This window comes from Lygodium microphyllum, chromosome 9, assembly GCF_053477565.2.
Source record: "Lygodium microphyllum isolate KBCC chromosome 9, Lygodium_microphyllum_v1.1.10, whole genome shotgun sequence".
In the NCBI taxonomy this organism is placed as follows: domain Eukaryota; kingdom Viridiplantae; phylum Streptophyta; class Polypodiopsida; order Schizaeales; family Lygodiaceae; genus Lygodium; species Lygodium microphyllum.
In genome coordinates, this window is record NC_141143.1 from 137601980 (window position 1) to 137674068 (window position 72089).

General features: G+C 41.0%; 1 protein-coding gene across 1 annotated transcript; it reads right to left on the reverse strand.

Moving 5' to 3' along the window:
• Window positions 1-36519: 36519 nt before the first annotated feature.
• On the reverse strand, window positions 36520-43720 carry LOC148031627 (RmlC-like cupins superfamily protein). Its single transcript, XM_087685775.1, has 6 exons — window positions 43083-43720; window positions 39599-39780; window positions 39418-39498; window positions 38690-38992; window positions 37695-37938; window positions 36520-37056 (listed from the first exon to the last, which is right to left on the reverse strand). The coding sequence occupies exons 1-6, from the start codon at window positions 43633-43635 to the stop codon at window positions 36884-36886; spliced, it is 1536 nt and encodes a 511-aa protein (XP_087541901.1). The 5' UTR covers window positions 43636-43720; the 3' UTR covers window positions 36520-36883.
• Window positions 43721-72089: the final 28369 nt, after the last annotated feature.

Below are 72089 nucleotides of genomic sequence, written 5' to 3' on the forward strand. Positions count from 1 at the left end.
ATAGGAGCCATCTCATCATTCGTCCTTTCACGTCTGCTTTGTTCATCGGGAAGGACAGGGCCTCATGATCCACATAAAGTTTAAAGTGGGTAGACAGTAGGTAGTGGCAAAACTTCTATAGGGCAAACACCATTGCCAAGCACTCCAGCTCTGTCAGTGTATAGTTCCATTCCCTATTAGTGACTTTTCGGCTTGCGTAATAGATCGGTTGATCTAATTTGGAGGGGCCCTTTTGACATAGGATAGCACCTAGCCCTTCAACTGATGCATCTGTGTGCACATGGAACTCCTTCGTCCAATCAGGAGGCTGTAAAATAGGTGCTTGTATCAGGCATTGTTTTAGAGTATTAAAGGCTTCTTCATAGTCATCCGTCCAAAGGAAATCAGCTTCTTTCCTTAGGAAAGTGTGCAGAGGGGATGCCTTAGTTGCAAAATGTGCAATAAATCTTCTGTAATAGCCCACATGGCCAAAAAATCCCCTCAACTATTTGAGGTTGGTGGGTGCTGTCAGAGCTGCGATCTTCTCGATCTTTGCAAGGTCTGTTGATATCCCTTGTGCAAAGACAATGTGGCCCAACATAACTCCAGAAGAGACCCCAAAGATGCATTTGTCAGGGTTGAGGGAGATCCCATACTCCCGGCATCGGTCAAAACATTGTTCCAAATGTCCCTAGTGTTCACGCATTAAACTATAGACACAGAAGTCATCCAAATATACCTCAATAAAGTTGTGCAGATGATTTTGGAATGCGGCCATCATGACTTGCTGGAAGGTAGCAGGGGCATTGCAGAGCCCAAACGGCATCACTCTGTAAGTGTAGGTCCCCCATTCTGTGGTGAAGGTTGTTTTGGATTGGTCTTCTTTTGCTATCTGCACTTGCTTATATTCGCTGAATCCATCCAGAAGGGATTAAAGCTCATGTCCTGCCACTATGTCCAATAGTTGGTCTATGAAAGGGATAGGAAAGTAATCCTTCTTCGTCTTGGAATTAAACTTGCGGAAACCCACACATATACGAAGCTTGCCATTCTTCTTGGGTACAACCACGATGGGTAAGAGCCATTCACTATTTGCCACTGGATAGATGAACTCGGCTTCCAGAAGCTTCAGCAGCTCTGCTTTCACCAATGTGGAATAATTCGGGTTCATTCGTCTCTGTCGTTGCCGTACTGGCTTGGCATCAGGCTCCAAGCCAATATGATGCTGACATATTGTGGGATCAATCCCCTTTAGGTCTTTGTAGGATCACGCAAACACGTCCAAATTCTCTTTCAACAAGTTGTACAAGGTTGACAACTCCTCTTCTGGTAGGCTACTACCCACCTTCAAATGGCGTTCAATGCCATCTGCATCCACAAAAGTCAACTGTCTTTCTCCTTCTACTTCACAGATGAAGGTCCCACGGACCGCTTCTGGGTATAAATCCGACTCCTTAAAGGGGGTGGTGTCCTCTTCTGATGTCCCACTAGACCCAACTTCTTCTTTTGGTGGAGACTTAGGTTGCCCCTTGAGATGTTGAAATGGGATTAGAGACGTTTCGGGTTTGGTTTCAAGATTAGTTACCTCTTGGCTTGAAGACTCATCTTCTGATGACGAGTCCAGGAACATCACATAACAGGGACCCTATGATGCATGTTGGAATCATGAGACTGGTGCTTGTTGGCACGGTGCATCATCATCATCTTTTCTTGGCAAAGATGGGTGAGGGCGGCATGAGCCACTACTGAAAGACGGCTTGGTCTTCTTTAACCATTTCTTATAAAGATTTAGCATATGAGAAAATCCATTTACCAAACCAAATGGTACCATCGCCATTCTGTCCCACAGCATGAGCTCGTCTGCTTCCGATGCTTCTGGAACTTTTTCTTCATATATATCCTCTTCGGGTGGGATAGATTCTTCCATCTCGCTTTCATAACCTTCTTCTTCAATATCATCTCCATCCTCTTCGGTCTCTGTCTCTGTCTCTGTAAGAGCTCTGTAAGAGAAGAACATGTTCTCTGTTTCATCTTTTGCCTCTGTCTCTGGCTCTACTATGGCCATGTAACAGGGAGAGCAGTACATCCATGCTTCTATCTCACTGTCAGAAGTGATTTCAGAAATCATTCCCGGTTCAGGCAAGAAGTATTCACCCACTGATAATGGCTTTGCATCTTGAGGGAGTTGGCTTACAGTGCCCACTGTCAGGGACTGTGCCTCTATTTTCTGAGGAAAGATCTGCTTGACAGCTTCTTCTTCTGCTAATGTTACATCTGTAGCCTCATTGGGGGAGTCAGAAGATAATTCCAAGGAAGTGGATCCATGTCCTTTTTGAGCACCATATAACTTCAACACCACTTTATTAGGTCCTTTACCCAAGGTCAAGGTTCCTTTGAACCAATCCATCCTTGCTCTTACTTCAAAAAGCCATGGTCTGCCCAGTAATAGGGGGTAGGATATACCATAAGAGTTTGGCACTGTAAGGCTCTGTTTTGTTCTGTTCTTCTGTTGGAAGATTGAACTTCACTGTTCTAGCAGGAGGATTATTTTCTTTCTGGATAGGTGGTTCCTTCTTCTTTGCACACGTGATGGTAGCAACTTCCAATTCCACTAAATTTGAGGTAGGCTCTTGGGCCTTGGCCAGACTATCAGTAGCACTGTTTTTCACTGGGGCTGGGCTTGGACAGTCTTTTGCAGTGTGGCCTTCTCCTTTGCATCGACTGCATAAGGGTTTGTAATCCACTGACCTTCTGGGATTTGGACAATTTGGTGAAATGTGTCCCTTTTCTCCGCATCTGTAACACTCCACTTCTGATCTATGACCACCGCCAGACTGTCTTCCTCTGTAACTTTGGGATGGAAATCTTCTGGGTCCGAAATTAGGACCAAACTCCCTAGGCTTTGGTCCAATATCCTGTGTTGTCATTTTGGATTCCAGCAAGTTGAATCTTGCGTCTTCTTCCTTCCTTCTCCTATCATGCATCTCCTTCAGAGAGCAAATATCCTCTATATGGTTCTTCCACAAACAGTAGGAACAGAAAGCTCCAGGGAATGTTGGCTTTCGTGTACATTCAGTGGCTAAATGTCCTGCTTGATAACACTTATCACACCAAGTATTTGAACGCATCACATCTCTTTCTGCTCCTGCAACGTTGGATATGCTGGCGGTATTCACTTTCAGTGTCTGTAGCTGCTCTGTAATCACATCCATTAGCTCCTTTTTTATATTTGCAACCGAGTTGGATAAATAATCCTTCAAGCTTTCTCCTCCTGAGGTACTGGTAGTAGGGTTTTGAGGAGTCTCTGTAATCGTTGCATAAACAGGTTGGGCTGGTGCAGAGGGGTCTCTATTCTGATTCCGATTCAAAGCTCCTATTTGAACTGTTGGCTGTTGGCTCTAGTTGGTAGGGTTCCACTGTTGCTGCTGATTTGGCATTGGGAAAATTGGTTGGGACTATTGTTGTTGTGGTTGAACCATCATTTGAGGCATTGATTGTGGCCACTGTGGATTTGGTGCACTGTACTGTGATACTGGGGGCATCTGTTGGTAGGGGTAAGGGACAGTCCCTGGGATTGCATTTGGTGGGTACATCATTATTGGCATCAGAGGAGGTAGGACTCCTATTCCTGGATTCATCGCCAATCTAGCTTCCACTTCATCGTACAGTCTTGCACCTTCTGTTGCAGCTTGCAGTGGGGCTTGTCTTTGCAGCTCCACAAACTTACGGACTTCTGGTTGTAATCCTCTGAGAAATACTCCCTTCTGAATGCCATAATCTAGATTATGGTTAGTCTATCTCTTCAGGATGGATTCCATTCGTAAGACATAAGCTTCTACTCTTTCTCCAGAGGACTGACTTAAATTCATAAATTCCTCTCGCATCCGCTCTTCAAAACCTTCACGCCTGAATTTAGTGAGGAATGCCAACTTCAGGTCATCCCATGTGCCAAAAGTTCCTGCTGCTTGTCTCTTATACCACTGAAACGCCGCACCCTTGAAAGTGGTGGGGAATATTGCCAACCAATGCTCAGGGGTTCTGGCATTGTTAGCCACACATGCTACCATAAACTCTGCTACATGAAGATCGGGGTCTTCATTGCACTCTCCCTTAAAAATTGGCAACGGGACTACATTCGTTGGCCTCTCATCAATATTTCCAGGACGGATCTGGCTTGGAAGTGGACCTCCAGCAGGAGGAGGAAGGGCTTGATGTGCCATTGGGACTTCTGTAAAGAGTTCCTCAAGGGCGTCAAAGGCGGCTTCTCCTGCAAGCTTATTCTCAGCTTTGATTCTTGCCTTCTCTCTTCTCACGTACCTCTAGAATCATTCTAACGCTTGCCTCTTTATTGCGTCATTCATCAGGGGCTTGGCTCCACTATGTTGTTAGTGCTCCACAGAGGGATAACAGAAGGCTTCAGTCTCTGGAGGACTCTCTTGCCAACATTTCTTCTACTTCTTCCTTTTCATCGTCCCTGAATTCTGCTTTCATGCCACTGCACAGAGGAAGGTATTTGGTTCTGAAGGTGTCAAAATGCATACGTCTAAGCATTGTGGTGGTGCCATCATCATAGTAATGCCAACTTCTGATGGTTTCAACAGTGTATGTTGTGAAAAACACTCTGTCTACCAACTTCCAGTGGATTGCTAATTGAACAAACAGAAGATTATCAATGCACCAAGCATCCCATGTATCTTGCTGTTGAGCATCTATGAACAAGTCCCAGCTTTGTTCCTTCTTATTTTAATGAACCTCCACAGACCATGACTCCTGAAGCTTCTTCACAATCTCCCACTTGATGATGTCTGGAAACTTCTCAATGAATATCAAATCTTCCATGGATGGTCATTCTCTCTGTTTCTGCTCTTCAGTTTGTTCCTAAATAGTTTGCCACTAATATACAAGTTTCTGCTGCTTCAACAGGAAGAGGAAACTGTCCACCACATAGAGCATGCATCATGATGGTGATGTGTTTCCGCCATTGTGGGATGAACTTCTTGTGGAAAGTGGCTTTGATTATGAGAAATTCCAACTCTTCAATGGAAGAAGGAACTTTACAAACATCCATTGAATTCTCCCCTTCTTGGCAATGCCACTTCCTTCATTTTCAGCCTCTTCTAGTGCTTGTTGATGGCAAGTTTCCTTGGCTGCGCACCAAAAACATGGAGCCCCAAGAGGAACACCAAGGAAAAGGGAATTATCATGCAAGAACATCTATCTTGTAATATCAATAAGCTTTTATTTCATTCTTTTGATTATCAAAACAAAGAAAACAACAATTCTTCACGCAGCATCATAGTAGATTTCTCCCACGGATTTGATAGAATCAACCATATTCTTCAACATCTTCACAAAATCCATCAATAGAAAAAAGAAAACAAAGGAATAAAACATCTTTGAATGGAAATACATCACATAGTATCCATCTTCAATGTCTTCATAATTCTCTCTCAATCTCTCATATACAGTTACATTGTTTTGATAGAATTGACTATCTCTGACTCTCTTTCTCTCTCTCCATCAATAGTACATCATATCCTCACTACAATCACTCAATAATAACCCTCAATAATCCTTCTTAGGTCGTGGATACACCTCCCAAGAGGTATGTCTGATATGAAGAGGCACCAGAGCCACTACAGTGTCTTTTCATAACTCACCACTATCACTTCACTCCAGTCTTTACTTGAGTCTTCAGCAACTACTTCTTTGACTTCTTTTAGCTCTTTTGCACTTGTATTCACCTCTTTCAAAGGCTAGAAAACTTTCCCAAGCTACAATCTCATCCAACAGAACACATACAGAGGCATACAGAAGCATATATAAGGTTTACAGAGGCCCACAAAAGCTCAACAGAGAGTTACAGAAGGTCAACAGAAAGCATCAGAACCACATAACTCATACCAAAACCATTCCAAACCATAAAAAATCACTCAATAAGATTTCAAACAATCTCAAACCCTATCAATCAATACTCCATCCTTCCATACAGAGAGAAAACAGAACAAAACAGAAGCTCAACAGAAGCTACCAGGACCAAACAGAACATATCAGAACATCAACAGAACTTCACATCTCTACTAATAAACATCATGAGCTTAATAAAACCATTCCAACCTATCCAAAACACTCTCAAACCACTTCAAAACCAATCAATCATCTCATAAAATCAACCATTCAGCTCTCAAAAACAACAAAAATCAGCTAAAAAATAGGTCATTTCAACACTCAACATGTGTAATACATGAACTCCCCTTTGATATGCAACAAAGTGTTGAGGATCTTGATACATCTATCTCATACTATATGAGGAGTGAGCTTGATGCAAGTGCATTCGACCATTGGTTCAATTCAATTGACTTTGAAACTTTGGAGCTTCTTCTAATTCCATACAATGAAAAGTAAGTAATTTTATTATTTGTTAGATTTTTTGAGATCTTATTTTGCTAGATTATTTAAATATATATATTTTTTCAGTTCTCATTGGAGTCTAATTGGAATAGACTGTGTGGAGAGGCAATGTTTCCTTATCAATTTTATGAAAGGAAGCCATGGAAATGCCAAGTTGTAAGTTATATAATCCAGGGTCTCATTGATATTTTGATATTTACTTTTATAATTACTCTAAATTTGATTATCTTTCTAGTACAGAGCTATAAAAATATTGATTGAAGTGGTAGAGAAAAAGTCTCCCATGCCTTTTGATTTACTTGCAACAATGTAATATAGACAAGTTGCAATAAGGTCTTGATTTGAATGGTTGGAACATAATAAGAAAATTTATTATATAAACTACCATAAACAAGTTTCATAGTTTTACTTTATATTGTTGATTGCAATGTCCTCATCAAGATGATAGTCACTCTTGTGGACTGGAGAGTAATTGCAAATGTCAAAAGATTGGTTAGGTTTATTTATCTCAATGAAGATAAACTTATAAAGATAATGTGAAAGATACTAAACTTTAAGATTGAGGTTTATTGCAAAATAGTCCATTGATGATAATAACATAGTCCATTGTAAAAATTAACAATGAACTCAAAATCTTTTCTTACAAATGTATGATAGTTTACAAGGGATTGCTATACAAGTGAGCATGTTTGGTATATAAGAGCAAAGGTCATTAAGTATATAATGGTCAATTGTATGCAACCGACAAGAATGAACAATAGTGGAGGCTTGGACATTGAAGGAGAGGAGGTGCATGGTGTAACTGCAGCAAGTGAAGCTATGCCTTCAACATACAAGGCAACCAAAGCATCAAAGAAATGCAAAAGGACTCCTAAAAAGGATGTCCTTTCTCTTAAGAAAAGTTCTCAAAAAAAGAAGTAGCTTTGCCTCATTACTTGTAAGCCCATGTGTATATAAGTCATGGAGATGGCTGATAAAAATTTGTTACAAAATTTATACATGTATTTTATATTGATAGTAAAGAGATCTTTTCTTCAATACCCTTGCATTGTATATTATTCTCTCTCTCCTTGTTGATATTTGCAAAAAACATGTTGTAAATGTTTAATAATCAGGAAGTGGAATCAGGATATAATATGATATAAAAACTTACTCGTTTGTTATTAAGTTGAAACACAAATGAGCTAGGTTTGTTATTAAGTTCAATATCTTCATTCTATAAATCCATCCTTACTTGATGTAGCATACATTATGATCTAACCTTTAGGATTGTAATAATATCCTCATTGAACCAAACATCAAGATCCACTATAGGATCTTTGCTAAAATTATCAAGATTTTGGTCTAAAGAAACCAGACTACCATAAACATAATGTCATCTACTATAATAAAAGCTAAGGATGAAATTTTGAGCAACAATCTATATTTACAAGCTATAGAGTCTTGATCTATCTTATATATAATTTTTCCTTCTGTCCTAGTGTCCCATCCCTCATCAACAAATTGTATGACATGATCATATGTTAGTCTCTTCACTGAAAGCATGGTCGTTGATCTTCTTATCTCAACATTAGAAAAGAAGTCAACAAATATATTAATAGGCATGAACAAAGTAACTTTGCTTAGCCTACTTGAGATATTAGGTTTTAATGCTCTATGTATCTCAGAAAATATTTTACATCTATAGCCCTCATTAGTAGCTGGACTTGGTAAAGGCCACTCAAAGCTTGAAAAATTGGGCAAAGTAAGGGGGGATATTGATCCCCATTGGCTACGCTATATGGGGACAATATAAGAATGATCCTAAAAGAATATTCCATTCTCTGCAAGCTCTGTCTTCTTTCTACCTTTGTACATTTCTTCTATAATCGAATTATGCATCACATTAATACCATCAACAACAATAGACATCTACAAGATAAACAAACAAATGTTATAATGGAAAACCTTAAACCAAGTTCAAGAAAAGAACGACTTTAAGAATCAAATTCTTACAATTTAGTATATACATTTGAAGATTTGAAGTTTCAAGTTCCAAATATAGCTCTCTATGCATAAACACTTGTTGCACCAATACCTCTTTTATGCTATTCTTATTTACTCCAAGCTTGAAATCTCATATTCTACCCTTCCAAGCAAAAATAAATGAGCTCTCATATCTTTGCCTTTTTCCACGTTTTACTTGTTGCATGGTGATCCAACTGCTTTTGCTATTGATTGTAGGAATCCATCTTCCATCTTTTTGGAATGAGTTAAAACTGATGTGGATGTGATTTTGGAGCTTGGACACCTTGTTGAAGGTCAAATTTTTGTATCCATAGCAAAGAGAGAGAGAGAGAGAGAGAGAGAGAGAGAGAGAGAGAGAGAGAGAGAGAGAGAGAGAGAGAGAGAGAGAGAGAGAGAGAGAGAGAGAGAGAGAGAGAGAGAGAGAGAGCTAGGCTACCACAAAGGAGGGAAAAACGCGAGAGGGACAAAAGAAAGGAGGGAAAAAATTATGTGCCAAGCTTTTTACTAGTTTGAATTTAGAGTAAACATATCATTATCATTAATCCACACATATCATTAAATAAAAGTGGCCGGGACTATATATCATTAATACAAAGAATATCATAATCATGATATAAGAGACTAAAAATAGATATTGATAACACAAATTTTTAATATTACATATATATATATATATATATATATATATATATATATATATATATATATATATATATATATTTATAAAATAATTTTTTGCCTTTTTTAAAATAGAAATTATGTTAACGGAGGCTTTGCTCCTATTGGTCTAGAGCACTCTCTATCTCCTAAAAGGCATTTTCAAGACCTCAAAACTCCCCTAATGTGCTACATCTTTTAATTGGCATATCAGAGCCACCATTCCATGAGATTCTTCATTAACTGTTTCATTTTGGGAAGAATAACTTCACCTACCTATAGCTTTCATGGCAACCATTGAGTCATTTTCTCAAGGTACACATTGAGTCCATCTCTTGGCTTGTTTGGCCTTGCTCGAGGACCTCTAGGGCATTGAGTAGGTAATATTAAGTTCCCTAACAAAGGGAATTAACCACATAACCACCAATAGCCCCCTTAGCATAGCATGTGTTGTTTGTGCCTATTGGATAAACCTATATCCTTGATTTGTAGTAGTTGATGTTTCTCTTAGCCACTGGCTCTTGAGAGTTGCTCTACCTATTGGACATTTGTTTTGGGCTTCATTGGCTTCAATTTGGGCACTATTTAAGGAAGGAGATCTTAGCCATTGCCTCATTGTTTACAACAACTTGTTGTATAGTACCTGTGGACAACATACTCTTGTGTAGAGCTTCACTAATGGTAATACACGTATGTATTGATGCTAGAATCATACTAGATTATTATGGACACTATTTTGGATAAGCTTCCTCTACTCGACACTTGAAGATTTCTTACTATAATACATAGTAACCAACAAGCTTACAAGTCATAAGCTTAGGCTTTGAACATCTACAAGACATTTGGGAATGCTACATGCTTCTATGGATGCTTGCTATTGATTACATGTATGGGATATGCTTACATAGAGCTTTGAGCTTCATTCTTGAGCTCGATTACATGCTTCTTATAGTGGCATTGCTTTAGAGGTTCGTTTAGTGGTTTCCTAGTTAGGATTTGATGTTTATTCTCTTGAATATACTGACATATCTTTGGGCACACAGATGCTATGTGCTTGATGTATTGTGCTTTGTTGTGCTCTTGGGCATTTTCATTTGCTTCTAGTGGGAGCCACATTAGGGCCAAAAAACATTAAAAACGACACTTTTGTTAATCCCTGGATTAAGGAAAGGGCCAAATATATTTTGCCACATGGACAAAAATATGGTATTCTTGTCTCCTCTGCTTTTGAGATAGTAGAGTTCATCTTGCGGTTCTCCCCTCTTATTTAGCTAAAACCTTCAAACCCTGACAAGTTTTGGTAGTCCCAACAGCCCTTATTAACTAATAAAAGCTGATAAAACCTCTGACAAAGACATGAAAAAGTTAATTTAATTAATACCATTTTAAAAATCGGGAGAATTTTCAAAGTTCTTGGCACTTGTAGTATTTTTAATTTGTCTCTTTGACCTCTCTTTTTAGTTTTCTTTCTCTGCACATTGTCTACATACTCGTTGTCTTTTACATGACGTCCACAAGGCATTCTTCTCATTCCATAAACTCTTGCACCATGTATAGCAAATGTATAGAAAGAGCACAAATGGAGAATGGGATCCCAAAACATTTACTATAAATGATTGGGTTACAATGCTACCATCTTGTAGGGGCTCTCACAGAGTGAAAAAAACAAAACAAGGGGATATTAAATATCATTGGAAGGGACATATCTTTGCCTTCAAAACCACGCCTCAAGGACGGTTTGCTTTGGTGCAACATGTTTACATGGCTAGAGATATGCAGTTGGATCCACGGGAATGTTTTTCCCAGCAAGCACACTCTAAATTTTAGTTATAAAATATACGTGAGTATATGATTTTGTTTGAAGCATATGCTAAATAATGGATTGTTGGTTGTAGATATCTTTCCATCAACAAGTTTCGAGTGGCAACCTGTGGAGAGCCTCAATGGAACATTCCATGCCATTCATGAAGAATTTTCAAACATTATTTATGTTGATCAGACCACGAGTTTTTTTCATAAAAGTGGAATATTTTTGTATTATGCACAATATGTGGTTCCTTCAAGAGCAAGTGTGTATGGATACCTTGAAGATTTGCAGTTACCAAGCCTCTCATCTTTGGATTGGGAGATGCCTGATGAAGCAACAAAGGAGAGTTTTAAACTCATGATTGCTCAAGATATTCAAAAGGCTATTACTCCTAGAAGGATCTCGAGAAGAGTACGCTTATCATGGTTTTTACCCTTGCATGTTTTTGTAGCTTGCTTTAAAACATCATGTTTACAATGGACGAAGGTTTCATGGCTAAACTGAAATTTTTTAGAGAAAGATTTGGAGAAAATTTTAGGTCTATGTTGGAAAGTCAAGGAATATGACCACAAAGGTGACTTTATAAGGTGCAACGTATGCCCTCAATCATTGGGTTTATCCTATAATATATCTCGAAAATCTCTTATCATAGGTTTTGATTACAGAAGATACAAACTTAGATTGGGTGCTTGGGTTTCTTTAGATTCACATATTGATTGCAAGACATTGAAACTTACAGTGCAAGTTACCACACAATAAGTAAAGGAGGTGAACATTACTTCAAAGTGGAGTCTTAAGGATGTGAGAGACACCTTGGAGTTTCTAGAAAATGTTACTCCTGGATATAATTTCAAGGTAAATGGTGCTATAATCGGAAAAAGAGCTGAGAGCTCTGTATCATGTATGAGTTTTTTGCCTCCTAGTGTTGTGAGTTTCGGACCATAAATATGCATGTATAAATAAATTTGAATCTTTCTTTTGCTCACAAATATTGTTGCCAAAAACATGGAACTATACACATTGATAAGTACTATTTTAAAATTTTTTGATTTAATCTTTGCAGTGATTTTGTGAATAACAAATCGTCATTTGTGGACCAAAATGATTTCATTGTATTATGAGTTACAAAATTGCAATACAATTTAATAGGAAAGACTTGGTATAAGCTTTATAATTCTCTGTGATTCTATGAACAAAAAATCGTCTTTCATGGGTAAGATCAGAATGATATATCATTACATTTTGGGTTAGAATATTGCACTACAGATGTATTCACAAGGGGAATGTTACTTCAGTACAAATAGACAAACTGATAATTGTAAGGATATTCTTTAGCTTCTCCATCCTCAGGCTGTTCTTTAACTAAATTTGAATGGAGAAAGCTTAGGCATGCCCTTCATTTTGGGCCCCTTTTGTTTGGACCTTGGAGACTTCTTTTTCTTGGTGGTTTCCATTTTCTTGCCTTTGCCCTTGGTTGTTTCCTATCCTTTGGAATTTTTAGCTGGGAGAGGGGAATCTGGGTCCACCGGTGTAATTGCCCTATCTAAAACTAATTCAATACACCTCTCCCGTATCCACCACATTTATGATTCAAGGTAGTCTCTGCACTGTAACAAAGCACACAAGTTATTTAAAGTAGCAAGAGACTTTCACTATAAAGAGGATAAAGCATAATAGACTTACATTCACCTCCTCTACATTCAGTAACTTTGAATCTATTATCCTTGAAGCATTTGAAACCAACTATGTACGCCATTTTGCAATGGGACCTCTTGAAGTAGAAACTATAAAGGTCTTTGAGGATCAACAATGCTTTCAAAGCTGGTGTCCAAGTGGGTAGTAACAAGTCTAGCATCACTGCACATATTAACTTATTAGCAAATATTATAAACTTTATCCAATAAAAGATAAAATAAACACTGGTAATTCGATGTGCATGGGCATCTACAATATAAGCATCATTCATAAAATCTATTAAAAATCCTCTGTTGCCTCTTGCAAGCATAGTAGGAAAAACATCTACCATCTCTTGTTGAGGTCATCCATAGAAGCAACAGAGGACAACCTATCAAATATCTCCTTGACTAGTGTAAAAAATGCAGTCCTAGGAATAAGGTGACTAGTTGACTTTTGAGCTTTCCTAATCTCTGCAAAACACCTCTGCATGTAAAACCATTTTGACTTTCTCTTATTCCTCACAGGGGCTTCCTTGGCAAGCTACTCGTGAGGAGAATTTGAGGGCTCAACCTTATCAAATGACTTGTTCTCTGAGGATTCACCCTCACATACTTTACCAGATGGTGTGACACGAACAACAATTTCTTCAACTATCTCCTCAATAGTTTGCTCAGCACCTTCTTCAAAAGATTTCTTCACAACAACCTTCCTTGCAGTTTGTTTTGTCCTCGCCATTGAAACCAACATGGCATGATAAGGAAGCTAAATATGAAGACAACTGACTCACATCATGCTGAAATAGAGACTATATGGAAGCCAAATAAATGCCTAGGCCTTGAACTTCTGCTCCTCGCTTTTGAATAAAGGTAGGCCCAGTACAACGCGATTGAGCGAATTTGAAGGCCTACTTTGCCAATATCACTTTGTATTGGTGATTCCAACACAACACGAATGCACGAGTCCCTTGTGTTTCTTTTTGCATGCCATCACTTTGTATTTTTCCCACCCGTAGTGCAGCACGAGAACATGACAAGAAGCTCTTTAGATTCAATACAACACGATGAAGGATTATTGGATCCACAGTGCAGTATACTACCGCACCATTTAGGACAACTTTGCACTTCTATAGCTCGAATATAACATGATTAATCGTTGTTTCTAAAGTTTGCAAAATATGCTATCGCGTTGATTCGGACATCACCAACATTGGGCGTACGGCAACTATCGATTGGATACGTCAGTATTGTCGTCGTGATGTAAGGTGTGAATTTGTGCTTGCGCCAACTGAGAAGTTCTTATATACTAAGGTTGCTGATGTCCACGTGTCATGTTCTCACTGGCTATTTGATTAGGGTTTCTAGAACATTCCTTTTTTCACCCTCACGCCTATTTAAGGACACCCAAATTTTCACGCACTTTTCTTCCCCATTTCTCCCACATTGAACGTCTCTGTCTGCTTACGCGCACTGCTCCAAACTGTCCGTCTCCTCCCTTCGACTCCTTCTTCATCACCGACGTCCATAATCCCGTCTCCTTCTTCATCACACCGACACCCCTTGCGTCCTTATATAATCCCAACTCCTTCTTCATCGAACCTGCCGTCCCCTCTGTCCATAATCCCGTCTTCAACCTCCATGTCACTCCCTGCCTCCATACTCCATCGCCCCATCTGTCCATACTCCGTGGCCCCCTCAATAAATACTCTATGATCCCCTCCGGAGCTCCATACTCCGACACCCCCTCCGTCAAAGTAGTCCAAACACAAGTAGATAAATAGAAAGGTTTTGATTTTCTTCCTATCATGTCGTGTTCTCGTCGAAAATGGCATTTTCCTACCCTTGTAGAAACGGTGCGATGTTGGCTTCTAGAGATTCCGAAAAGCTTCTATTCACATCATATTCCTAACTCATCCAACACGGAGCAAGGGTTACACTTCAAAGAACTTATACATTGATACTTGTGTTGTGTGCAAAGCAATCTAAAACCTCTAGAGCTATTAAATCTCAAGAAGATGTTTGGTATAGAGATGTCACACATGTTTGCCTCCACATATATGAAGAGGAAAATAGTCCTTGAGCCCACAATGACAAAGGAGTCAGTTGCCTCATATGTTTCAATAGCATCTCATATGTCTGTGACAACTCAAGGTTCAAGCTGGGCTTCAAAGAAGGGAAAGGCTTCAAAGTCTCCTGTGAGGATCCCAGGGCTATCTCAAATTATAGATGTCACAGCCTTTGAGAAGCTTTTGGATTTTCTCATAGAAATCAATATTGACATTGCTTTCTATCCAACAGCTAGGGAGATTTTCAATCTAGAGTGGGACCTTGATCAAGTTCTTAATTTCTCAAATGACTTTTGCAAGGAAGATTTTGCAAAATTTGAAGAGTTGACAAATCCTGTTGTTCAGTTGGATTCCAAGGAGTATGTTCACACCCATGTTGGAAAATCAAGCGCTAAGAAGTCCTTGTTTACCAAGAAATGTGGTTATCATTGTCTTGATATATTTTATGTGTCTAAGTAATGCTCTTTACACCCCAAAAAATGCAGGCTTATGCTTAAGTCTACTGCATTCATTGTATTTTCCCTTGTGAAATACCCTCTAAAATCTGATGAAAAGCATAAAGAAACCTCAAAATTATCTAGTTATTGCCTTCTTAAAGAGATTTTAGATGAAGTTGATGTTGAGGAGCAACTAGACACCTAGATGGAAGCATTAGTTGCAAAGGACCTAGATGTTGCTGAATTCAAAGTAGAGACAATAATTAAAGAGACCACTATAGAGGTTGATGAGCCATCTGACACTCCTTCAAGCTGTATCGTTCCATCTTTGCCTACTTTCCCAATTAAAGACAAGGAGTACATATTATTGTCTGATCTCCAAATTCTTTTTAATTTGAGAGAAGATGATTGCTTTGCAGTTATTGCAGAGGCATCTGTAGATGCAAAAGGCATAGTGGATATTGAAAATGAGTCCAAGGAGGACTTACTTAAATTAGATACTCAAATGTTTGATGATAAGTTTATAGATGCATCAAATGCTTTTTCCCTATGTTTAAGCAAGGTTAAAGATGCTGAGAGAGAGTTACAAGCTACTGGCAAAGAGTTTGACCAATTTTAAGAGAAGCTTCAAATCTCCAATTTCAGAAGGGAGGAGTCAGAATATGTAAAGGAGCTCAAGAATATCAAGGAGACATAAATTAGGTTAAGGAATCCAAGCAAACTTGAGAGTGATGAAAATCAAATGGTAATGCATTCTCTTCTTTTTGTGGAACCACATATATATATTCATTTTTTTCATTCTGACTGTTGCTTCTACAATTGGAGATTGCAAATGAGGATAATTTCTTGGGAAGAGCCAAATGATCAAGAGTTGGTGGTAGTTCCCTAAAGGATGTTACACTTGGGCATTACATATCGAGGATTGATCCCAATATTCTATTGGTTTTGCATAGCACTTTCTCAAAGGAGGCCTCATGGCCAATTGTATGTGTTAAAGCACTTACAAGGATTCTTGGATACTCAGGTTTGCAGTACAATGCGCATAAAGTTATATTTTTGGAAAAGACAGCAGCCATCCGAATATTTGGTTATGGTCCCAGCTTCTCTGCCTCTAGGGCTAGATACTTCCTTGCATACTCATATTATGTTTTAGCAACAAACAAAACATATATCAAATCTATAGCTGGATACAAGAGAAGAAAGTTTTTACGTTATAGAGGAAAAATGCCTGAGGAGGACGAGGATGTAAAGGCTCTTAAAACCTATCCATGTATATAATATTTTAAAAATAGTATCCATATTTTAGATTCCACCGCATTTATTGTGTTCTCCATCTTTGAAGTTGCCTTCGAAAAAACCAATTGAATAAATCCTGAAGGGCATTGGTTTTTGTTGCTCCTCCTCCATTTCTAGTGCTCCAAAAGAAACACATATGTGCTTGGTAGTGAGATTTCTCCATACTTTGGCTATTGTAAGTTGCTAGGGGCCCTTGCTCTTCCACAAAATAAGGCCCACAAATAAAAAGAATATGCTGTGACAGCCCAACAAGCAATAATCAGTTTAAATCATTAAATCTTGTTTTCAAAGGAAAAAGGTTCAAATTTATGTATATCTTACCAATTAGAAAGTAATATCCTTTTCTCCCCAAGCTTCCTTAATTGCTTGAACAAGATTCACAATTGAACGTTTGTACTCTTTCGAATACTTAGATGTTATCTTTTTTTCCCTGAGCATTTTTAAAAATATGTCAGGGTGTCTCCAAACCTCCATTCGTAGGAATGCAATTCGTGGTGTGCTAGCCACATTTGTTGTGATTGCACACAACTCTCTCCAGCACTCCCACAATGCATTCATTTTTTTACTAGTATGATTTCTTAGAAATCTTCTAGCTTTTGCACCCCCCATAGAGACATCTGCTAAGACCTTTCTTGTTTTCCCTCATGCTATTGGATCCTTTCTCATGTGAACTTGACCTCCATGAAAACCTATTTTTGACAGTAAAGCCTCACATTTATCAATGCAGTCATCTGACAAAGATACTGGTTCGATTGAATATGCATAGTTAAGATGCAATCTAAGAAACTTATCATCTATTCTATCTCTGCATGTAATGTACAAAGATGAACATTCCTTAGAGAGATTGAGAGAATAGGATCCCACAAGCCATCCACGTTTTTGAACTTGCTCAAATCTATAGAGTTATGTCGAGGCTCTTCTTATTGCCCACAAAGTACTCCATTCTTTGGATCCCAAACTCTCCATGAAATAAATACAAGGATATTTTGCATTGGCCCCATTACTTACTCCAAGCATACATTTGATAATTTTTAAGTCAACACTCATATGCCATTCAACATTAAAACTACCAACACCATCGACTATCAACATTTCACCTTCACTTTGAGACTTTATAATATCAGGAATACATGTATGAGAAAATAACCATTTCAAGATTTCATGACTTTCAGTTGGTACTTGGGCCACACCAATCCACCAAAGCTCCATCTCTGATTGTATCTTAAATTGTTGTTCTTGCCCCCTACCAGTACTGTAATACAATGCCCTGTTCATGATACAGATGCTGATTGTTTCTATCTTTTGTCCCTTTTGAATCAGTGCTTCGTCCAATTTTAGTGCGAACTTCAAAATGCCACCACAAATAAGGCCTTTGTTTTATGTTTTTCATAGGGCATAGATCCTTCTATATGGATATACTCCCCAAAAACATCTAGAATCCTACGATTCATAGTTGTCCTAGCAATTGAAACTACAAGAGGCCAAGGCAAACCAAACACACTTATTCTATGACATTTAAGATTTGTAAACCACAATTTAGAGAGAGCACGATAACCTCTATGGCTGATACCCATACTGTCAGATGTCTCCACTATTTCATTTGGTTTAACTGTTCCTTTTAAATTTTTCACTAACTCTTTCAGAGTTTGTCTTCTCAAGTCTACATTTTCAGGTGATTTAAGAATCCTTATAATGTCCTTCTTTGTCATGGTTTCTTTAATAAACTTAATCCTCTCATCATTCTCTCGAATATTAATACCTGAATATTAAAGACACATCTCTTTGCAAGATTTAGTCTCATTTTCTTCACCCGACTACACAAGTCCATTATATTTTTAAGTGGTCTTTTTCTTTGTCTAAATCCAATTGGAGTTTCTTTCAAGCGCAATAATTTTTCTTGCAATGATTGATTAGAGTTTTCTAGATTATTAACCTTGTCCATCAGCTCAGAAATAGTTTTTTGTGCTAATGTTAATGCTTTTTTCATTTCATGTATTTGTTCTCTAAAGGTAAAAGATGCAGAATATAACCTCATGCAATAGCCAAGCATCCCATTACAACCATCTCCAACATACCTTATGAATTCCTGAATATTGTAAAAAGGAGGATGTTTACCTGTAGAAGGGTCCGAAGGATACATATTTCCATCCATCCATAAGTCTACATGCTTCTTTCCTTGTAATTGCAACCTGTTAGCTTCATCCTTGTCTAACAATTCTTGATGGTGTATACTCCTCCAAGATGAATAGATAGGATCTAATTGAATGGTAAGTTTATACTTGCGTGATGGGGCTATGCTTGTATTGCTAGAAGATGTATTGGTAAATATTTTGATAGGGAACCCTAAACGGGGCAACAATATCATAGAGAAGGAAATAGAACCACAAGAAAGAGGGGCGCAGAAAATGAATGTTGAGGAACAAACGAGAGGAGTCTTTTGGTGCGAAAATTCAAAAATACAAGATTTAGCAATTTCCAAGAGAATAAGACTGAAAAGGTGACACTTAACATCCATTAAATATTGAAGATATTTAATACCCGACCTCTTAAATGACTCACACATTCTCTCATTAATCACATTTAGGCAACCTAATTTGGAGGGCTTTTCTCTTCTAAACCTCCTCTAATTAGCAACTTAATCATTTTCTTACGAGTGCCCTTTTGAAATGTTTTTGGCCCTAATGATTTATATTTACATTATAGAGATTAATTCTTTGAGTCAGTGGTGGGAGACTTTTTATATGCTCTTGGTTTATGCATACACTATTCATTGTGGAGCTTCATGACTCGGATGGATTTTCTTTTGAACTTGGACACCTTATATGTGAGAAAGAGAAGAAGATTTTATGTGTGACTTACTCACCTCCCAACCAAATATACCCTATCTGATGGTATCCCCCAAGCTTCAAACCTTGGCACTTATTGCCCTTGTCCGGGACACACTAATTGATGGCCGTCTTGGGCTACTTGCCCGGCCAAAGGTTATTATGTCTGACATTCTCTCCCCCTTTCAAAAATCATTGTCCTCAATGATTAGTGATGGGAAGTGTCGTCGAATCAGAGTTTCTGATTCCCATGTAGCATCAGTAAATGGTAGACCCTTCCAAGCAACTAGATACTCGTGGAGAGTACGATTACGTAACCGTTTCTCTCTCCGATCTGGTCCATGGTCAACAACTGAATCTTGTTCTTGCAAAGGTACCATACCATCAATTAGATTATCATCACATGATCGAGATATACTTTCTTTATTTGCTAACATGAAACACTGGATGAACACGGCATCCAGGAGGAAGTTCCAATTGATAAGCTACATCACTTAGCTTCTGAATAATTTTCGACAGTCCACAATATCTTGGAGATAACTTTGGGCATTTGCCAGTCGCTCGATAAACTAGACGACTTGGCTGGTACTTGGAGAAAAACTTTTTCTCCTAATTCAAAGATCCTAGTTGACCTTTTCTTATCTGCAAAATGATTAACCCTATCAGCAGCTTGTTGTAACTTGGCTTGAGCAATTTTAATATTAGCCTGTATGTCAGTGAGAAATTTTGCCGCAGCTGGGCATTTTCGGGCAGTGTCTAGTCCCTTACAAACTTTCCACTAAATGCGGAAGCAAATCAGACAATTTGAAATCAAAGTTGCAATGAAGAGAAAGGCTGAAAATCTTATAAATGTAATATTTCAAAGTATGAATGTGGTGGTCCTTTCTTATGTGCAAACTTCTTTCGAGGTTTAATAGTCTTTTTAGGTTTTAATGAAGTACTGTACTAGGAAAACTTGGATTCATTCCATAATTTATTTCAAAAGGAGACAAACTTGTCATCTTATGAGGTCTGTTGTTATACACAAATTCTAACAAAGACAAATGTGTATCCCAATCTATTTGTTTATCATATGCATATGCTCTCAGCATGTCTTCTAGTATCTGATTGACTCTTTTTGTTTGACCATCTATATCTGGGTGATCACTACTTGACATGTTTAAAGACACTTTTAAACAACCAAAGACATGACGCCAAAAATGACCACTAAACCTAACATCCCTATCAAACACAATGGATGTAGGTAGACCATGCAACCTAAACACATGATCAATAAACAAATATGCGACTTGTGGAGCTTCCACACTTTCGCGAGTGGCTATAAAATGAGCCATTTTATTGAAGCGATCCACTATCACTAGGATAGTGTCTTTTTGTCTCTGGGTTCTAGGTAAGCCGACAATGAAATCCATGGAAATACTTTTGGCCATGAAATCCATGGAAATACTTTTTGTCTCTAGGTTCTACGTAAGCCGACAATGAAATCCATGAAAGAATTGTTGGACATATTGGTAGACATCCTTGGCCAACTTTGGCCACCAAAATGTCCTTCTAACAAGCTGTATGGTCTTATCAATACCAGGATGTCCTACACAAGGCACATCATGGTTATCAAATAAAACTTTCTTTCGTAGTTCCCGTGCACTAGGAACACAAATCTTGCCTTTTCATTTAAGAAACCCATTCTCAATTGAAAAGTTCTTAAATGAACTTGCCTTAGCAGAAATAACAATAGCTAATGAAGCAGAAGTATCTGGTCCATCTCTAATCAAAGAATCTCATTCTATGGCCTGAAATATAAGAGCCCTCTAACTGTGCTTCCTTTATTTCTTGAAGCAATGAGCTTTCTAAAATTGTAAAGCTCATTTGATACATTATACGAGATAATGCATCATCAACAACATTATCCTTACCCTTCTTGTATAGAATTTCCATATGAAATTCTTACATCATTTCAGCCCATCAAGCTTGGCACCCTCAAAGATCTGGTTGACTACAAAAATACTTAAGGGTATGGTGATCTATATAAACTTTAAATTTTGCACCATATAAACAGTGTCGCCAAACTTTAAGGCAATCAACAATAGCATAAAGCTCTTATTCATGAACTGGCCAATTCTATTGGCTTCGAGAAAGCTTCTTGCTTTCAAAAGCTACAAGCCTGCCTTCTTGGCTCAGGACTGCACCTATCGAGATGCTACTAGCATTTGTTTCTAAAACAAATGGTTTCTCAGGAGCAACTATCTTGAGAATAGGGACATTAGAAACTATACCTCATCAAAGTCCACACCATGCTCCTGCTGAAAACCCTTGGCTACCAATCTAGCCTTATATGCCGACTTGGGGTGTCCAAGGGTACTTTTCAACTTGTACACCCCTTCTTGCCCGTAGGCAAGGAAACCAAATCCCAAGTGTCATTCTTATGCAGGAAGTCTATCTCAGGCTGTATAGCCCTCTCCCAGGAGTGACTATCACCCCTGCGCATAGCCTCATCATAGGTGAAAGGCTCTCCTGCATCTGTAATAACCAAGACATAATGCATTGAGGACTGAAATCTATCAGGTGGATGTCTGTCTCTAGTAGACCCCGTCTCACGGAAGGCTCTGATGCCTGCCTAGTTGCCTGTCCAACACCCTCACCATGAGCATCTGCTACAGCTGTAGGCTATCCAACTGGCTGTGCGGGAGCTCTCAGCTCCTCCTGAAATATAACCCTGCGGATCTCAACAACTCTCTCAGGCTGCCTATGCATTTTGTCTTCATGGAAGACTACATCATGACTGCGGATGACTTTCCACGCCTGCGGATCCCAGAGATGGTAACCCATCTTGCCTGCATCCCCATAACCAAGGAAAATGCATTTGACACTCTTGGGATCCAGCTTACTTCTCTTGTTCTTGGGCACATGGCAAAATGCCTCACATCCAAAGACACGGAGATGCGCATAAGAGGGAGGTTTTCCAGTCCATACCTCCTCTGCAACCTGGAAATCCAAACCACTAGAGGGTGATCTATTTATGACATGCACAGCTGTACTAACTGCCTCCGCCCAAAAGCTTTGTGGTAGGCCTGCATGGCTAAGCATACTGCGTACACACTCCTGGATGGTTCTATTCATCCGCTCAGCCAAACCATTTTGGGAGGGGAGTGTAGGGGGTGGTCAACTGACGCTTTATACCCCTCTCATCACATAATTGCTCAAAAGCACGTGAGAGATACTCACCCCCATTATTTGTCCTTAGGCATTTTAGCCTATACCCAGACTGGTTCTCAACCAATGCAAGCCATCTCTGAAAGATAGCTAAGACATCAGATTTCAGCTTAATGGGATAAGCCCAAACTTTTCGTGAAAAATCATCTATGAACGTAACAAAATACTTTGCACCACCCATAGACTGACAAGGAATAAGTCCACAGACATTCGAATGTACCAATGTCAAGGGCTCACTCATGTGTGGCCTACCAAACTTCTTATGCATAGACCTAGTCTACCTGCCATAAAGACAATGCTCACATGAATCAAAACATGCATAATCAAGGGGTGGTAAGTACTGCAAACTAGAAAGCATTTTCATTCCCTTCAAAGACATATGGCCTAAATGGGCATGCCAAAGAGATACATGTGGGATAGAACCCACATACAAAACATGATCAAGGGAAGAAGCTGATACAATCAAGGGGTAGAGACTGCCAACCTTGGCACCTCTCGCAATCACAAGTCTACCACAAGTGATCTTCCATGCAGAGTCTCCAAAACATACATGATATCCTGCATCATCAAGCTGTCCAGTTGATATGAGACTGCGTGTCAAAGCAGGTACATGACGTACATCCTGCATAACAAAATTGCTGCCAGAAGGAAACTGCAGCCTAACATCACCAATGCCCACAATATCAAGAGAGCTATCATCACCCAAGCGCACAGTACCTGAAACAGTATGGTATGAATGAAACCACTTTCAGCAAGGTGTGACATGAAAGGATGCACCTGAGTCCAAGAGCCAACACTGCGCATACATAGAGTGTATCTCTGTCATATGCGAAGCACTAGAAGAGGCTGCTAGGATATAATCATCATCATCAACATTCTCAGGCTGCATAACATTGATCTCTTCAATTTTAACACTGGACTTTGCAAGTACTATGCTGCGATCAGAAGACTTATCCAACACTTTTTCTTTTCCCTTATCTTTGCACGTTTCATTGCGCAATTCATGGCATTGTGGCCTAATATGGCCCTTTTTCCCACAATGGTGACAAGTAACATCTGCATTCCTGCCATGGGATTTGCTACGTGACTTCCCACGAGACTTGGACCAAGATTTCTGAGAATCCCGTCCACGGCCACTACCACTGCCATACTTTCCATATCCATCATTCTTGTCTCTAACTGTCATAGCATGAGACACATGAGAGGCATCCAAATTCTTATGGTTAACCTCTTCTTGTAGAAGAACACTCTCAACATCAGATAATTTCAAGGTAGCAGTAGAGGCACATAATGCAATGTGGAACACATCCCATGACTCATTAAGAGTACCAAGCAAAAAAAGAGGAGTGACATCCTCTGCAAAAGTGATGTCTTACAAAGTCAAGTTCTTGAGTATAGCATGGAAATGGCTCAAGTGAGCAGACATAGTCACATTCTCCTTCATGCGCAGATCCATAAGCTGCTTCAGCCAATACATCTGACTCGCTGGACTTTTCTTGTCATAGAGATTTTTGATCTTTTCCCACAAGTGCCATGCACTCTGTTCTTCCTCAAAGACATTATAGTAAACATGTTCTGTGAGAGACAATACAATAGTGGACTTGCATAACTCATCAAGCTCAAGCCATTCCTCATTTGGCATAGTTGGAGGCGGATGCCCACTTAACCTCAAAGGTTTGATCTGTGATTTCTGCACCAACACCTGCCAAATCTGGCTCTTCCAATAAGAGTAATTCGTACCATCAAGCTTAGTGATGTTGAAAATAGCATGATCAGTGGACGAACTTGCCATAATGCAGGTTGAAAGACTGTAAACAGTTCAAATTGCTTGCTGTTTACTGTAGAAAATGACCAAAAAATCACCAAAATCGAGGAAAAATGGCAAGGAAAGTGGAACCAAAGCTGCTACCCACCAAGTACTAGTGAAAGTACATCATTTTAGAGTGCTTTAGCATGAAAATCCCATGTCAGTCCATACATATATGCTTGCTGTAATAAATTTCAGATTTCAGTAAAAGAGAGCTAGCAGTGCCAAAATCGGATCCCAAGGCAATCAGATATTGCCAAGACCAAAGCTGGCATCATGCGGGCATAGCATAAGCATATGACGGTCGATAAGCATGAATCCAACACCTAAGTATGTCATACAAATATCTGCCAGTGAGTAGGCACACCCCCTAGTCAACGGGGCAAAGTGTTTCTACCACTACCAAAACTTGACACAAGTAGGTATCAGTTCGCAAAGATACGGATCCAAAACTGAGAGTTAGCTCATAAGCATACAGTGAACCAAGACATATGATGTATCATCCCAAAAGGTAAGAAGTCCCAAAGTCTCAAGTGTCTGTAACTGCTCAATGGCATGTAACGGCTCAATGCATAAAAGTACCGCCTGCTCAATGTTTGGTAAGCATTCAAGAATGCTCCCATTGGCACAAAAGTCATATGTACGAGCTCAAGATCACAAGCCAAGGCAAGACATAGTGCCAATGACATAAGTCCAAGACAATACATCAATAGTACCGCATCCATATGTAGCATCCGTAAGCATGTAAGACATCAAATACATCCCAATCCAAACTCTTACAAGCCAAGTAACATCCAAGACTACTCTAGATAATCCAAAATGCATCCAAGGTGGAGCTTCAATGAGCACTCAAGCTCAACGTATGCATAGGGTAATCAACCGTGACATGAGCATCAAGCCGTAGGCAACAGATATGCATAAACCCAAGAACCATCACTGTCAAAGCATATACCAATGTCAATAAGTGTGGGCTGAAATAAGCTCAAGCTTCCAAAAGCATCCGGATTCAATGACAAGCTCAAAGTCATCCCTCGATGATCAATACATCATAGCATAACCCAAGACATACATTCGGAACCAATAGGCATATGCCAAAGCATGAAAGATAACTTCAGCCAAAGAGTATTCAGCATGCATTTATTGTTATAAACTATATATTTTCAGCCCCAAAATCAGGCCAAAATCATAGCATTTTATGTAGCTTCAATCCCCCAATCAATCAAGATGCAATAGGCATCAAACCGGTTATGTAGTCATGCCCAAACAAGCATAGGCATACAAATAAATGCTATCTTAGACCTCAAATCTGTTGCACAAGATTCTGTCATCAGAATTTGACAAATCCGACATCACTATCGCATTCGGAGCGTGCCAAAATCCCAACTTAGACTCTTATCTTACCTGAATCGGGTTCTGAATGCCCAAGATATGACAAAAAGAGTGATTTTTGGGTTAGATTTTGAAACAGGTGCAAAAAAAACGTGAGTTGGCCGAGGCGGTCTACTGTCCCACGTGTCAACAATGGGGTCCAAAGGGGGCAAAAATGAGGGCCAAAGAAGGCCTACACCAAGCAGCAAGCCTTGATAGGCTAGGAGCAAGATCCAGGTGAAGGAAGCTCCAAGAGGAGGTGTGAGTTATGGCTGCCCACAACTTGTTTACAGCCTGTGAGACCTGAGAACTGAAGTAAACCCTGAAGAAAATGATCAAATACCTCTGATGTAATGCCTTGAAGATGCCCAACAATGTCGGAAAGGTACTCGGGAAGCCGGGGAGTGACGGGAGCTCGAAGGAGTCGGATACGGCTGCCGGGAAGGAGACCCAATGCAAGTAGGGAGTCAATGGGATGCAGAGAATGCCACAAACCAAGCTCAAGAGTCGGAAAGCAAAGCTCTGATACCAGTTGAAAGGGAGTGACGGATCGAAGGTTGGACTCGAGAGCTATGGCGGGAGAGCAAGAGCAAGAAAGGGAGAGACTAGAAATGGGAACTCCAACAATCACAATGTGTGACTGGGGCTTCCTTTTTTCAAACTGTCACTAAAAGAATAAAGAATAAAGTGACGGTGACGAGCGCCCGCCACCTGCAGTGTGTAGTGGCGGTGACTGTCAGTGTAGTAATACACGGGCGGCTAGGAAGAGGTGCCTTTACCCCCAACAAACTACTCGTTTCATAGCCTCAAAACTTTCTTGTTGCACTGATGTCCACACATAGGGCACCATATCTTGCAATAAATCTGTTATAGGAGCAGCTATATATGAGTATGCATATGTAAATCTCCTATAGAATCCTGACAATCCCAAAAAGGAATGAAGAGTTGTTTCATTTTGGGGTGTCGGCCAACTAAGTACCACAACAACCTTCTTGGGGTCCATCTTGATCCCATCGGTAGATACAATATGACCTAAATATTCTATCTTTACTAAACATAGAATAGTCTTGTCTGGGTTAGCATAGAGTTTTGCTTCCAGCAAAGTTTCAAAGACTGTTACCAAATGTGACTCATGTTCATGGATACTCTTACTATACACAAGCACATCGTCAATAAAATCTACAATGAACTTTCCCATGTATGGTCTTAGTAAATCATTCATTAACATCATAAAAGTAGCAGGAGCATTTGTTAAACCGAAAGGCATAATCAAATACTCATATTGACCAAATCTTATTCTCAAAGCAATTTTAGAAATATCTTCATCTCTTACTCTAATCTGGTGATAACCACTTTTTAAATCAATCTTACTAAAGATAGAAGGACCACCTAGAGCATCCAAGAGATCATCAATACGAGGCATATGATATTTATGCTTGAGAATTATTTTATTTAAAGCCCTGTAGTCTACACATTTTCGAAAAGAACCATCTTTCTTTTTTACAAGTAAAACAGGGGCTACAAAGGGTGAAAAGCTAGGTCTAATCAATCCTTTGCTTAAGTACTCATCCACCACCTTACGAACTTCATTCTCCTCCTATATACTCATCCTGAACGGGGGTCTAGCAACTGGATTAGCTCCTGGGATGAGCTCAATCCTATGCTCCACGTTCCTACAAGGAGGTAAACCAAGAGATAGATCAGATTTAAATACATCAGGAAATTGGGATCTTATTTTACGTGATAAGGCCAAAGGGATACTTGTGGAACTTCCACCTTTATCCGTGTCATCATTTGACAGACATTTAGAAATATTTAAAATATAGCAAAAGTAAAGAGACTTACAGTCAAACTTGAGAACCTTGGTCATCGAGAGAATCTTCGCTTCTTGGAGATCCAGTTCTCCGCGAATCAACAATCATTGGCCCTCCTGCTCAAATTGATAAATATGAGAAGAAAAGTCAATGATAGGTCTCTTCTTTGCTGATAGGTCTCTTCTTTGCGTGCCACTACTTACTCAACACTAGGTCGAATCTTGCAAGCCGTGTAATTTCAAAATCCAATATGTCCTCATAGGACTGGATCTGTATAGGGAGGTCAACAACTCGCTAATCTCATGTCTCTATACCCATCCTATCAGCTAGCTCTACCAAATAACTATATTATGAAGGGGTAGCCTTGAGCTTCAGCTTATTGACGAGATTAGAGCTAATAACATTATGTGAAGAGCCCGTATCAAATAAAATATGCACAGGGCATCCTGCCACTATGCCTTTCATTACAATGAGCTCAGTGTCAGCAAACTGGTACCCCTTTTGTGCCTCAGGCGATAACACTGCATCTAGCACAGTTGGTACTTTCTTTGTTACTGTGACGGCTAGGATCCGTTCATGATAAACAGAGTCATGTGGAGGTGACTCATCTAGGTCATCTCTCGCCTTATCCACATCCTGCATTGGATCAAGCACCATTTGAGCACTAACTCTTACCTTCTTGGGACAAGCCTTAAATTTATGCTGCCCCAGGCATCTGTAACAGAGTCCTTCTCTCATTTCTTTCTCCCTTTGTTGTGGAGTGAGCATGGATTTATTATAGGCTCTCTCAGCCATAGCAGATACCTTCCTCTTGGTACATGTCACAGTCTTTGATCATATGCACTTCTCTAGTGTCCTTCGCACGAGGAGCACTAGGTGCAATTGCAGGAGTAAAGACAGGGCATGCACCTCTAGTCCAAGGAAATCTCTGGGCCTTCCCATCTTCAAGGACTAATGCAAGCTCCACTGCCTCATTCAAGGTTTTATGTCTCTCCTTTGTGACAAGTGGCTTTAAGGTTTCTTTTAAGCCCATGACAAATTTATGCACTTGCAAAAAATCAGGAATATGTTCAGGGACCTTTTACAAAATCTCTCTATACTTGTCCACATATTCTTGGACAGAGTAGCTCTTTTGTGAGCTATGAAGAACCACGCATCTAGAGCCCTTGTTTGCTCATCTGGAGGGACAAAATTATTATAACACAATGTCTTAAATGCAATCCAAGTAGACGGCTTTGCATGATCCTGCTCAATTTTTTGCCACCAACGGTGAGCGACATCCGTGAGATTATATGTAGCTTGCTATATCTTTTAAGCATTCTCATGAGTATGGCATAACTTAAAACACTACTCCCATTTAGAGAGCAATTGTTCCACCGCATCTGAAGTCCTCTGTGCCGCCGTGCCATTGAACTTAGGCGGCTTAAGGTCTTTAGGCTACCTCTTAGCTTCTGGCAACGAAGGAACGACTATGGAGAAGTCATGTATAACTTGTGTGTCATGCATACATGCATAAGGTAAACTCTCATCTAAAGGTCTCTTGCCTTTATCCAAAGCATTTCAAGTTAAAATTTGCATTTGTTCAAGCAAAACTTGCATAGTGCCTTCCAAACTAGAAAGATGATTATGCACATCATTAGATGAAGAGGGCAATTCGTAATCATGCATAAGAGGTTCTTCCTCTACATCAATGTCATTCAAAGGCATATCTTCGGTGCCTGACATGATTGATTAATTGATGTTTTGTTTTGTTTTTTTTTGGATTGATAATTCAAACCAACAAAAGCAAGGCAAGCGTAAATACAATGTACTTTCAGAAAACTGCTATGTTTCTGCACAAGTACTATCCACAAGAAGCATGCATGTCAAAAGCAAGCCTCTTTGTACATTTCGAAAAAAAGTGCAAAGCTGAATAGGTCAACAAATCCTCTTTGAAACCATACATAAACATCCAAATACACAGAATCCACACTCTCAAGCATACATAGACGCACTCAAAGTAGTGAAGTTTAAGCCCCAAAAGCTAGAGATAAAGCATATCTGGCACCATGAAAGCAATTTGAAATGTCCTCACTAGTCAAAACCAAAAGTCAAATATGCTGAAATTCGATACTCATCGATGCAAGAAAACCACAGGAACTGACAGCACTTGAATCGCAGTCCGTTGGAGCCCAAAAATCCCAATTTTTTCCTGCCTCAAGAGGTCACTTTGGCACAAATTTTCAGAAGTCCTCCCAAGCTCAATTGGCAATGATAGTACTTCAAAAGCTTGTCTTCAAATAATTCTCGAGGCTCGTGAAATCGATTTGCAATTTGGATGTCGTACCAAGAAGTTATAGATCTCAGAAAATGTGCTCAAAAAGAGGAGAAAAAACACCATTTTTTTTTACAAGGGGATGGAGGGCTCACAAGCTTGGTAAAAACGGGATTCTATCTCACATGCAAAGTGCCACAAGGAATTTACTAAGGGTAAAAGGTGGAAGGGAGATAGTCATTCTCTCAAGTAAAAGAGAGAAAGCTCTCTTGTGTGATGGAGCATTCCTTGGCATTGGTGGTGCTATTGGTGTGATTTTGGGCTCTGGGCCTTGTGTTGGGTGTCGCTAGAAAGAGCCGTTGCATTGTCTTCTGTGGTGTGTTGCAGAGATGCCTTCACGCTGCCCACTCCTGTGTGCTCTCACAATTGCCCCACGATCTCACTTGTGTGGTCGTAACAAAAACCCCCAAATCTTTTTTTTGGAAACCCGCACTCTCTGATACCAAATGTGAGAAAGAGAAGAAGATTTTCTATGTGTCTTACCTCCCAACCAAATATACCCTACCTTCTAATCGGGTATCTAGGGCCTATTTTCATGGTGCACCTGACCGGTGTAGACAAGTCCTGCCCAATTTAGCAAGAAATATGAGGGTATCCCCCAAGCTTCGGACCTTGGCACTTCTTGCCCTTGTCCGGGACACTAATTAATGGACGTCTTGGGCTACTCACCCGACCGAAGGTTATTATGTCTGACATTATACCTATCATTGTGAGTGGGTTTGCAGTGGTGGATACATGCTTGATATGCATTGTTCTATGCATCTATGTATCTGAAACCTTGGATGTCTTGGTACTCGATGGTTTGTGCTTGTCTTGCTTTGCTAGTTGTATTACATATCCCAATTGCTACACTCAAGTATTCCTAATAGTGGCAGCATACTCTTTTGGTGATTTTCCTATAGATATATGGTTATCTACTGCAGTTTTATGGATAGCCATGTGAAAAATTGTTTATGAGCAATTCCTTTGAGAAAATGACAGTGTTATTTTCAACATTGAGAAGTTAGACGGCAATAACTTCCAATATTGGAAGACTCAAATATGGTAGATATTGGTGCAAAAAAAGTAAGTTAGGCCATTGAAAGCCAAGGGTATAAAGCCAAAAATTTGGGATAGAGATGATTGGGATGAGCTTAATGAGTTATGCAAGTCGACTATCATACTGTCTTTATCTAAGGAGGTGTACTTCAATGTTATTTTGATTAATGGTGGTGCATATGATTTATGGAAGAAAATATGTGATATTTATGACAAGCAAAGTCTTGCATCTCAATTGTATTGGTTGAAGAAGCTTGTGGACCTTCACATGAAGAAGGGCACCCCTATGTCTACTCATTTGAATGAGTTTCACTCTATTTTCATCCAACTTATCTCGCACAATAGTGAGTTTGAAGAAAACATAAAGCCTTTCTTATCACTTGTCAAACTATCAGTGTCATGGGATACATTCTGCATTGCTATGAGTGTTTATTATCCTGAAAATGGTTTTAAATGCAATGATGTAGAGAGTGCATTACTTATAGAAGTAAACAAGAAGAATATTGATGCAACCTATAATTTTCATGCACTTACAGTGAGACAGAAATTGTGAAAATGGGAATAATAATTGTGGTAGACTCACCAATCAACTAGGACAAGTGTTATTCTTATGGGCAATCACGTAGTAAGTTCTATATAACATGCCATTATTATGGGAAGTAAGGTCACATTAGGCCGCATTGCCATAAAATGTGCAATGAAAAAGACAAATGGAAAGCATAGGATAATACCAAATCTTTTGATGATCACATCATTGTTCCTAAGTCCGGTGTGAAGATAGAGGAGATATATGCCTTGGAGTACAATTTTGATAATTATATACTTGTTGCTTTATCACTTGATGCCACTTAGTTGATAGATGCCATATCTTCTTACTCTTATTCTTGGCTTCTTGATTTGGAGGCATTCTATGTTGCCCTGCATCGTCATTGACTTCATAGATCTACTATACTGTTATGGGTTTTGTCAAATTGGGACTGATGACACTACATTGGATATCATTGGCATATATAATGTTAGATTGTAGTTTGGTGTTGGTGCTCCTTTTGTGTTTCATGATGTACGTCATGTCTTAGCTTTGACTAAAAGTAGTATCTCAGTTGGAAAGTTGGATGATGATAGGTACCATGTACCTTTTATTGATTATGCATGAAAAATCACTCATGGTAGTCTTGTTTTTGTTGGAGGTGTTGTCAAGGTTAGCAACCTCTATCCCTTGTCTATCTATGGGTCTATTGATCATGTTTTGGTAGTGATCAATGTTTCACATGTACCTCTCAGGCATTGCCATCTTGGATATGCATCCTTGAAAGGAATAAAAGTATGTACTCGTTTACAAGATCTTCCACCTCTTGATTACTCATGTTTTGATTCATATGATCATTATCTTCATGGTAGGCAAACATGTATTTCTCATAAAAAGTTTAGTTCTACGCATGTGGGTGAGCCATTGACTCTTGTGCATTCAAATGCTTGTGGTCTCATGCCCTGTTAGTCATTGGGTGGTGCGAAGTATTTTGTTATGTTCATATACGATTACTAACTATATAAGGTTTGGGTCTATCATATTAAGAAGAAATTGAATGTTTTGTCTACCTTTTTTAACACTTTCTTCCTATAGTTAAGAACTAGTCTTGATATAGGCTGAAATGCCTATGGTTTAACAATGGGATGAATATGTCTCTTAGGATTTTGAGCAACTTTATGGACTACCCCATACACCCCACCCCATTTTTGGTGTTGTAGAGTGACTATACAACAAAGAGTCTATAGAATGCTTCATTAGGTAGGCTTACCATAGTACTTTTAGATTGAGGTAGTTACTATTGTCATTTATCTCAATACTAGATCCCCATGGACTGCTCTTGGTGGTAGAGTTATAGAGGAGGTATGGTCTAGTAAAACTCATTTGTATGCACACTTGAGTTTTTGGATGTGAGGCTTTCTTCTATATTCCCACAGAGACGGAGTGTGATAAGTTGCATCCGAAATACATTAAATGCATCTTTTTGGATATAGTGATGTAGGCAAGATGGGCTATTGCCTTTTGGGATTCATAGACTCAAAAGGTTATCCATAGTCAAGATGTTATATTCCATGACAAAAAGATGCATATGAGACCAAAGCATGTAATTGAGGTATGAGGGTGATCTTTCATGAGAGGAGCCTCTTGTTATAGTATAGCGAGCCTTAGCTAGATAGCATGTTGCAATTGTTGATGATGTAGTGGCCTAGGATCCACATATTGTGTAGGATGATGATGTTGGACAGAGAGGATATGATGTATAGGTCCCACAAAGAGACGATCCACTAGAGCCTCACGCCCTCTCAGTGATCATTTTGGGCCCTCTATGCATTATGTCATAGTGACACATGTTGATAAGTCTCTCACTTATGACGAGGCAATGCATAAAGGTGAGTTACTCTTGGGACACGGCCATGCAATCTAAGTATGATCATTGCACAAAAATCGTACATGGGATTTGGTTCCTTTGCCCAAGGGAAAATATTCATTGCCATGCGAGTGGGTGTACAAGTTGAAGAATACCCCCATCGCCCCAAGCTAGCATATAAATATAAGGCCATATTGGTTTCTAAGGGTTTCTAAGTGAGAGTAGGGAGTTGATTTTGATGAGATTTCTCTCCAGAGAGAAGATGACCACCCCTACACTTAGTATAGGCCTTGGTTGCGTAGGTGGATTTGGACTTGTACCAAATGGATGTGAAAACAACTTTTCTTCATGGGGACTTTGAGGATGTTTATGTAGCAACCTAAGGGCTTTGAAGAAAAGGGTAAGAAATACCTAGTACTGTGCAAGTTGAGGATGGACTGCCATCTAGAGAATGGTATCATAAATTTTATACTTTTATGCATCACAAAGTTACTCCTGGATCTGTATCTTTACACAAAGAAGGCTCATAATGGTAGTCTTATCATCTCGATGCTATATGTTGATTGTTAGGAGTGATCATGATGAATTAGATGCTTTGAAGACTTAGCTCAAGAACACCTTTGAGATGAACGACATGGGATATGCCTCACATATAATTCATATGCATATTACATGCAATCACTCGAAGTTCTCTTCTTAAGGACTCTTTTATATCCGCATGAAGAAGGGCACTTCTATGTCAACCCACTTAAATGAGTTCCATTCCATTATTAGTCATTTGTCTTCACAGCAAGGGATTGAATTTAAAGGCACTCTTCTTCCCTTATTTCTCTTGGTTACACTGCCTCAATCAAGGGATACATTTCGTACTACTGTGTGTGCCAATATACCTACTGATGGGTTATAGTTTCAGGATGTAGACTATGCACTCTTGACTGAAGAGATTAATAAAAAGAATGTCAATGCTTCTTGCACCTCTCATGCTTTGACTGACTCTCAACAATCCCACTCTTAGTCACATGACCATTGCCATAGAAAGTCCATGGCCATAAGTCCTCATTGATTTGTCATAACTGTGAGAGCAAGGCATGGCCGCAGTGCCATAAAATGTGCAAAGACAAGCGCAAAGGCATTTGTCCCTAAATACTTGAGAATCTTGTAAGGTCCACAATATCTTGAGCTTAAGCTTCTTAAATTCTCCCAATGATAGCAAGCTGTTCTCTGGATGGACATGAAGAAACACCATGTCTCCCTCTTTGAGGACTAGCTCTTGTCTTCCATGGTCAACGCGACTTTTTTATTATCCTTGGTAGCATCCTCAAAGTTGGATTAGAGAAGTATATATATATATATATATATATATATATATATATATATAGTCTTGCCCATATAAAGCCTAGAATGGAGTCATCTTAATGCTTTGATGGTAAGAGGCATGGTAAGAGGCTTTAGCTTAGCTAGCATGGCCTAATTAGAGGGTACTTGTCCTTTCTCATGGAATTTTGGAGGAAAATCCACTTGAGCGATTTCTTCTCTTGCAATTCGATGGGATCAATGATAGGATAAATGCCTTAGGATTGAAAATACACTGACATGTTTGATACGTGTATAAAGTCTCTCCATACATCAACTTCAACATTTCTATTTTATTGTTTTACATAAGTTGAGGAGAAATAAAACATCTTCTGTTCAGGAGCTAGAGGCATTACATCATAGATAGGGTTCTACTGTAACCTTTACCAATGCAATTAGATACATCAATGGTACTATAAGATGGCGGTTTCGCAAATACATCTAAGATTCTCTACTTGGAGGGAAGATTGGGATACCCTTCTTTACATTAGTTATTTCAATAAGAGCAACCTAAAATAGCAACTCTTATCAATTGAAATTACTTTGGCCACTTCCTCATAGATGTAACAATTTAGAGGGGCATCTCCTCCTGCTGTGAGAAGAGTTGAATTAACCCTAGCCAATCAATGTCTTAATGACAAGAATACCAACTCATGTTACTCGACTTAAGTTTTATATACAATACCATCTCATGTTACTAAATGGCATGTGACGTGTAATAAAGAAGCTACTATCCCCATGATCCTCAAAGTTCAAAATCCCACGCCAACATGACCCACACTAGCACCACCACCACCATTGGCTCTAGAAAAGGTTTCACCCTTATAGAAGGGTTAAATAGCCTAAGCCTAGTTTTGCCCATAAGGTCCCATTTGGCCTATGATCGACAATGTCATTGTGGTAACTATATAATGAGGCTACCACCCTTGCGATTCTCAAAGTTCAAAATGACCATCGTTCATAACTATAAATCCAGTGCCAACATGACCCTCTCTCTTGGGAAACGTTTTGCCCTTGTAGGACAAGTTCAATAGCAAATCGACTAAGCCCAAGGTACCCATAAAATACCATTAGCGCTATTTGGCCTGCAATCAATTCAAACAAGGAGCGCATGCTCTGCTGTCATTTCTGAATTATGAGGGTCCTAACACACCTTTACAGACAAATGATGAAAAATACTACTTAATTAGAAATGTGTGCATGCAGTCATGGTGGATTGCTGTGATGATCAACAAGAAAACATGTCCTAAAGATAAATGTAGTGAAGGTGGATTGCTGTGATTATCAAGCATCATGAATCCCACACTCAATTGTTTGGACACTGGTGAATGCCATATGATGCAAACAAAGCCTTCTTGAGGCTGTAATTGGAGACCAAAATGAGTAATTGATGTAGTAATATAATTATTTGTCAATGCACTTAATGACTCCGGTTGCTCATCACTCATACCCTTTTGAAATAATTCCACTAATGTGGTTAGTTATGACTACATAGTGTCCTGTCTGTATGAACGCATGCACTTGCATTTCCAAGTTATCTACCTGAGACATCAAATGTTTATGTTGTTCTTGAGTAGCAACATAGTAATCCTAGTTTGTCTTATGCTCTTTTATTTTTGGTTCTGGATCAATCTTTTGCACACTGTGTAATTTCATCCCCACTCTCTATAATTGTGTGAGATAACAGTGATTTTGCAATTGAGAGTGCAATACTACATCTGTTACTCCTCTTGGATTGCCACCTGTTCACTTTACGATCACTATGACCAAGTCACCAATGCTACTGGCACCCATTTGGATGTTGAATGATTTAATGGTGGAGCTGCAATTAATGCCCACATGGTAGTTTATGAGTCTTCTTTGATTAGGCAATGACTGACATCTCTTGATTATGAGCTCAGTTAGAGAGAGACAAAGGAGCTCTCACTATATTTGTCATTCAATTTTGTGTGTAGTCCTTCCCCTGATCAGCCCCATCTGACTTTGTCCAGCTCCAGACTGTTGCAATTTTGCCCAGCAACTGCCATGTCATCATTTTCGTTGCCTAGGTATAAAGCCCAAAGGCTTTGGTCGGCGAAGCTTAAAGATTTGCAGAACATAAAAATGATTGACAACTGCCTAATATTTTAGGACCACAAGATGGTAAAGGGAACAAAAGGCATGGTTTGCAAAAAAGGGCTTTAAAAAAAGAAAGGTTTAAACTGTGTTATTGCTTGTAAACTTAAAATCTTAGGCATATCAGCATAAACTGCTGCATCAGAAATTCTCTATACAATAGCCTCTGGCTGTTGTACGTACAGTTAGCATGCCCTGTACACTGGTTTTTCCTTTTAAATCAGATCACATGATTTAAAGAAAATGCATTCACACTCTCCCAACCCCCGCCCCCCCCCCCAAAAAAACACAAACACACACACACTCTCTTCAATCACTGCCCACCACCACGCCTTTGACCACCACCATCACCAAGCTTGAGTATTTGGCCAGATAAAACCACAGCATCAGGTTGAGCATCGATAAACTCTTGCACTCGATCTATAGGCAGATCAAATGCAGTAGCCAGTACATCATTACCCACTGCTTTCAGCACAGAATTTGAGCCTGCATCAAGAAAGGAAAATTTAGAACTTCAAGAACTATACAACATTTGAGAGTAGTATAGACATCAATACCAAGCAGAACTTATTAGTAAAAATTTTAAGTAATGAAAGATTCTGTACTGAGTATGAACTTTTTATACCTGGTCAGTTACACCAATAATTGCAAGATTATGCACAAACAAAGACACTTTAAAGACAAGACACACTTTTCAATATGCACATCTGTGCTGTGTCAACAGTAAGGATTGTAAAATCATGCATGGCAAGAGTGTGCACAAACATAAGACTTACAACACACAGTATGAACATTGGTTGTACCGTGTCAATACTAAGGATTGCAATATTACTAATGGCAAGTGTGTGTACAAACAGACTTGCAACACTTGGTATGAACATTAGTGTACTGGTCAATGCTATGGATGGCAATATATTATGTACAGCAAGATCGGTATGTACTAAGTAACAAGTGATGAATGTATAAACCAATGGACAGGAGAATGAAACTTGCAAAAAATGATGGGGAGTGGCCTGACTATGAATTCCAGCTGCTGTATATATTTGAAAGTGGAATACAAGCTTCTACATCTGAACCTGTGGACTGTATACTTGTAGCACAAGACAAGCAACATGCGCTCGCACCTGCAAGGAACTGTGGATGGCTTGGCTCTGCTGATGTTGTGAATCCCATGAATTCTAGCGGTCCACTCCGGGAAGCAATTTGGGACATGGGGTAGTACTGAGGGATGAAGAAAACCGTTCCTTCTTGAACTTGTTCCCTTGCTGATGTTCCATTCGGGAATGCTATCTGAATCTCACCTTCCCCCCTTGTAACAAGGGCAACTTCTGTGGCTTTGGGATTCCAGTGCGGTGCCAATATAGCTCCCTGGATGCAAAACCACATCAAGTCAAAACTCATCAAATATAGAATGAGATTGCATACACTGTGCAAATTTAGTATAATACATATGTAGCACGGTATGAAGCATAGATAATTTTGAAGTTTTCAGAACTAGTAAATTTTATAGCATTAATTAAACAATTATGATAATCTCCACATCATATAACTTGTACCTAGCAATTTTGGCTAAAGCATACTGTAGTGCATCAGTCTCATGATCTAAAGTTTGCAGAGACTATTTTTTGGTCAGGCATTTGTGCAGTATAATGCATGATAACCTCAATTAATTATACATAATCACCATACATGAACATTATCAGATGCATGGAAACATAGTTGTATATCACTAGATGCGAACACGATATCTATATATACATGCTGGCACTTCCTAATTTGCACTGCCACTTAACAGTGGCAACACTGGCAATCTGGCCAGCAGCACTGCTAACGCATCAGTGAAGGTACTACAGGGAAATTGCTGGACCCAAACACCATCTATAAGGACACTGGCAATCTGGCCAGCAGCACTGCTAACGCATCAGTGAAGGTACTACAGGGAAATTGCTGGACCCAAACACCATTAATAAGGAATTAGAAATCGACTAAGTGGTGCTGCTGAGGTTGGCCGCAATCTAGAAGTGGCACTGCTAATAACAGACTCCAAGAGTGTCTAAACAATTGTCAAGTAAACAATGCAATCCTTTTCAAACATTCAGACTGCAAGAACGAGACTTACAGCTTTCAACTTGACTGAGAAGACCCCTCTATTGACATCCTTGAGCATACTGTAATCATCTCCATTTACAGCCACAGTCGAGCCATAGTCATTACTGAAGTCTGGCTTCTTTTTCAGTACGTTGAAGGGCTTCTTTTTCGTATCCTTAGGGAAGATGCCAGGCAAATTCAAGTATTCATAAACGCCTTTAATGAAGGACCACCGTGACGCCACTTCTCTGGATTCAGCTCCGTAGTCAATGGAATAGACAATGGGCCCTCGAGTTTGAGACCTAAGCAGATCCTGCAATTCTGATGGTGGTACCTAGATCAGCCAGGGACAATACTCATCAGAATTCAGGATCTACTCAGTATTCAGGATCTAATGACAAGAAACCAAATCTGGAATTAATCAGATCAGAAAACAGTCGAGACCTATAGGACACATCATGGAACACACGACAGAAAAACACTTGAGAGAGTCACTTCAAGCATTATATGAGCCACTGTATTGCCCAACCATACAGTCCTTGGGCACAAGGACTGCTTGGCCACCACATGACTGGCTTGCTTGGTGAAGGATATTTTGTTGAGTAAAGCAATGTTGCTGTGAATCAGAGAATGCTTAGAACAAGAAAGTCATGGGGGTGTAACTAGCATATCAAAGCCGATACCAAAATGTCACAAATTTGGAAGACAAAACTTCTCCAAAAGATTGAGAAGTCTAGCTAAAAGATAGATGAGAAATACCTTGAATGCTGTAGCAAGAGCATCCTCTTTGAACCCCGTGAGAATACTCTTTGGATTTTCCCCGCCAGCAACAAAGAAACTCTAAACATAGCATAATAAAGAATGCATTACATGATACTTCAGTACATGCACCTGACTGCAATGTTAATGCAAATGCCGAGAAACAGAGTGCTGAACGTACATGAAGCATCTCCTCGTCAACGGCAGGCCCAGTGTTGAACAAACTAAATATCTGCAGTCTCTGCCCTTCATCTGGGTTCAAAATATAGAATACAGTACCACCTTCCAACTTGAACACATCCCCAACTTCCATATCTGTCTCTTGAAGGCCACCTTTCTCGACCCAGGAGAGCCTGGCTTTACCTGCATTTGCATAGCATGTCCAACTCACATCAGTAAGAACAACCATAAAAAAGCTTCACTAGAACAAGCAAATAGCAAGTACAATCCAATGTCAGTAAGGGAAATCATGAAAGCTTCACAAGAACAATAATACAAGCTTCACAAAATTTATATAAACATCGTGAGACAGTTGCGATGCTCATGCATAAGCCATCTTAGAAAACGCAATCTAAAAGAACATGAATATGATAAAAATGAAGACATGATAAAAGAAAAGGGGCATAGCGAAGAAGGGTATAAAGCCTCAGTATTTGTTGGACAGTACATTGCGGAAACATGACCATAATACCAAAACAAGAATTACACACTACTGCTATCGTCAAGATCACTATCAACATGCTGCTTATGAGGTTCCCGGCGCTTATGGACGTCTTACTTCAAGTTAAAAACTCTATCTGATTGATCAATCGTACAAGGACAACCGGTGCCCAACTCCCGGCCCCCCACTTTTTGATGTTAACTACCCAGAACAGATTATATAACTAGCTGCCAAATAATCAGTCAGTTCAGCAGGATCCCAAGAGTAATCAGTCCCCCAATTTTTCTGATATCAATAAACCTGATCGAGCCTGATGTAAGTTGAACTATATTGTACCCCGACATGTAGAACTAGATCTGTCTATGGAAAGGTGGCTTTGTTGGCCATTCAATGTCCATAGTAGAACTAGATTTGTCTAATATGGAAAGGTGGTTTTGTTGGCTTCACCCATACAAAGCGAGAAGCTAGCCTGATTTAGTCCACAATCAATTTGTTGAGTTATGGACATTTCTAGAGGAGGAGGAGGAGGAGGAGGAGTTTTTTGGGGGGATCAAATCCTCAGAAATATGTTGTCTATCCTGTTTTCAACTGACCCATACCAGTTGAAAATGTATACCAAACTTGTGCTTTAGTGCAAGCTGCTGCCTCACTCCTAGCACATGAAATTGCAGCTTGAAATAAAACCATAGCTTTTTTTATGGTAATACAAAGGATGGCATACGTCTCCCTTTGAAATCTATGAGCCGTTTGTTTACCAACCAGCTTCACAAAATCATAGCTTTTTGCAACTACTGTGTGAAGTTTGCGTATGAACCAGCTTCACGAAAGAAAAGACTTTGCAAACTTGTGATTTAGCACAAGCTGCTGCCACTCATTCCTGCCACATCAACTTCCAGCTTAAATTACAACCGTAGATATCAGTAGTATAATAATTACAACGGTGTATAATCAGTTTGAAACCATGTAGACCAGTTTCTGTATTGAATCAGCTAGCCAGAAACATGATTTGGACGGTTGTATCATTATTGCAAAATGAATAAAACCAGTTTGGTGTATTAAGCCACCTACACAATTATGGCCAAAAACGTGAATAAAGCCCCTATAATTGTTTCAGTCTTAACATATTGGGAAGGATGATAATGCATACACCCAAAGACCGGGTATAATTGGGATGTGATGAGAACATATAACGATTATAGCCACAGCAAAGTGAATGATGAGAACACATAGTCTTAACATTTTGGGAATGATGAGAACATATAACGATTATAGCCACAGCAAAGTGCATGATGAGAACACATAGTCTTAACATTTTGAAAAAATGATGAGAACACATACCCCCGGTCGAGTCTAGGCTTTGGGATGTGATGAAAACATATAGCCACGGCAAAGTGAATGATGATAATGCTTTTACCCCCAATTTCCAGGTTTTGGGATGTGATGCGAAAGCATAGCCACAGCAAAATCCTAGTAATGACGATAACGCATAGCCCTAAAGTCCAGGTTTTGGGATGTGATGTGAATGCATAGCCGCAGCAAAGTTTTGCTGCCGTCGTATTACACCTCCTTCAGATGATGATACAAAGTTGAATAGGAACCAACGAACCCAATAAATAATTGGTTTGTGTAGCAGCTCCGACTTTCAAAATAAACGGTGTACTGACGTAAAAAGAATCTATAGCCTGGAAATCCACCAGTTAACATCTGCTTCAGTTGATACGCAAACATAATGATGTATACCCCCGAGTCCAGGTTATGGGAATGATGAGACCCCCCCAGTCCCACAATTAGACCATCTGTCAGATGATGATACAAAGCTAAAAGGTGCTGCTATGAACCATCAGTTGCGGCTACGATCACCTGGCAATGGTCTTAAGTTGCAGTCTATGATCATCTATCAGATTATTAGAAAGCTGAAGAGGAACCCCTACGGAATCTTCAACGTGTGACCAGCTGACAATGCCTCTGAACAACACAGTTGCTCATACTTCTCAATCGATTATCCAATTTGCCCTATCTTAGCTCATTTTAGTCCTATATTCCCCAGGACTATCAATTGTGACGATTACAATTATGTGGCACAGATCATTTTAATGCTACATCTGCAAGGACTCATCAGTTGCCACTATTACCTGTCTTCTGATCCAATCACTTTTAGTGCTATATCTCTAAATATCAATTGCCACTATTATCTAAACAAACAGTCTTCTAATGCTATGGTATATGTGGGAGTGGCTATGGACTCTCAGTTATAGCTGTCACGTGGAACCCAAACATACATCATTAAATAGCACCAGATCGTATGATAAGGCTGTAAGAGTATATATAATAAAAAGTACGTAAGAATCAAATTGAAGTAGCTAAGACTTAATTCAGTATGAGGAGCAACCATTCTACCTCCCGAAATAGCAGAAGAGCAAATAGTAAATAATAGCTAGATATATAAAGCAACTGACTCTTTATCAGCAAATTTCTTAAGTAATAGGTGAGCACCAAGGACTATTGGTCTACCAGGGACTACCGGTCTACCAGAACAATCTCAATTAATAACTGATTAACATCAATACTGCAAGACCAAAACTATTTCAACTACTACCTAATTAACATCAATACTGCAACACCGTTGCCTAGATAGTTGTAAAACCTAATTAACTTCAATACTTCAAAACCCACAACCCAGATACTAGTAGCTTCTTGGATCTCATTGTAATCCAAACACCAGCAGCTTCTCGGATACTAGTACTCGCTTACACAAGAAGCTTCAGGCAGTTCTCATATAATTCCCACATTGTGAATGATGACAACATCAAGAGCTTTTGTGAGGGAGGGATGGCATACCTAGCTACATGTGCTTGGGGGCACCTAGCTGGATATGTGGTGCCACCCAAGTGCAAGCTCATGATGTTACATGTAGGGGAAAACATCTTTTCTCGCAAGGGAAAATGTCAAACATCTCATGTTATATAACCCAACATGAAATACTAAGCAAGAGTTGATATCTCACCTGTGTGGACAAGGAAAAGGCAGCTCCCATCAAAGTACTGTGGGAGCAGTAAGGCCCTGGGCTCCAAAATCAAGAACCCGAGCCTGATGCCTTCCTTCGCAAGTTCATGCTTTGCGTTGCGTGGAAGGACCCGCATCTCCCCAGCCTCCGTCCCCATCACCTTAATGGGCTTCCCGAGCAGAAACGATCTCGTGTCCCCTTCATCATACTTGTGCTGCCCATGGCGGTGCTGGCGCCGCTCCTCCTCTTCCTCCTCTTCATACTCCTCATCTTTGTTCTTCGACTTATGTGCATGATGATGATCCAAGAAGGGTTCGTCTTCTAGATGATCATACAGGAGACGATCCAATTCGACCTCTGTACTCTCACGTAATTCGCTCTCGAGCACCGGTAGTTCAAAGGCATTCGGCCCCGTTATGGTCTGTCGGATCAAGCCAGGGATGCGGCTAGCACAGGCAGGTGGTACTGCAGGCAGATGGAAACACATCACGGCACAGAGGAAAGCCAAGGTAAGGGAGGCTTTCCGGGCAGCCATAGCCATTTTCTTCTGCATTGGGCTGGTACAGTTAAGGCGTACTACGTGCAAGTTGATGAATTATTACTCGAACAGGAAAAAGAAGAAACACAGAACTGCCCTGACAATGATATTCGAGACCTGCTCTGATTGTGATCATTATACTATTATTATTCCGCTCGAAGTAGAGTTTCCTAATTGGGAATGCAATAGATAAGCCCTCCAGCTGCCATGGCTGCGTGATACTGATACATAATGCATCACGTAATTTTCTGCATGCATTACAGCAATAACGTGTATTTTATGATTATTGTTAACTTCGCATACACACAACATGCATATATTTTGTGATTATTGTTTCTTTTGTATGTTTATTTTAACGCTTTGTGATTATTGTTTTTCAAGAATTGTTTAGTCTAAGATATTTGATGTTTTGTTTAAGATTCTTGTTAAAATATCTTAATATACCTACTTATTCGTTCACAAATTTAAGGTTGGGCGTCATATTGAGGTCTCATTGTCTTGAACCTCTCTCACCCAAATCATCAATGGCCACCATAATTGATTGAAACGGTCCTTACTAGTTGGGTTGCTAGTTTTTACACTAGAATGACACCCCCCTTTCTTTAGCAATGGCCTTAGATGATACTAAAAGTTAACTGACATCTCCCATTAAAACTGGCATCACTTAAATGATAACTACTTATTATTCACAAATTTAAGGTTGGGCAAGTGTCACCATATTGGGGCCTTATCGTCTTGAGCCTCTCTACAACCCAAATCATCAATGGCCACATGATGAAACAATTGATTGAAACTGTCCTTACTATTAGGTTGCCAATTTTTAGCAATGGTCTTAGACGATACTAAAAGTTTACTGACACTGATCCCTCATTACTACTAGCAGCACTTTAATGATAACTACATTGCTACTTGCAAATTGAAATCAATTAGCTTGTGCGATGCACAACTTTCAAAAGATCGCTAATGTATTTTCTCTTCTATGCTTTCCTTTTGATTTTTATATCACACTCTCTTGCTCTCCACACACACACACACACACAAAACTCACCCACCAACAAACCCCCCGCCCCCCCCCCCCCCCCCCCCCTTGTAATGCACATGCACTCAATCACTCACTCAACACAGCTTACAAAGGTAACACAATATATTAGAGCAAGGTATACTCTTATATTACTCAATGAAAGAAAATGTACAACATAAGCACATCTTAGACTACACCTTCATGGGGCACACAAGTGAGGGTTTACCATTGATATAGGGAATCATACCATGTAGAGTAGAAACCAAGCAGAGCGTAGAGTCACTACTACTCCCTATATAGGTGCATTTGGGAGTAATGCTAAGGAATAGCTACAAAGCCCCAAAGTGGGGAAGGGGGAGAGGCCAGGACCTCATTCTCCTCGCGAGGGGAGGGGGGGGGGGGGGGGGGGGGGGGTCACTCATGAATATATGTATATATAACGTGAGTTCAAAATAAGAGGTTTTTAAAAGACCATTTTAATACATTTTTTACATACAGAAGGGTGTCATATAAAGGGGTTACTAATTATAGATTGAATAGAAAAGGGTTGTGTTTTATTCAAGAAATATTCACAAATTAAGATATTTATAAATAAGCCATGAACGCACGTTATATAAGGAATATATATATAGTGAACCCCCCGAGTCATTCTCTATCCACCACAACCCCCCCCCCCCCCCCCCCAATTGGTCAATGTTAATTCATAATTTGATTGACATATCATTGGAATCGATTGTGTTTTGGAGGACAAGAGGCATGAGAAAGGATCTAGAGATGCTTGCAAATGCATTTAAGTGCATCCTTCCACTCTTGAAATGCACATTTTTGTAACTTTTAAAAATTGAATTTGAATGCAGCAATGTATGTGAGAGCCAAATATGAATTTAATGTAGTATATACTAGTTGGCCCTTCTTTATGGATAATTGAACAAGCACACATGGTTAGCAAGTCTGGTCAATATTGTTAGTTGTATTGCTCCTCCATTGAACAATATAAGCATTATTGTTCCTTGAGATGAGAACTCTTTTTCTTAAGCCTGTCTAGATCATATGAATTTTTCAACTTTAATACATACATGAGCCCTATTGTTCTTAAGCATGTCTAGATCATATGAATTTTCCAACTTTAATACATACATGAGCCCTATTGTTCCTTAGGATGTGCTCTTTTTCTCAAGCTCATCTAGAATTAAATCTTTCTAGTTCTTTTATATTTTCGATATTTAGCCCCACCCCTACTTGTGTGACATATTTATTTACTTTGTACTTCATTTTTTTGTATTATATCTTCAACCAAAACATCAATGAAAATGCTTACTTTCCTTACTTCTAAATACATGAGGATTACATAGTATACTTTACAAGCTAATTTTGGGAGTTGGAAATCATGCCCTCTAGTCTTGTGTTAGTTCCATCCGAGTTTCAAAAAATGTCTTTCATTGAAAAAGGCCTAGTGAGCTATAAAGAGACCTTTCCATGTAGGTATGATCTAAATCGACACTCCAAAATCAGGTATCACTACCGTGTATGGTATTTTGAACCGAACATTTAAGCATGGAAATCATTTGAAATTTATATTTTCATTTTTTTGTGAAAAGGAGAAGCGGAATAGAAGGAAGAGATGAGGCTCAATAAACTAGCACAACATTGAAAATAGTATTATTACAAAGTACTTTTTACACAAACAAAAGTTCTTTTACGAATATGAAATTTCTTTTTTTAATTAATGTTGTAGCCATTATATCCATCTCTATCTTTGCCTGTAGCTAAATTTGACTTTCCTCTTCTTCTTTCCATGAAGATAGCTGCATCATTGAAACCTTCATTTGCTCCTTTTTTGCTATTAATTGCTTCTCTTCTTTGATCCTCATCAAGGGGAATTTGTTGAAGCTCATCCAAAGAAGCCATTTCTTTTTGGATAATCAACCATTGCACAAGGTTGTCACATTCTTCACTTAGTCCATTTGTGATCACTTTGGTGATCTCATTATCTCATGTCTTGTCTCCAACATCCATTAGCCTCTCATGGGGCTGTTTCACCTTCAAAAGATAAGAAGTAGCACTTCCACTACAAGGGAATGGGGCAATAGCGACGCCGATTAGCGACGGCGGATATCGGCGTCGCTATAGGCGTCGATATTGGCGTCGCAATTGGCGTCGCTATATGCGTCGCAATATAGCGACGCCGCAGGGAAAAAAAGCGCGGCCGAAACCAGAGCGCCGTTTTCATTTTCTTTTCTTCGCCTTTTGAGAGCGAGAGCGAGGGAGAGAGCGAGGGAGAGAGCCAAGGCTTTGTGAGAGAAGAGGAGGAAGAGACTTGCTGCCGCCGCCGCCGCCGCCACCGTCGTTGTTCGTGAAGGAGAGGAGGAGCCCTCGTTGCAAAGAGAAGCCGCCCACGCTCGCCATATCTCATGGTGAGTCTCCCTCTCTCTTTCTTTTACTTGTTGAAGGTTTAAATCGTTCTCTTTTGTTTGTTTAGGAGAGGAAATGAAAGAGAAGGAGAGGGAGAGGGAGAGAGAGGGAGAGAAAGAGGGAGAGGGAGAGGGAGAGAAAGAGAGGGAGAGTGCATTCTCTCTCTCTCTCTCCCTTTTGCTTGTTTAATGTTTAAATTACTTTCTTTTTTGCTTGTTTAGGAGAGGAAACGAGAGAGTAAGAGAGGGAGAGGGAGAGGGAGAGGGAGGGGGAGGAAATAGGAGAGGGAGAGAAAGAGAAAGAGAGGCTGAAGGAGGGAGAGTGCGTTCTCTCTCTCCCTCCCTCTCCCTTTTGCTTGTTTAATGTTTGAATCACTTTATTTTTTGCTTGTTTAGGAGAGGAAATGAGAGAGAAAGAGAGTGAGAGGGAGAGGAAGGGGAAGGAAATGAGAGAGGGATAGAAAGAGAAAGAGAGGGAGAGTGCATTGTATTTCTCCCTCTCCCTTTTGATTGGAGGATGTTTAAATCACTTTATTTTTTGCTTGTTTAGGAAATGAGAGAGAAAGAGAGATAAAGAGGGAGAGGGAGAAAAAGAGAAAGAGAGGGAGAGGGAGAGGGAGAGGGAGGGGGAGGGGAAGGAAATGAGAGAGGGAGAGAAAGAGGGAGGGGGAGGGAGAGGGAGCGAGGGAGAGGGAGAGGGAGAGGGAGAGGGAGAGGGAGGGGGAGGGAGGAAATGAGAGAGGGAGAGAAAGAGAACGAGAGGGAGAGGGAGAGGGTGAGAGAAAGAGAGGAAGAGAGGGAGAGGGAGAGAAAGAGAGGGAGAGGGAAGGGAAGGAAATTTAAGATAATATACGTATTGATAATGGTATGCAATGTGCTTTGCATACGGCCACGTACTTCATCAAAATGAACCCAAAATTATTGTTATAGAAGAAGAAACCCTTAAATTGAGTATAGGATAATTTCTCTCAGGTCTTATGACTATGAGTAGAATTGATTGAAATAAATTTTATTACTATAGTTATAAAATTTCATAGATGGCGCGCATTAATTTTAAAATGGATTACTTATACTCAAAGCCGAGATATAACAAAAAATTATCTACCGAGACAAACAAATCATTGAGCATGATACAAGGCCGAGATATAACATCGAAAAATCTCTCGACTACTATATACAATGCAAGGTTTATGGTCAACTTGCAACTTGACGTACATCTCCATAAAGCTATCCATTTAAGCCTCATTTGCTGTAATGTAGATAAGATGGCAAACAAAGAAGGTCCTATTGTTCAAGACCGCGAGTCCCATGTCCTTACTCTCAATGCAAGTTGGCAATTAGACGAAAACGCCGATTGTCTATAGAACACGTACGATGATTTGGCGAGTTTCAATCTGAGATCATTGATCAGGCGATTGCAGATTTTCAGCAAACGGTAATTTGAAGTTAGCATTTTTCATGCATTGTACTCTCAAGCTAATTGAAAACCATACACAATAAGATTGGGTCTTGTTGGAAAATTTTGTATCCAGGGGGGTGATGTCTCGACCCAAGGGGAAGTGCACCCTTTGCGGCCAATTAGAAGAGTTCGTGGACGTGCAATGGATGGATTGCAGGAGCCAATCGACCACTCGCAAGGCCCATCTATACCGTCAATGCCAGAGGAAACAGACAACCTTCCCGACTTGCCTACAATCTTGGAGCCTGAGATGAAGGCAATGATCGATGCATTGATTCCCATGGATGTTGAGACATCTGACCCGCTTAGAGAGGAAGCATCCATACCATTATATGATGGGTGCGGAGTATCTCGGTTGAAGACATTGCTTGCACTCTTAAGTGTGCAAGCAAAATACGGTTGGAGCGATACGAGTGTGACTGAGTTATTCAGGTACCTTGCACACAGACTTCATTGTTTTTTTTTTAAAACAGTATTATTGCAAACATGGATGGATTTTTCAAGGTTTTTTATGATTTTTTCAGGTTATTGAAATATCAGATATTGCCACCTGCAAACACCATGCCTGAGTCTCGTGATGATGCACGACATGTTTTACGGAAGCTTGGCATGGACTACAATAACATCCATGCATGTATCAACGACTGCATATTGTTTCGAGATGAATACGAGACTATGGAGACATGTCCAAAGTGTGGAGCTCACAGGTATCGACAGGACTTGCAAGGGCAGACCATCCCTCAAAAAGTCCTCAGACACTTTTCGCTCATCCCCCCCATAAACCACATGTTTCGCACGTCTGCCATGGCAAGCTTGACAACGTGGCATGTGCAGAATAGGTCCACGGATGGAGTGCAACGAATATCAACAGATTCGCGCGCATGGAGCCACATTGACTCTACCTTCCCAGGCTTTGTGCGAGAGCCAAGGAATCTTCGGCTCGGTCTCGCCATGGATGGTGTGAACCCATTCGGTCTGCACTCGACTTCTTACAGTGTGTGGCCTATAGTGCTTGTCAACTACAACATTCCTCCATGGCTTTCTACGAAGAAAGGACATCTCATCCTTAGCTTGCTCGTCCCGGGCTGCTACAAAGTAAAAAATATGGACGTGTATCTGTTGAGATATCGAGCTCCACTCGTGATATGCCAGGGTGACCGTTGTGTATTTATGTCACCGACTTGTCAGTTGTAGATGCGGTTGGTACACCGTCCATGAATAATAGCTACATGATAGCTATCCTTATCTACTCTAGTTCGTGGCTCAGTTAGTATGCCACCTTAGTTAGTTGAGTTTGGTTTGAGACCCATATATAGGGTTCTTCTATTTCTTTGTATGTGAGTTCTTTTGGCTTCCACAACTAAGAAGAGAAAAACAGTTTTCAGCCTCCACCCTTGTGTGTCTTCCCCCATTGTGCAAGCAAGAAAGCTACAAGTGAGACTCCTTCCTTCTCTCCCACAATCTTGACATGGTATCAGAGCCTTGTTCGTGGTAAGGAGCTCAAGAAAGCAAGCCAAGCTCGCGGTGGTCTGGTAAGAGGAGCAGTGTTGCTTTCATTTTCTGTTTTGGGAGCAGATCTCTGCAGGTAGCACAGCCGGAAAGTGCAGGAGTGCATTATCTCAGGTTGAGACGCCCTTCGCGTTGAAGCAAGAGGGCAGTATATGCTGCGGGCGAGAGCTTTAGCTCTCGGCGACCCTGTTTTTTTTATTTGAGGCCATTCCGGGGCCTGTTTTGAAGGCGGAAGTTTTTTGCACGCACTCAGGAAAAGGCCCTGTTTTATGCTGTGCGACCACTGTTCTACAGGTCGGTGAAAAGTTACCACAGAGATTGCATCGTATGCTTGTGTGCAGAGACATTGGGAGTTACAGAATCATCCTTGGTTCCTGTTTATGCAAAATCGTCACTAGGAAGTGACTGTGTGGTCAAATACCACTTTCGCCAGTTTTGCAGATTTGCCCTTGTGAGGGTGAAGCTGTGTTTTTTGCAGTGACAGAATTTTTTGCAGTATTCTGTAATGGCGTCTGATTCTCTTTCACAGATTGTAACTGAAAAGCTTGACAAGAACAACTTCCAAGCATGGAAGTTTAGAATGACGAATTTCCTTATGGGAAAAGGATATTGGGAATTTGTTGCAGGAAATGAAGAAGAACCAGTTATTCCTGATGTTCCCAATCAACAGCAAATGCAGGCATTCAAAGCATGGCATGAGAGAGCCAGGAAAGTTATGTACTGGCTGTCTATCAGCATTTCAGACTCTATGATTATGCATATTCAGGATGCAAGTACGCCAAAGGAGGCATGGGATACTCTGTCAAAGATGTATAGCACAAATACGCAAGCCAGGAAAATGCAGCTCAAGCAAGAGTTGCACAATGTGCAAAGAGAAAATATGAGCATCAATGACTACCACATGAAGGTGAAGAAGATTGCAGATGCACTTGCTTCCATTGGGTCGCCAGTGGAAGATGATGATTTAGTTTCTGTGACCTTGAATGGTCTAGGAAAGGATTATGCGCAGTTTCGGACATCCATTTCTGTCCGTGAAAGATTTCCTGATTTTGAGGAGTTGATTGCTCTTCTAATTTCTGAGGAGCAGAGAAATGGTGGTGCATCTTCTTCAGGAGGAACTTCAAAAGAAGCTGTCTTCTACTCAAATGCTGGAAGAGGTAGAGGCAGAGGTAGAGGAGGCAGATTTGGAGGCCGTGGTAGAAATCAGAATATGCAGCAAACTCAAGAAAACCAGTCCTATGGAGGAGGATGTGGTAACTCTAGAGGCAAGGGGAGCCAAAGAGGTCGTGGTGGATGGCAAAGAGGTCAAAATGCAAACAGTAATGTTGAATGCTACTACTGTGGTAAAATGGGTCATATGGCTAAAGACTGCTATAAAAAGCAGAATGACATCATGAATGGAAAACTGCAACAAGGGAATTATGCATCTTCTAGTAGACAGGGTGATGACAGAAATGAGCATTTGTTCATGGTGCAGCACATGAACAATTCTGTGACAAGTGCAGAAGAAAGCAACGATGTATGGTATGTTGACTCAGGTGCATCAAACCACATGACAGGTCATGCAGAATGGATGGAGGATGCAAGGAAAATGGAAAAACCAGGATTTGTGGAGACTGGTGATGATACTGCACATCCGATTGTGCAGATTGGAAAAATTCCTTTGTCTATGCAGGATGGGAAAAAGAAATACCTGTCCGATGTATTTCATGTCCCGAATATCACCAAGAATCTGGTTTCTGTTGGTCAAATGGTTGAGCAGGACTTGCAGGTCAGATTTAATCCTCATGGATGCTTTGTTGAGGATATGAAAAATAAAGGTCGCTTGGTAGCAAAAGGAAAGAAGAAGGGCAGAATGTTTACATTGGATGCAGACATGTCTGAATTGAGTGCAGCAATGTTTGCACATGGGACTGGTGTAGTTGCAGATATTGATATCTGGCATAAACGCATTGGTCATGTTAATGTACAGCGACTTAAATCAATGCAGGCCCAAAATATTGTTGCAGGATTGCCCAAATTCAAGGTTGCAAAAATGCATAAGGTATGTGAAGCCTGTCAGTTTGGAAAACAGGCAAGGAAACCATTTCCTAGACATGTTCAAGAGAGTGAGAAGCCATTGGAATTAATCCACTCTGATGTGTGGACTACTAAAGCTACATCTCTTGGAGGCTGTCATTATTTTGTCAGTTTTATTTATGACTATAGCAGAAAAGTTTGGGTGTATTTTATGAAAAAGAAAAGTGAAGTTTTTGGGCATTTCAAAACTCTTAAAGCTATGGTTGAAAAAGAAACAGGTCTGCAAGTAAAATGCCTAAGGTCAGATGGAGGGGGACAGTACCTCTCAAATGAGTTTGCAAGGTTCCTGCAGGAGCATGGCATAAAGCAGCAATATTCATGCAGTCATACCCCACAACAAAATGGAATTGCAGAAAGGAAAAACAGGCATATTGGAGAGGTATCTCGTGCCATGCTCAATGAAAAAGACTTGCCAGATTTTTATTGGGCTGAAGCAGTTGCTACAGCAGTCTACATAATGAACAGGACTCCCACTGCAGCAATACATGGAATGACTCCAGAGGAGAGGTATACTGGTAGGAAACCAGATATTTCTCATTTGAAAATTTTTGGTTGCATTGCCTATGTACATGTGCCAGATGAGCTGAGATCCAAGTTGGATCCAAAAGCTGAGAAGTGCATCTTTATTGGTTACTCTCTGCAGCAAAAAGGGTATAGATGCTATAACCCTTCTACTTGTAAGTTTACAGTGAGCAGAGATGTTGTTTTTGATGAGATGAGTAGCTGGTATAAACCAGTAAATGTGATTGATGATATAGATGCACAAAATGGTAATGCTGCACAGAATTCACAGCAGCAGTCACAAAATATTAGTGGACCTGGAGCATCCTCTAGCAGTGGTTCACATTCTTCGCCATGGACAGGCAGATTGAGATCAGGAGAATCTTCTCAAAGCAATGCAGATAGTGGTATGCAGGTATCACGAAAAGGAAAAGAGAAGGTTGATCAGCCCATGTTTGATGTGAATGCAGGTCACTCTTATGTGGATGGTGAATCCAGTGGCTCAGAACAGAGCATTGATGATGAGTTGGGTATTCCTTCTATTGTTACACCTGGAGTAAGGAAGACTAGGGATGTTTTGAGAGCACCTGGGAGTGAACCTACTTTGCGCAGGTCTACCAGAGCTAGGTATCCTGTGGATAGGCTGAAATATGATGGATTTACAGCCATTCATTATGCATATATGGTTAAAGTGATACAGGAACCAGAACCCACTTCTTTTGAGGAAGCCATGGGAAAAGAAAAATGGGAGAAAGCCATGGATGAAGAAATGGATGCCTTGGAAGCAAATGCTACATGGGAATTGGTACCTTTGCCTAAAGGTAAAAATGCAATTGGCTGTAAATGGGTTTATAAGGTGAAGCACAATGCAGATGGTTCTGTGAACAGATACAAGGCAAGATTAGTAGTCAAGGGTTATGCACAAACATATGGCATTGACTATGAAGAAACATTCAGTCTGGTTGCAAGGATGGCAACCATAAGAGCAGTCATTGCTATGGCTGCATCAAAGGGATGGTCTTTACATCAGATGGATGTAAAGAATGCCTTCTTGCATGGTGATTTGCAAGAAGAGGTCTATATGGAGCAGCCACCAGGTTATGTGCATGTTGTTCATCCTGAGTTTGTTTGCAGGTTGAAGAAAGCCTTGTATGGCTTGAAGCAAGCACCTAGAGCATGGTCTGACAAGATAGGACAGTATCTTGTCACTATTGGCTTTCAGATTTCCAAGGCAGATTTCTCACTTTATGTGAGAAAAACAGAGAAATGTATTATGCTACTTGTCATTTATGTTGATGATTTGATTATGACAGGTGACAGTGATGAAGATATCCTTCATGTGAAAATGCTATTGAAGCAGAAGTTTGAGATGAAGGATTTGGGAGAGCTGCGTTATTTCTTGGGCATTGAGGTGATTAGATCACCAAGTGGGATACAGCTCTTGCAGAGGCAGTATGGATTGGACATGCTGTCCAAATATGGGATGACAGGCTGTAAGCCTATTTCAGTTCCTTTGGAGCAGAATGTGAAGCTGAGCACAGATGCAGGTGAGCTTCTGGAAGACCCTACTATGTACAGACGCATAGTAGGAAGTTTGATTTATATGACTATTACCAGGCCAGATTTGAGCTATGCTGTTGGATTGGTAAGTCAGTTTATGCAGGCTCCAAGGAAACCGCATTTGGATGCGGCTAGACGCATACTCAGGTATGTGAAGTCCACATTGCAGTATGGACTATTTTATGAGACTGGGGTTCAGATACAGTTGCATGGATACACTGATGCTGATTGGGCTGGTAGCATTTCTGATAGACGATCTACCAGTGGATATGTGTTCTCTTTTGGGAGTGCTGCAGTCACTTGGAGCAGCAAGAAACAGTCTACAGTTGCCTTGTCGAGCACAGAGGCTGAGTACTGGGGTGCAGCAATGGCTGCATGTGAGGTAGCTTGGTTGCATAAGCTACTTTATGATATGCATCAGTCTACAAATGGGCCAGTTGTCATTTATTGTGACAACATGAGTAGTATACACTTGGCAAATAACCCAGTCTATCATGCTAGAACAAAGCACATTGAGGTGCATTATCACTATGTGCGGGAGAGGGTTTTACTAGGTCTTATTGATCTAGTTTATGTCAGCACAGAGGATCAGGTAGCTGACATATTTACGAAGGCATTGGGCGCAGAGAAGCTGCGCAAGTTCAGAGACCTGCTTGGTGTACAGGAATTGGGATTGAGCTCGAGGGGGAGTGTTGAGATATCGAGCTTCACTCGTGATATGCCAGGGTGACCGTTGTGTATTTATGTCACCGACTTGTCAGTTGCAGATGCGGTTGGTACACCGTCCATGAATAATAGCTACATGATAGCTATCCTTATCTACTCTAGTTCGTGGCTCAGTTAGTATGCCACCTTAGTTAGTTGAGTTTGGTTTGAGACCCATATATAGGGTTCTTCTATTTCTTTGTATGTGAGTTCTTTTGGCTTCCACAACTAAGAAGAGAAAAACAGTTTTCAGCCTCCACCCTTGTGTGTCTTCCCCCATTGTACAAGCAAGAAAGCTATAAGTGAGACTCCTTCCTTCTCTCCCACAATCTTGACAGTATCTTCATCCATTAGTCGATGAGCTTAAGATTTTGTGGGAGGAGGGGGTCACGGTGCAAGATATGAGCAGGCGCGATGGTCGGCGGTCAGCCAACATTCGAGCCATTCTCATGTGGACGATGCATGACTTTCCAGGATTGGGAGAGTGCTCAGGTGAGCAGACCTTTGTTCTCACCGGTAATATCTATATTTTATTTCATTCAATCAAGTATTCACTAGGTCGTGGATCGCCTTGCAGGTCTCGTTACCTCAGGTTATCATGCATGTCCATTGTGTGGGCCATAGTTAGACTCCCGAAGGTCACGAACCATGAAGAAGATGGTATATCAAGGACACGTCACTTTCTTGCCGGAGGATCATGAACTCAGGGAAGGTTTTCTTGGACGACCTCCAGCACGTATGAATGCTACAAGCTGGTACGAGCTGAAAATGGTAAACCCGGAATCACATCCAAATGGACTGCGACGGTTCTCAGTTTTCTATGAGTTGCCATATTGGGCCCACTTACAGGTCAACCACTTGTTGGATCCCATGCATATTTTCAAAAATGTGGGCAGCTTGCTATGGGACCACATCACAGGAAAGAGAGACACTATAGGGTCACGAATGGATTTAAAGGAGGTAGGTAAGATGGAGGTGCTTTGGCCGCAGTCGAGTGCTGAAGGGGGAGTGCAGCTTCCTCGCACTCCCTGGGTTTTGTCTACCAAAGAAGAGCGCATTGTGAAGCAAGTAATCAAGTCTATCCGCACTCCGACGGGTATGATGCGTTCTCTCAGGTCCGCATTTTCTAAAGATGACCAAATGTCTGGGCTAAAATCCCATGATTGACATAAGATATGTCAGGTTTGTGAACAGAATGGATTTTAATTAGCGTGGACATTTTGAAATTTGAAAAGTGACCATTATTCTTAATGCTTTCTCATTTGTGGCAGTTTGTCCTACCGATCGCAATCGCGAGATGCCTAACTCCAGAAATTCGCGGGGCCATTTACAAGCTGTCGACTTTGGTGCAATGGATCTCACAGAAAGAGATTAAGACGTCCTCTATTGAATCCCCAAGGCGGGGAGCACTTGAGACGGTCTGTCTCTTTGAGAAATACCTGCCCACTAGCATGCTCACGATACAAGTTCACCTTCTTGTGCATCTTGTGGATGAAGTGGAGATTTCTCGACCTGTCCATACGCGATGGATGTTCTTCCTGGAGCGCTTCATGAAAACCCTGAAAGGCTTTGTGCGACAACGAGCTCGTCCGGAAGGTAGCATGGCGAAAGGTTGGTTGGTGTTAGAGGCATTAGTGCATATCTCACAATGGCTACCAATGGTGGAACCAGACAATGAAATGCTATGGACGCTGAAGGACGATGACAGGCTGACTGGAGATGTGGTGGTTGGAAATGGGGTAGAAAAAAGAATGGATGCCTCAATGGAAGAGAAGGTGAATCGCTTTTGTATGTTGCACCATGCCTCCATGGAGACGTGGCTCGCCAAGTACCAGATTGCAAGGCAAGATCGAGAGGAAGCGCGTTCTGAATTCCGACGCAGTATGCGTCACCGACCAATTCGATATCCCGAAGGCATGGAGGAGATGCCGCGGTTTATGTCAACACGATGGTTGCATGGAGCCTTGACCGCAGCATCCAGCGAAGGGACAGAGGTCTCAATGGAGGAGTGGGAGTTCTCGAGGGGATGTAGTCCAAAGGTAATGAGGGGTTTAGAATGTGTCGTATCTAAATTTGCTTGCTACATCTAATTTGAGTGTTTCAATGTGCAGTACAAAATATATAGTGCAGCGTGGTCGCGCGGACGGCATTTTCGGGTGGAGCGTATTGACAAAATGCGCTCCACAATGGACTGTGGTGTCATGGCAAGGTTTGAGCAAGAGAGCTGGCGACGAGCAACGGATCCGAACACGGTTGTGGATGAGATGGAGTATTTTGGGAATTTGCAAAGTATTATTACGGTGGATTACCGTAGCTTCTCCATGATAATATTCGATGTGCAGTGGTTCAAAGTGGTACTTGGAGGAGCTGGCGCAACAGTTCGACGAGGTCCATCTGGATTTCTCGAAATAGATTCCGAAAAAAAATGGATGGATTTGCGCAACACCTTTGTGTTGCCGGCCCATTGTGAACAGGTACAACTAGTCATTTGCTTGCTAATTGTAATACGACATGGTTTATGTCACAATGGTTTGAAGACGGTTTGTAAGTGTTTGTGAACAAGTAATCTTTTATCCAAATCCCTGACAACCTCGATGGTGGTATGTTATACCTTCAACTCCTCGAGGTGCGAGAGTATACGATCAAAGAGATGTTCCAAGCATAGATGAAGAAAATATGCAAATAGAGGGATCGAAATTACAAGGGGTGGAGGCCACCGCAAGCTTGGAGCCCGCATCGGCTAACAATGATGGAAATACAGATGTCGTAGAATTTTTTGAGAACGAGGCAGACTCGTTCTTTTGTGGTGACATGTCTATCGACCTTCCAATGTATGCAGAGTTGTGTAGGAGATTAACATGGGACCATAGAATACTTCATTCTTGGAGAATTGTATTACTCAATTCGTTGTTTAGATCTTCCATAAAGGTAGATAAGATATGCGTTTTAAGAGGGATTTTTCAAAAATGATTTATATTAATGTGCTTTGTATAGTTTAAATTGATTATTCTAACATTATTTTTTATCTGTGCAGGTATCGACATTTTCAGGATGAGTCAAGGGATGAGCGATGAGGAGTTTCAGGAGATGATGGCACGTATATCTCCAGATCAACTCGCGAGATTCAGAGAGATGGCAGATCAGGAGCTGTCTCGTTCTTCGTCAGGGCGCTCTGCTAGATCAGCTTCAGCACGATCAAATGCTTCAGCTTCGAGCAGACGATCTCGACGCTCGCGACTTGGGCCAGAGGGAGGGACTGCGACTGCAGGAGGATCAGGGGGGTGCTGCTGTGGAGACACGGACGCGGTGTCTCCGTCTCGTCGTTCAGTTGGAGCTCGGTCACCTCCAGGATTTGTCACACCTGTGGGGACGTCCACTCCAGTTACTCCGGCTTTTGCGCAGCCGTCGGCAGATGTCACGCCTTTTGGTGGCACCCCCTCTGGTGGGAGAGGGCCCATACAAGGCACACTCCTAGGGATGGGAGAGGGCCCATACAAGGCACACTCCTAGGGATTATGGATACCTAGTGGATGGCAGGTCAGGAGCCATCATCATGAATGGTGAGGGGAGGAGGGTGATGGCTCGCATGAGGGAGTTGTGCCAACAAGTTTTTCGGCACAACGTCCTGGATCATTGGAGGAACATACCGGAGGGGAGCAAGGAGTACATAGTAGCATCCTTGCACGAGGAGTTCTCGGTGCCAGCCGCAGTGGATAGATTCTCTACGGGCTGGATGATGGATTGCATGCGTGCATACATGTCACATAGACGATCTGACGCACGCAAGGCAATCAAGAGTGGGGCTCCAAAGCCCGAGTGGTTAGATGCAGACGACTGGCGCCGACTGAGGGAGGAGGCTACAAATTCGCCAGGACGTTGGAGTTAGCAGCGGGAGGCGGCGAGGGCACGAATCGAGGCCGGATCGGTACATCATCTTGGGAGTGGCGGCCACAGGATATATTTGGAGGACTTTGTAAGTTTCTCTTTTGTTTTGCTTATTTGTTTTTTTGAGATATTCTTTGTACTGACAATCATGTTTCTAACAGTTAGCATTTTGTTTTCTTTGCAGCACTCCATTACAAATCGCGATCCGCAAAGCCTTGAGACTCGATATGCAGAGAGGCACGGTCTCAGATCATTGATCAACCGATTGTATAGACGCGGCGGCCCAATAAGTCACTCATCTTTCTTGTCCGTAGTTACCATGAGATATTTGAATGCATTATTGTATGGTGGATTGATATGTTGTTTCTTTTTCTGCAGAATCCGTTTGATGCTCCTTTACAGCGGGAAGAGCTTTCGGGGGACGACGATTTGTAGCTCGCCCTTGGATCCTTAGAGCTCACATACCTTTAGTTTTTAGTCGCCCGATCTATGTAGACATTTTCTATGTATTAGTGATATTGTTTTATGATTGTACCAATCGCATTTTATGCGATATCATGTATTTATTTCATCTATCAGTTTTATGATTTCAGTATACATTCTTTTTGTTTGCAAACGCTTTGTATGCAGCAGTGCAGAAACTATTTTGTATGGCTCTCATACAGCACACAGTGCTATGCTGCCCTGCCACAAAAAAAAAATTTCTCTGTTACCGTCGCTATTTGCGTCGCAAATTTACTGCATGCGTCGCTATTGTCGTCGCTATCAGCGTCGCAAATTCTCTGTAACCGTCGCTATATGTGTCGCTATATGCGTCGCATTTGCAACGTACATAGCGACGCATATAGCGACGCATATAGCGACGATTCTATGGCATCGTCAATAACGACGCTTTTTGCGACAACGGGGGCAAATTTTGTTGTTTGTATTTTCGTCGCTTTAAACGTCGCTATAAGGTCTATATCTTGTAGCGTTCATCCTTTGTGCAATGGCTACTTATGATTTGATTTTTGACTTGAATCATTCTTTGAGGTGCTTTTGGCTTCAAATAAGTTCTTTAATTTTTTCCATGTACCCTCGGGAGTCATCACATCAATAAGTTGACCCAACAACTTGTCCTTCACATTTTTCCTCATAAAATGGACACCAAGTATAGCCTTTCTATCCTATTTGCTTTGGGGTTCACTAACGACTTTACACATTTTATTTCTCTTTACATGTTCCAATAGTCATGAAGAAATATGATTTTCTCCATATGCTGCCTCCAAGTTGCATAGTTGCTCTCATTGAGCTTTGCTAAAGATTCAAGATTGATGTTGGTTAAGGAAGTCATCTCTCCTTGATCTCAAGTTAAATAAAGGAATTGTCAAATAGTTTTTGGGAGGTAGATGATCCATGATGTAAATAATTACTCTTCTTCATATTGCATCTCAAGATGAGGGCTATAGCTCAAGTTATTCAAGTTGCTAGATGTAGGTAGATAGGTGCAGTCTAGATTCCCTCCACTTTTCTATTCAACCATAATATAGCCTTGATATTAGGAGATCTGAGCTAAATCTTGGCAATCCCAATGGTTGAGTTGTAGATCACTTTCAGAGAGTCATTTTGTCTTTTTACATCAAAGAATTTTGACCATTAAATCTTGAGATATTAGGTCTACTTTTTGAAAAGGTACTACCTGAATTCCTCCTCAAATGTAAGGGTACTTTTCTAAGTAAATTGATGCTCATATTTGCCTTTTGCCATCAAATGCATATGATTTCGATTGACCTTATATGAAATTCAAATGCTAAGGATGACGTGAGCTTGCAATCTTTAACATTTTCCTCATTGATTTAGTGCAAATTTATTGCATGAGGTAGCCCAAGGTGCTATTTGTTTTGTTTCTAAATAATGGATAGCATTTCCTTTTTAATCCCCATGCAATATTATAATATATAAACTCTATGAAGGGTGAAAGCATGGTAAGGTGACTCACTCCTTGTGATTTTGAACACAATCCATTGCACTAGAGAGTCACCATTATGATAGTACAAATGTAAGTTAGACAAATAATTCTTGTTATTACTTAAAGGATGTGTGGAAATGTGTATGCTAAAAAATAAAGTAATATTATCACACTACTTGTTGGGAGAAACAAAGTAAAAGTTATTCTAGAGGCATTTCATTTGAAAAGAAGAAAAATTTTCGTAGAGATATCCCTTCCTCTACTAGTCTTTAATGCATGCAACTTCTTGAGCTCCTCCTTGTGCCATACATGTATTTGCAATAGAGCATTGAGAAAATGAGGGCTATCACATGCTTCAATACAAGTCCTCTCTCTCTCTCTCTCTCTCTCTCTCTCTCTCTCTCTCTCTCTCTCTCTCTCTCTCTCTCTCTCTCTCTCTCTCTCTCTCTCTCTCATGCCCACTCCCTATCTTCGTGTGTGTGTGTGTGTGTGTGTGTGTGTGTGTGTGTGTGTGTGTGTGTGTGTGTGTGTGTGTGTGTGTGTGTGTGTGTGTGTGTGTGTGTGTGTGTGTGTGTGTGTGTGTGTGTGTGTGTGTGTGTGTGTGTGTGTGTGTGTGTGTGTGTGTGTGTGTGTGTGTGTGTGTGTGTGTGTGTGTGTGTGTGTGTGTTTGTTGAAAACACAGTAATATTATGGCTTATAGGTTAAGGATTTTATAGCCTTAGTGAAAGGATTAATAGCCCCTCCCTCGTCCTTGTTAGCAATGGTGGAATGTTCCCTCTCTCTCCTTGTTAATTTTGAGGTTGTGTATGTGTGGTTGTAATGGCAAGGTGCTTTGAATCCTCGTCTTCTCACATTCTCTTTGTCATCTGTCCCTCTCATGGAATAGTTTGTATGGCGGCATTTGACAGAAGTTGGAAACAATAGACTGATAGACCTTTGTTGCTTCTCCTATTTCTTTTTAACATCACACATCACTATGTCTATAGTCACATTAAGCTCTTAGTCCCTAAGCGGTATACAAACACATGCATCCACACATATCTGGCACAAAAACACACATATACATACGTCTCTCTCTCTCTCTCTCTCTCTCTCTCTCGCTCTCTCTCTCTCTCTCTCTCTCTCTCTCTCTCTCTCTCTCTCTCTCTCTCTCTCTCTCTCTCTCTCTCTCTCTCTCTCTCTCTCTCTCTCTCTCTCTCTCTCTCTCTCTCTCATTGCACACACACTTATTACTATTCATTTCTCCTCCTATATGCATACTACGTGGGCCACACACACAGAGAGTGTGTGTGTGTAGGCTCTGGTGGATAACTTCCCTGACCAACATTCTCAACTTCACAATTTTAGATAAAGTTAAGTCCTTGAGTGCTTCACTTGCTTATTTGGTTGTAATAAGCTTACATGTTAGTTGAATGGTGAGTTTGAATATGCACAAGTAAAGAGAAGAGAAGAAGAAGAGTCTCTTGTTGCCACCCTTTTTGAACTTTATATACATGCCTTAAAATCCCATGGGCATCTATCCCCTTTTTTACATGACCGGCCATTGTGGCAATGTCCTTTTTCCTTCCCTTCTACTTGGCCTATTTCTTTAGCTTATGCCCATCTACCCTTTTACAATTTGCATAGGAGGAGCCTAGTGCTCTTATACAAAAGTTTCAGGGTGCCTTTCACTTAAAAATGTGATTTTTCTTTTAACTTGATTTTAGAGGCCATCCGCTCTTGCTTGTTCTCCATCCGGCTTCTTCCATTGCCTCTGTATTTTACTTCTTTTTCTTTTGTCTTGAGCTGGGGTTAATATTACCCCCTCCTAAAATGTAGAGAGCTCACGCTCAACTGCTAAGACCCACGGACCACTTATTGTTCAAGCATTTCAAGCGAGCACCTATGGCTATCTCTCACCTAGCCAACGCACATTCGATGCTACCAGGGTGTAATGAGCTTACCCCGATGCATGAATGAGTTGCCTCCTCCCTCAAGCACACCAGTAGCTCCACGATTCTTGATGCAAGAGAGGAGATGGTGGAGAGCTTCACCTCCTTGATCTCTCACCCTCACACACTCATTCCCTCATAATCTCACACTCCCTCTCTCAAACACATACAAGTGAGCAAAGAGAAGAGAAAAAGAGAAGAAGAAGAGTCTTTTGTTGCCACACACCAAAGAATGAGCTTTCATTCACTTTTTGAACTTTATATACATGCCCTAAAATCCCATGGGCACCCATTCCCTTTTTACATGACCGGCCATTGTGGCAATGTCCTTTTTCCCATTCCCTTCTACTTGGCCTATTTCTTTAGCGTATGCCCGGCTACCCTTTTACAATTTGCACAAGAGGGAGCCTGGCACTCTTTTACAAAAGTTTTGGGGCACCTTTAACTTAAAAATGTGATTTTGCTTTTAACTTGATTTTAGAGGCCATCCTTGTGCTCTTGCTTGTTCTCCATCCTACTTCTCTATATTTTACTTCTTTTTCTTCCTTCTTGAGCTTTGATTAACATTAACCTCCTCCTAGTGACGTGCCAATCCCATGGCACTGATGTGGAGTATTTTACTTCGTTTTCTTCCTTCTTGAGATGTGGTTAACATTACCCTCCTCCTAGTGGCGTGCCAGTCCCATGGCACTGATGTGGAGTAGTAGGAAGGAGGAATGGGTGTAACCAGGTGGCCTTTTTTCTTAAATAAGTGTATATACAATCCCTTGCGGGGGTTGGTGTTGGGTGGTGGAGAGGCCCTTGAAATTGGAGGTGAAGTTGGGATGGGTTTTTTTTTGCTACTAGCCATGAGGGGATTTGTCCTTTGAAATTGAATATCGTGTTAGATGGATTCTTGGGTAGAGAGAGGTTGGAGGGCGGAAAATTAAATATAGTATTATACAAATCCGTCATTTGGCCCTCTGCGCTTGCCTTCTCCTGCAATGTATCAAATGAGCGTCTTTATTTACTTTTTGACTGGGCTACCTCGATCTATCTCTGCCTTGTTTGCCTGCATGGTGACATTGTTTCATGAGATGATCCCATTCTTAAGCAGGTGTTGGTTTCAGGACACTTGCGATTTTGAACTAGTGAAGGTTTGATGAGAAAGGGTGGATGTGTGAGTCGATGTTGATGGGGTCTCAAGGAAATTGGGCTTGGGAAGAAACCAATTACCTAATTAAGGTGGTGGAGGCTGGGAGTGCATTGCATGGATGATGGGGCCTCCGAAGCTACTAGTTGGGGCCTTTGTTTATAACTGAAAAGAAAAGAAGGTGCACTACCTAGGGGGGCACTTGGTTTTGCCATGTGGTGCATTGTGCTCGTGCTAGTGGGACTGTTGATCATAGGCAAGCCTGGGTATTGTCCCTCACTTGAGAACCCAGTTTGTGCGAGGGAGGTGCAGTGTGTGTAGCTTAGGGTGACAGGTCTAACCATAGGTGAGTGTTACCTCCCTAGGTATGTCCTACCCTTGATATGCCCTAAGCATGTGTAGTGGGGGATCAAAAAGAGCTAGGGGTTTAGACACGGAGCTGTGACCGACCGAGGCCATCGGACGTGCCTAACTTGAGAACCACTAGGTGCAGTGACTATGGTCTATGTGCCGCTTGATGTGTCTTCGTGTGATTTCTCTTTCCATTTCCATTCTCTTTGTTTGTCTTTTTGTTTTGTACTTTCTTGCCTTTTGTTTATTTCTTTCCTTTTTCTCTCTTCTTCTTGTTCTTGTTCTTCTTCTTCTTCTTTTCTCTCTTTTTTTTTTGATAAGTTACATAGTCATGACAGAAGTTAGTCTTCGTCATCGGAGTGAGGCGGAGAAAGAGGCTTAATAGATTTGTTAAGGAATGGGTGGCTTTGGAGATACCCCTTGAGGTCTAGGTGGACTTCAAGGGTGGTGGTGGAGAGGAATGGATGATTGCAACAGGTGAAGCGGCTATCATTCATATCCTCTAGAAGATCTAAGTAGAAAGAATGTAGTAGAGCAGCTCACATCATTACTCAAGCCATTGTGAAACTATCTATAGCATTAGGATCAAAATGGAGGACTAGAAGGCCACGCTCCTACAGAGTGGAGCCTTGCGTAAGGAGTATCCTAAGCAATCTAAGGTAATTACATGTGGTAGTAAAGGTGGGGTCAAGGCATAAAGAGAAGTTGTTGATGAAGTGGACCAGGGTATTATACAAATTTTCTAACATGAAAATGAGGGCATCTTCATATATAGTACAATGTGGATTATAAATTGTCGAGAAGTCATAGTGTCCTAGACACACTAGAGTCAAAATCCACTCCCACCCTTCGGAGTATGGCATGAAAGTTGGGTCGTTCCATTCAAAGGGTTGAGTGTTACAAAAGGCCATCCAAGTGTTCATGTTGATGTCACAAATCCTCCTTCTCCATGTAGGTTGGCATCCGTAACCAGGCATAGACCTTGGCACCTCAAAAACTTTGTTTTGCCAAAATTTCGCATCTTCGGTGCCCCATAGTGTGGGGTTCTGCTTTCTCTCCTTCAGCCACTTCTCTTTGAGCCTGCCTCTGATATTAATCACTTCCTCCACCACATTGATGGGCAAAACTCTATGCAAGGTGGTGGGGAATTGGAAATTAAAGTTAAAGGGGTTCCTGGCCGTTTCTTGCCTCTCCCAAATTACAGGAATCGTCCTTACATGATGGGATAGATGCCGGGGGTGCCATTACTCCTCTTGCATTCCATCTTCTTTTTGTTTCTTCCACTATTTGTCCTCTTCTTTCTCTGAGCACCGCCTTTCTTTTTGCAAAGGTATCTGTATGTCATTGCTCGTCAGGCCATGGGGAAGGAGGTAGTAGGACAAGCTCTTCTCTGTGCAACCCCATTTCAAAGTTCATGTCCACCTCCTCCTCTTTCCTTAGCTCTTGTTGTACCCTTTTTGTGAACCCAAGTGTGTCCACTTCTTGCGGGGTTAGGCTTGCCAATAGGAGATAGTGCCGCTACTCTTCTAGGCTAAGGCCAACTCTTACAGGTTGTGGCGGCATCTGCAGGCTTGCTCTCAAGGCCATGCATGCCATTCCCATCTTCTTCTTGATGGCTTCTATGGATTCCCCCTCCTCTGCTTGCGTGGGATCCAATAAGGTATTCTAGGAAGGCACGTTGCTGCATTTGGAACCCCACATGGGCAGCCCTTGCTCTGCTTTCAGTGAGTACTTTGTCTTTCTCCACTTGAGCTAGACGGCATGCCAGGGTTTTCACCCTCCCTTCATTATGAGCTGCCCACTCTTCTACTCTCTTTGTCATCTCTCCACCAGAGCTCTCCCCATGCCTTTGTATTAAGGCTATAATGATCAACTCTTGTTCTTTCCCCTTGTGAGTGAGCCCCTCCTCCTTTTTCAAGTGCTCAATTTCTATCTACACCCTCTTCTGCTTATCTATTTCCAGGAACACCCTGACCAAAACCAAGTCTTCGACCTCTCAGTGATGCTCCTCATGTCCCTGATCTCTTTCTACTTCCCTTTCAGTGAGCTTTTCCATGCCCAATTGGAATCTTTTCAGCTGAGCTTCCACGTCCTGATGCTACATTATTAAGAGTTTGTAGTCACGTTGTAGCACAACCAGCTCCTGGTTCTCATCCTCGAGTTGCTGCATCTAGATTTTTCCCTTTTCTTCCTCAGCACTGAGCTTTGCCTTTAGCTCTCTAACTTCTTTTTGGTATATGGCCACTATCGATTTTTTTCCAACTGGAAGGCTGCCACCTTCTCCAGCTTCCAACTCAACCACCGTTATTCTCTTTTCTCCTCAGCTTTCTCCAGTTGGGAGAGTAGCTCCGTGACATACTCATCATAGTTAGTGGGTGGCATCACAGTGTGGGGATGGGAGTTGTGGAGGCTCCCACCTTTTGTCGCTTAGGTTTATGCCTTGCCTTGCTGCCAGTATTTTTTGCCCTACAGTCAAGGTTTCCATAGTTTTTTGCCTGAGCTAGTTCCTTGTTAATGAAATATTCCACCCATGCCATGAGGTTAGTGGCATCAACCATGGCCAGGGTGCTCTAGGTGGGCATTGCCATCAAGGGGTAGGCACCATGAGGGGCGGAATGGGGTGGACGGGGGCTTTTCCCTTACTCTCTTGCGCTGCAGTTGGCATGCCTTCAAGTACCTGAGTGCTTGAACCTAGGCCCTCCTCTTTCCTTGGGCTCAAGGTGTCCATCTTGCCTTGTTCGCCTTACTACGCCATTGACCTACATTTGGCTAGGTTGATGTCTTCCTCTTCCTTCTTCTTCAACTCCTCCTCCTATTCAACGGCCTTTCTCCTCCTCTCTTCCTCAGCTCTTTTTGACTTTTTCTTGGCTTTCTACAAGTCTGCTTCCTCCTTTTTCTTCCTTTCTTCCTCCTGCGTTTTTTGTGTCATCTTCTTCTTAGGCATCTTTGCTTTCCTTCTACTCGATTGAGCTTCTTGATCTTCCTCCTCTTCACTAACCGTCCTCTCACTCGATTTTTCTTTATCATGACGAGAGGAGGTGACATGTCGGGTGTTTCATCCACTCCCTCTTCTCTGTCATGTGCCTCTTGTATTGCCTCTTGGATAAGGGCGGTCAAGATTCCTCCATACCCAATAAACGACGCTTTAGCTAAAGGCTTCTTCCTCTCGGTTCCTTTCGATGATGGGGACTCTCCAACCACCGATCTGCTTTAAAGGGCTAGTGCTTTAGCGGATTGGTCTATGGTCTTCCACACGTAGCCATTCCGATCTACCTCATCCACCGAGTGAGCCACCACGCTCTCAAGCATGGGCATGTTGTTCCTGTGGATGAGCAAGTTGTACATTTGGCTGGGGAAGAGGGAGTGGATCACCTTGGCTTGGAAACTGACTTTTGAGTCGAGGATGTCCTGGATACTAATGCCATTGTTCGTCAAGACATTCTCCTTTTCATCCATAGCATGGCATAAATGTCTCTTTTCAACCTCTTTTCCACTTTCGGCTCCAACCCCAGCAGCACCTTCTCTACCAAGGCCTTACTACTGAGCAGGACCTACACCTACTTGATTCCTTCTATGCTCCCCATGGTTACTATCCCACTCTCCTTGTCGGGGTCATATGTCCTCAAGAATTCCACACAAAGTTTTTGATGTACCTAGTGATATTGCACTAGTCTACAATCCTCCTAACATCCTCCTCATTGGTCACCACCTCTTCGATGTTGTAAATGCTCCTGATTTTGAGCTAGTTGTATGCTCGATTTTCAAGGGAGAGGTCATACTTTGCTCTTTCCTCTTCCATGAAGGGAAGGTGATGGGATCGGTCTTACTGTGACATCTTCAGCTTGTGTCATAAGCCATGGTTTGTCATTAGTGCTTTTCAAAACAATCACTTCCTGGAAGAAAAAACTTCATGCTTACTGAATTGAAATGTTTTTAGTATAGAAATAGACTTCCCTTCCAAGCTTTATTTCAAAGTTTGTGACATTTTCCTCAATTGCTAGTTAATGTTTTTCCTAGGCTTTTAAGGTATGTTTTCCTTTTGTTGTTTCCTTAGGTGTTTGATTTGATTTTGATTTTTTCCTTACCCCTTTACCCCCTTCTTCTGAAATGAGAAGAATCCTTCCTAGGATTAACGAGTTAGAGGATGAAGGGTCTTCAGTACATAATCTTAGTGTTTTACTTTCGAATGAGCCAAGCATAGAAATTCAGGTTATATTCTAAATTAGCATAGTTGTCCATGTCCAAAGGGCGTATGCCTACATGCATAATGTAAGTGAGGACATCAAGCAAGAAGTCGTCGGAGTCCACTCGGCTAGCAATATGCACCTCCTCCTCGGTAAAGATGTGATCCAAATAAGTATTTCCCTTAATGTGTTCTTCTAGGGGTCGATTACGGATGGTAGTCAACACCGTATAGGAAGTTGGAGCTACATAGGTTGGTTCGTATTCCAAAGCCTTGATTTTGTGTCGTTGCTCAGTGTTGGTCATTATTTGGCATCCCCTTAGCTCCCATTGCAATCAAAGAGCATGCCATTTCTACAAGAAAGAGGAGTCATTGTTAGCAAGATGTTTCAACTTCTGGATTTCTTGGTCTATGGCCATGATCTTATTCTTGTTATACAACATAATGAGACATTGTTTGATTGCATGTTCCCTAGATATCTCAGTTGCAATTAACTCCTCAGCTACTTAAGAAGCCTTAACAAATACAAATTCCAACTCCTCTGAAGAGAAAGGGAGCGTTCGTACTTCCATTGCTATAGGTTCTTCCAAGAGACCTAAGTCTAGACGATCGTAGCTTTTAGCTAGTGTCATGAAAGTAGCATCTAGGCATCTTAGACAAGCAACTAAGTTTTCCCCTGTATTTTCAACTAAGTCCGCAGCCAAGTTTAGAATTGATCACCACTCATAAGAGGGTCTAAGTTTAGCAGGTGGTTGGGGTTTGACTGAGAACTAGAGAGTTTTGCAGCTAATTGTTGCGGCTTGAGGTGCTTCTGAGGTTGTGGCTTGGCCTGTTGTTCAATAGACTGGTGGGTTGCGGTGACTGCTAAGCGTGCTTCCAAGGCCTAAGGGAGACTAGTAGGCACAAGTTGAAACAGGTTGTTAGTAGATCGGGCCGTGGTTTCGGCCTATAGATTGTTTTAGATTTTGCGGGCTTAGACCTTGGAGGTTGTATGGATCTAGCAGCCTGACTTTCTTAGGGTTTGAGTGCCTCTGGCTTGATGTTTCATGTGGTCAAGCAGCTTGAGGGTGGCGTTTGAGTAGGGCCTTTGGTTGTTTTGGCTTTAGGTAGCCAAATCTAGGTGTTACCTGCCGCATAGAAGCCTTGCGCTTATAATAAGGTCTTGGGGACCCATCTTGGCTTGACCATGTGTCGATGTTTGTAGTTGTGTCTTGATCTCATAGGGGGCGATGCGGGGTTCTTAGCCTTGTGGGGCTATGGGTATCTGCTCCTAGGTAGCGGTCCTTGTAGTTTAGGCATCCATTGAATCTTTGGCTCATGGGCCTTGGCTTTGACTTTAGTAATTTGGTGGTCTTGAGGCTTAGTGGGTTGTGACAACGTACTAGTCCCCTCCTTAAACTTGGCAACAAGTTTCTCTATCAATGGCCTTGCAGACTTGAAAGGAGTCATGCTGCCCTTGTTGCTGAAGGCTGTAAATATGTGGATGTTGCCCATGGCTAGGTGAATACGCTACGACTCATAGTCGACATTATAATGAGTTTGCTTCTTAAAGGTTCGTCCTAACAGTGACTCTCTGTGCCTACCTCTTTAGTGTTGGGGCAACACATAGAAAATGATCGATATGCTTTCTAACTCAATAGAAACTACAATTTTGCATTTTCCCAAGAGTGCATATGATCGGCCCGGGCTAAGTTTGGCGTTAGTGGGCTATAACTGCAATTTTCCAATTTGGGTCTAATGATCATGAGTTAAGATATTAAAATCAACTCCCTCGTCGATCAATGCATTGAAGGTGCATGTGTTTTGGTAGTGATTGTTATGTGTAGGTAAGCTAGTTCTACAGCTTCTTCATCCTCATTGTCCATCTCAATGATGGTGGTCACTCTTACATTGATAGGGGAAGCTAGCATTTGAGGCTCATGTAGTGGGTGCATGGAAGGGAAGTGCTTCTTTATGCAGCTACCATTGAAGAAGCCTATGCCCTCACCTTGGAGGGTTTCGAGCTCTACATTTCCAGTTTGGCTGATGGCACGAACTCTGAAAGGACCCAATCTCCTAAACTTCATTTTCTATTTATGTCCCTTGACTAAGTACACCAATACTAAGTCACCCTATTCAAAGTCTCGCTGCTTGACATGCCTGTCAAACTAGCTTTTGTGTCTTTTCTTCTCGCATATTAGCGCATGGGTGGCTAGAAGTTGGGTTTTTGATAAGCGTTTGAGCTTAACCAAGCGTTCCGTCAATGCCTCCTTCCTATCCCATCTCTCTTGAAGGGCTATCCACAGGCTAGAAATTTGAAGAATTCTAAGGATAGAATTGCCTCCATTCCATAGGTCAACCTAAAGGGAGTCTGACTATAGTCATTTTGTAAGTCGTGCGGTAGGCCCACAAGGCCACCGTCAACTTGTTATCCTAGTCACTATGCAAAGAAGAGACTACCTTAATCAAGACATTCACTAAGATTTTATTTATGGATTTGGCTCGGTTGTTTGCTTGAGGGTAATAAGGTGAAGACTTCCAATGGATAATCAAGAAGGTGGATAGGAGATGAGCTATCACTTTGTTGATGAAGTGTGTGCCTTGGTCACTAACAAGTTCGATGGGGCAACTGAATCATGAGATCATTTGCTCACATAAGAACTTAGCAGTGGTCCGAGCGTCATTTCTATTGAGATGGCACGATCAACACATGCAGGCATTGATGATGGACCGCCTGGCTAGATGAGTCCACACGTCTATACTTAGCACGTTGGTAGCCATTATGATACTCACATGGCCACTGACTTATCACTTATTATATTTAGTTTGTTACATCTACCTACAGCTAGCAAAGATATAGCACCAACTAATTGGTGTAGTCTGTTATGCACCATTTGACTTAGTAGGCCACTTTGCTTTATGTTGTATCTTATCTATACTTTGTGTACATTATATAGTGTATTGAAGAAGAAGAAGAAATCAGCAAGAAAATGTTTTGGTCTCCATCTCTCTTCTTATGTTCTTGAGTAAGCTTCCTCTTGTGTATACATTGTGTGTTTGGTGCAATAGCTCAAGCAAGTCCTCCCACCAAAAAATCCTTGACATGGTATCAGAGCTGCGCCACTGAGAGAGGCTGATTTTGAAGGCTGAAGTGAAGAGAAGAAGTAAGGTTCGAGCAAGCAAGCAATGGGTAATAAGCTCTCCCATTCTTCCACTCTCTCTCTTGGATAGTGCCTATAGAGGCACTGGAAGCAGGGTAGAGTGAAAATCTCATATTGTTGTGAGATTTGGTGTGCAAGAAGAGCACTGTATATTCTACAAACAAGCCCTTTATAACTTTCCCGCATTTCTTTTTGGCATTTGAGGCCGTTTTAGGCCCCGTTTTAGAGCGGCAAAGTTGCGGACAGCAGTTTCAGGATACACTGATTTTTGGCTGTATTGACCAAAAGTGGGTGCGCAGTTACAGATTTAGAATCTATATTTTCTGAGGTATTTTCCAAGTAGCAAACATAAGGTTCATCTGCAAACAAGTTGCTAATTACATGTACTATTGAGAAATTATTAAAAAAGGTTGCTTGGTGTATTGTTGTACACTTGTTGTGAAAGGCTACAAAAGACTAGCTTGCTGTGCTGTATCCTTTTTTGTGATAATGGCAGAGAACAATGGAAATCCCATTATTGAGAAGCTCTATAAGAACAACTACCCTTCATGGAAGTTCCGTGTGACGAACTTCCTCAGGGTCTTTATGAGATTGTTTTAGGTGAAGAAAAGGAGCCATAGCTGGGTATCCCTCCAACCGCAGATGAATTAAAAG

What these genes read in the sequence shown, in the direction of transcription:
- LOC148031627 (XM_087685775.1), bottom strand. Translation starts at nt 43,635, where the DNA reads ATGCAGAAGAAAATGGCTATGGCTGCCCGGAAAGCCTCCCTTACCTTG. An exon ending in CTCTTGCTACAGCATTCAAG is followed by an intron (nt 38,993 to 39,417) that starts GTATTTCTCATC and finishes TGGCTGATCTAG; the next exon opens with GTACCACCATCAGAATTGCA. An exon ending in CCATCCACAGTTCCTTGCAG is followed by an intron (nt 37,057 to 37,694) that starts GTGCGAGCGCAT and finishes TTCTTGATGCAG; the next exon opens with GCTCAAATTCTGTGCTGAAA.